This window comes from Euprymna scolopes, chromosome 44 (genome assembly GCF_053919585.1).
Source record: "Euprymna scolopes isolate OS-2025 chromosome 44, ASM5391958v1, whole genome shotgun sequence".
NCBI lineage: Eukaryota > Metazoa > Mollusca > Cephalopoda > Sepiida > Sepiolidae > Euprymna > Euprymna scolopes.
In genome coordinates, this window is record NC_136525.1 from 21,618,949 (window position 1) to 21,687,354 (window position 68,406).

Genomic DNA, 68,406 nt, shown 5'->3' on the forward strand with positions numbered 1-68,406 from the left:
TTATTTTAAAACTTTTATCGAAAAAAATCAATTTGGGTAACTTGATTTGGCAGTCATCATTAGCTAAATATTTTTTAAAATATTTCTCTTCATTTATTAAAAATTGTAGAAATTTAGTTAAAAAGTTTTCTATGCCTAAAAATAAAAATAATTGCCAGTTAAATATTTAATCAATTGAATCTCACTTTTTGTAATGTATTTAAGTGTACTGTTTTAGTTGATCAGACTGTGCAACCATGCACCCTCTGCTAGATATAAACCACTGACCCTATTTCGGTGGGTTTGTTTTTTTTTTCATCTTCTCTTCTGGGCTTGTCATTGTCTCTCAACTGCTGAGGAGACAAGCCCGGGTTCATAAATATTAAAAAAAAATAGTTCAAAAGAAAACAAACCTGATACATCTGTAGATATCAGTTTTATTCGTTCTATGACAAGGCCATGTTTGTTCGTTTGATCAATTCATTTCCCCATCTGCTCCGAATCACAACCTGCCTTCAAACTGGACACTGTCGCAAACTCAAGACTGTAAACCTCACTGCCACTCCTAAAACTGTCTGTAAACTGTAAATATGTCTATGTCCGTTCATTTACCCCAGTCAATGCCACACCTTGATTAACAATCCTATTTTTGAACGCCTTCTGTGTACCTTAGTGAACAACTTCCTCTTTTTTTTTTTTTTTTTTTTTTTTTTTTTTACATGGGCATAACCGCTTATCAAAGCCCAGAAACCACTCAAGGATAAGGGTTAAGAGTGTACAGTAGTCAATTGGACAATATAGTAATCACTAGTAATGGAAATTCGGTAAATTTAACAAGTGGAACGGCTCAAGAACTTGCTTATGTTGGACTTGAAGACAATCATATTGTAGTCAGCTGGAAAGCAGGAAAACGGAAGACAATTCCACAGGTGTGCAGTTCTAAGAAAGAAACTTTGTTCATGAAATCTACATTTAGGTTTAGGCACAGATAAAGAGTGGGGGGAAATTATTGATAGTGTTTTCAGCTAGACGAGTGTTTCTTGTGGAAGTTTGGCGAGGGGGGGGTACTATAGATTGAAGCTCAGTCGAACACTTCCTGTTCTTTTGTTCTGCTGATCAGCTTATTCTTTTTGTTAGTTTTTTTTTTATTCTAGATCTTGGTGGGAGGGAATAATAACATAATTTGATTTGGGAACAATTCATTTTGAAATAGGTCAAATTGGAATTGTTTACCTTAACGACCTCAGATTAATCACCATCTTTGCTGTTTGGACAATCGCATTTTATAAGTTTTTTTATGTGTGTGTGTGTTTTTTTTATGTGTGTGTGTGTGTTTTTTTATGTGTGTGTGTGTGTTTTTTTATGTGTGTGTGTGTTTTTTTTGTGTGTGTGTGTTTTTTTTATGTGTGTGTGTGTTTTTTTATGTGTGTGTGTGTTTTTTTTATGTGTGTGTGTGTTTTTTGTGTGTTTTTTTATGTGTGTGTGTTTTTTATGTGTTTTTTTATGTATGTGTGTTTTTTGTGTTTTTTTGTTTTGTGTGTTTTTGTGTGTTTTTTTATGTATGTGTGTTTTTTATGTGTTTTTTATGTATGTGTGTTTTTTTTTAGGTATGTGTGTTTTTTTTTAGGTATGTGTGTTTTTTTTTAGGTATGTGTGTTTTTTTTTTATGTATGTGTTTTTTTTTTATGTATGTGTGTGTTTTTTTTTTTATACATGTGTGTTTACATACAAACCTGAATTGCCTTAGATTATATAGGTTTCTTTTTTCTTTTCAGTTGATCATTGTTCGACAACGCGACAAACTTGAGCCTTGGTTCAACCATTTTCTCGTGGAAGATAAAGGATCAAATGGCTCGGCTTCCTATGTTGACTTTCTGTGCCACATCCACAAAGAAATTCGAAACCTTCTCAGTTAACATCTATAAGCATCGCTAATGGTGCACGCCTGGATCTTGATGACGACGACGATAATGTCAGTGGACAAACTCCATTGCACATTCTTTATGCATGCGTACAACATGTTGGGAAGAGGGGGTAATATATATATATATATGTATGGTGCTAGTCCAAAATTCAACCTAATTAAAACGAGAAATACAAAAATCTGTATGATATACGTACTCATCAAGGAACAAAAATGTCATCTTCTAAAAATCACATAAATTGATCAAATAGTGTTTTTGTTTTTTAACTAAGAAAACCAAATTTTATGATGAAGTGAGATGTTGTTTTGATCTACCATGTTTAATAAATAGGGGTGAGACAACTAGATTCGAACAAATGAGATTAAAATCAGCCTTAAAATGGCTACAATTATTAAAATCTCTAAAAATCTATTAAAAATTAAAAAAAAAGACAAACTACCTGATCAAGTTACATAATTTTCGGAATATGACATTTTCATCTTGTGGCAAGTATGTACATCATAAGATTTTTCTGTATTTTTGTTTTTTAATTATGTTGAATTCTGAATAAAAACCATCTATTATATATAATTTATAAAATCTCCATTATCTTGGAAATGAAATGCTGTAATAAATGTAATTTTCTTATATCATCAAAGACTATATTAAAAAAAAAAAAAAAAAGAAAAAAAGTTGACCGACTGAAATGATTGACCTACAGAAAAATTATCCCATTTACAAAATACATACCTCCCCCCCCCTCCTTTACTTGCATACACTCTTTCTATCTCTCAGTACATGTTCCTAAGAAAAAAAAAAAATTTAAAAATATAAAAGCTAGGTGATCTGTTTCGATAAATGATATTGACTTCAATTCTGGTAAGGAAAAAATATAATTTGCACATTTTGTACATTGCTTCTGTTTATTGACGAACAAGTGGTTTGACCTTGACGTTTTGGAAAGGTCACGTGTTTCAGCATTCGAATAAAACCCTCAACAAAAATTGAACGGAACTGATCGGTGGTGCCTGGAAAAAGAAAGAAAACGATGTTGGAAGATCTATTTTTTTTTTTTTTTTTTTTTTTTTTATTCTCTTTAATTTTAATTCTGGCAACTACTTTGAAGATGTCCGCAAATAAAGACAAGTACTCTATGATTTGTTGTATTGTCAATTAAAGTTATATATTTGTACATGTGTATGCAAACAACACTAACTCTATGCGGGTTAACCGACTTCCTCCAAAGGAAGAAGTTCTATGGGAGTATGAAATTCACAAGCACTGAAGCAGACCCCAGTCGCATGTATATCCCCATTAGGGGAGATGATGACGTTAGGTTTTTGCAACTCTTGCAGGGAGGTGTTGACATTCTCCTACATACAGCACCTGGAATTCTCAAATTGGTCACTCATTTGATACTGACCAGGCTCAATGCTGCTTAACTTCGGTGATCTAACAAGAACCAGTGTGTCAACGTGATTGTGCTGTATATAATATACGTACATGTGTATACCCATCTCCGGTTATTGTTCAAAAAATCTCCGTTCGTAATAGCATAGATTTATTTATGAAAATCCGAGTTGGTTCTTGTCAGGATTTCCTCCAATATTAAAAAAACAAAAAAATTCTGAATGATGTACATACCCATGATGGGATGAAAACATTGTATTCCAAAAATCACGTAAATTTTACAAAAGTTTTCTACTTTTACGTTGTGCAGATTTGCTACGATGTTAAAAAATTTCAAAGAAATAGATCACTTGTAAGATTTAGTCTGTACATTTCTTTTTCTTCAGATTTAAAAGGGAATATTTTAAAGTTTATTTTTTGTAAAAAAAAAATCTTTATATACTGACCTAAAAAGATATCTCTCTGCTGAAAGTTGTGACTAAACCCATTTTAGTTTATTTCAGTAATAGCGCAAGAAATATTTGATATTTTGTGTTGATGGGCCTAAAACTTCTGGGTGGTCAAATGCTGACCACTGACAAAGTTAATATGTAAGATCATCAGGCTCCAATTGAAATGAATGGCTCTTGTCTTGGGGTAGTACTATGTCTTGACAAGCTTCTGGAACTGACCTTCACTCCTGATCTGAAATGGAACACTTGCGTCAAATCAGTTGCCAAGATCGCTGGAAAAATGGTTACATCATTCTACCGCTCCAGTAGGTATCTTGCTGTCGATGCAATCCTCTATCTGTATAAGAGCCAGGTACGTCCTAAAATGTAGTACTGTTGCCACATCTGGGCAGGATTTTTCACATCTTCCAGCCTTTTGCCATATGTTACTGCAATGGTGTAATAGAAGAAACTACTTGCACAAGCGGCAGTGCATCTGTTTGGCATGTCAGGTGCAGGGAATCACGGAAAGAAAAAATACAAAACTTGCGTTTATCGCTGGATCTATTTATCGATCCCCCCCCCCCCGGCATCAATTTGCATATGAGAAGAATAGCTGCTTTAAGAGGGATGAATTGGGGAAGAACAAAATTATTGAGTGTTTGACAATTGAGAGAAAACATCAAAAGCTGAGATTTGTCAGTAAATTATAGAGTTAGGAGTTCCGTCAGTTTTTCTGTCTGGATTGTAATCTAGACAGAAAAACTGATGGAACTCCTAACTCCTTGTAAGTGGGGAAACAAATAGATTTACATCTGGTATAAGAAATGCTTACCTAGCCAAGGATAAACCCTGCCACAGTCTGATACAAGGTCTTATTTGTTGAGTTCCTGACCCTTGTGTCATTCTCAGAATGAGGTATGGTTTGGTTTGGTTTGGTTCAATTCCTCTCTTTGAGCTTTATTTTTGGTTGCCAGAAATGCTAGAGAATCTCAACCACTTTTTTTTTTTTTTTTTTTTTTTTTTTTTAACCTAACAAGATGGTTACCTGAGAGAACAAGTGTTCCTCACCTTTTGGCCTTGTGCCACAACTTACTCCAGTAGGAAGAAAAAGTGAATATTACTTGGCACAAGAGAAAAACCTGTTGCAGTTTGGCACTCAAATCCCACTTGCTCAGTTCAGTCTTAAGCATAAACATACGCTAAGTTGCATGTTTGTTGGTGCATACAAATGGCAGATATTGGCCAAAGGAAAGGGTGGGAGCACAAAATTGAATATATCCATATAAGTGTTCAATAAAATAAGTACATTTAACAGGAAATTTCACTTAGACCAACCTATTAGAGAAAAGTAATGTCCAAGATGATCTTTAGATAAGCCTCTTTGAATGAACACCGTGTAGCCGTTATATCTAGTGGATATCTTGAATAGTCAATTTCTGGGTGGTCGAATGCTGACCATTGACAAAGTTAATATCTAAGATTTTCAGTCCAGATGAAGGAATTCAAGGAAATAGGAAGAAAAGTTTGTCAGAGCCGGGCCTTTTGGTAGGAGTCGAGGGCAGTCAGTTTGGATTTTCAAGGTCTTTTCAATGTGCCTCTCTGAGAAAGATGAATCCTTGGGGCTCTTAGTTAAAGGATAGTATTGATTGAACTTGTGGTTTGGTTTGGTCAGGCAAAAATATAATTTTATAAGTCTGCTATTTGACTTAAGAAAACGAGTAGCATTTTAACATCTAAGGAAAAATAAGCCTTTGTTGTTTTTTGTTTGGATGGAGAATTTCTTCATTACAAAACTGACTGAATCGAATCATGACTGAACTGGTACAGTAAGTGACACGATCACAGCCTGTGCAATGAACACACACGACAATGTTCATAGGAAGACATTCTCTCAGATTTTGGCAGGAAGGATTGATATATTGCCAGTCAATTCCATCGGAGAATGTCGATGGATCTAATCACAACTATTTTCATACTTTTCTAGAATGTCCTCTCGAGGCAGCTGACACCCACCTTTTCCATTCTTGTTAAACTGTCTTCATCTAGCCAGTGAGGATTGAGGACATGTGTTGCATGGAAAGAAATGCTCTGAGTATGAAATGATGGATGTGCAATGTGAGTCTTAAAGACTGACGGAGATCTAATGAACTTGGACGAAGATTAATGCTACATAATAAAGCTGCAAGTTTGCTGCACACTAGTGGATGGCTAATAGCCTTTCCCTCTCTGGCTGTCAGAAACCTGGTTGATGATAATTGCCTCTGGTTCGTTGTCAGCACAGATTCTAGAATGTGTACCATTGTGATCAGCCAGTCAACTGTACACTCTTTTGTGTACAAAGTGTTAGCAGATTTCCTAGACAATAACATTATCCAAAGGGTTCTATGTTTACATCACTAGCGATTAAGTTAGCTAGTGTGGATTTTGACAAGGGTCACACTGGGTGCATTTCATAATAACCCAGATCTACAAAACAAAATTATTCCCACTTTGAATCAAGGATGGCTGACATGTAAGGTCAAAGCCAAATGACAGATAAAACAAAGGATGTCACGTTTGTGGAACCAAAAGAAAACAAAGATTTCCAAATCAGTCTAAAGAAGCGCATACCAGACACACCAGCAATAATGTTGTAAATTCCAAAATGTTATTTTGATATCTCTATTCATATGTTCCTATTTCATTTGGTTAAAAGAATGTTAGTCAATTCTCTCCAAAATAAAACCTTTAAGAAAACTCTTGTATTTTTTTTCTGCATAAAAGAGAAGCTATGATAAAAGACCCGTGTATAATTATTTTATTGACAACATTACACAGACATCGCTGGCTCCGTCAATCCTCAAACCAGTTGGCTTTGACAAAGGATGACAAACGATCTGATGGTGATTCGCTTTATAAATGGTAAGTCACTTATATGGGATGCGATTTGTGTTAATATTTTTGTGTCTTCATCAGTGATAGAATCGGCAACAAACTTTGGAAATGCAGCAACGTCAGCAGAGAATCGCAAACAATCAATGATGGTCTTTTTGACAGATTTGTTTCAACCTATTGGCATGGAAATGAGTGGAACGGTAGGCCCCGCTACGATAATATCAACATCCCCGCCACCCTCACTGTTGGGAAGAAAAAATAAAGGTATTGGAACTGAGGTTCGTAGAAAGACAATGGAGAGGAAGTTGTTCAGAGGCACAAAAATAAAAACTGAAATAGGATTATTAATAAAAGGTGTGGCAGTAACTGAGACAAAACATGAGACATAGAGGTTGATATATTTAGTTTATAGGCAATTTTATGAGTGGTAGTGTGTTTTACGACAAGGACAGTTTACAAACTTTTATTTATTTAGAGGGCAGAAATCAGAGGCCCACAGTATTAATGCTGGAGTCCCTCAGGGGTCCATACTGGGCCCAACTCTCTTCCTGATCTACATCAATGATCTTCCAAAACACATACTAAAATCTTTGGTTGACATCTATGCTGATGACACGACAATCTATGGCAACACATCAAAGGCCGTAAATGATGTTCTCTCTCCTCTGATCTTGAGCGTGTGGTACAGTGGGGGAAGAGGTGGCTGGTTACCTTTAATGCATCTAAGACCAAGCTCCTATCTCTACATCATAAACGCTCTGATCCCCATCTGGGATCAATTGAAATGGATGGCTCTCGTCTAGGGGAGGCCCCATGTTTTGATAAGCTTCTGGGTTTGACCTTTACTCCTGATCTTAAATGGAACACATACATCAAGTCTGTGGCGAAGGTCGCTGGGAAAATGGTGGGATCCTTCTACCGCTCCAGAAGATATCTCACTAATTATGCAATTCTCTATCTATATAAAAGCCAAGTACATCCAAGGATGGAGTACTGCTGCCGTATCTGGGCAGGAGCTGCTAAAAACAGCCTATCCTGCTTTGACAGAGTACAAAATAGACTTCGTGGCTTAGTGGGGGATGCCCTTTTCTCTTCCCTGCAACCTCTTTCCCACAAGAGACGTAGCGAGCCTATCTTTGTTCTATCGTTATTTCCATGGCAAGTGCTCGTCTGAGCTCCATTCTCTGGTCCCCCCCTCGTCAATCTTTTTCAAAAAAACACCCGACTAGCTGAAACCACCGTCAAAAATTTTCCCCACTCCTTATCTGTGCCTAAATCAAAACGTAGATTCCATGAACAAAGCTTCTTTCTTAGAACTGCACGCCTGTGGAACTCTGTTCCGCTTGCCTGTTTCCCTCCCGACTTCAACCTGGATGTCTTCAAGTCCAACACAAACAAATTTATGATGAACCGCTTCCTTAAGTAATGACACTTTATCAATTCTCCAATACTATTACTACACTATCCCATTGATTACTGTACACACAATAACCCTTATCCCCAAGTGGCCCTTGGGCCTTGATAAGTGGTGAGACCTCCATATAAAAATTTTTTTTTTAAATTGCAGACTTATCCTCATCTTCATAGTTGTTTCATGACGTTTTGGCCAACTATTCCTCTGGCCTTAGTTAAGAATAGTTAGCCGAAACGTCATGAAACAACAACTATAAAGATGAGAAGTCTGAAAACAAACATACAAATTACTCATTTCAAAGGATTCTAATAATAAAATAGTTTACAAACTGTCTAGAGTTTGTGACAATTGGTGGCTCGATGGTGCTCAGAGAGAAATTGGAGTCTAAGCCAGGTAAGTATAGATTGGGTCGGGAAGAAAATTGTTGGTGACTGACGTGGCCAGGCAGCTAGCAACAAACATTTGAGGTTCTTTTTTTCTACACTACATGATGGTAATGATACACAAACCCAGTATTCATCTTGTATTGTTTTATCGTAGCATGATAACAAAGATGATCATTTGAGTCACACCAGCACATGCAACTTCTGCAGCTTTGGTTTGTTAATGACGTGCTAAACCAGGGATCATCGTTAGTTGACATAGTTTTATGAGTGACTCTCTATCGCTAATATTCATGAGAACACCAGCAGGACATCTGATGAACCTTCATGATAATTTTTTTTTTTTTTTTTTTTCGTTATATTGTCATTTCATCCCAAACACTACGCATGGTCACTTAGTCGTAAGGGCTACTATTTGGGACCAGATTTGCAGGGATTTATGGAGTTAGGTAGCGAGGTGTCTATTCACATTACATTTTAATTTCTGCATGTCAGTACAGTAAGGGAAGCAGGGGCCCGGGAGGGAATTCCAAAGTACAGCAGTCCGAGGAGGGCAAAAGGTATTCGATTAGAAGGCTTTTCGGCATCTAGAGATCTCTAGTGTAGGGATAGGATTTTGCTGCTTGTCGGGTTTGTCGAGGGGTTACTAATGGTAGGAGTTCATCAGAACACTTGCCTTTGAAATACTTATAAAAAAAGTACAAGGATGCCACGTTTCGGCGATGGGATGGATGTTGGAGTTTAGTCGATGAATTTGTTTTGAATAAAGAATTGACAGATCGACTTTTAAAAAATGTTTTAACCAAAAACAATACTTAATTGTCATGTCGAAAATAGTAATATATTCGATAATTAAGAAAATCCGAATAGAAAATTTATAATTAAAAGTAATTTTAATGGAAAATGGGGGTAAATTGCATTTTCCCTAGATGTGAATACCTTGAAGATTGCAAATAAAAATTCATAAGTTTTAGATATGTTATTTTCGACATGACAAGTAAGTATTGTTGTTTTGGCTTAAAATTACATACTTTAAAAATCTACCTGTTGTAAAACAGTTGAAGTAGCAGATTCAGTTCACAGGGGAATATCGAGGAAAAGATGAAAGGAACTGATAAAAATAGACCCGAGAGAAAGAAGGATGAAGATCTGGCCAGAGATAAGTTACTGTGTTTATCGATTTATATATTACAGACTATTATCCTCATCTTCTAGTTGTTGTTTCATGACGTTTCGGCCTACTATTCCTCTGGCCTTCGTCAGGTGATTAACCGCGACTGGATAGGAATGCCGAATCTCCTAACTGCATCCTCAGCAATTACTGCCTTCCATAGTTGTCGTTGTCTCACCATGTGAAACAACTAGAAGATGAGGACAATAGTCCGTAATCTCAATAAGAATTTCGATTAATTAAAATAAAGTTACTTTATAAGTCAATTTCTTAAAGTTGTCCAACACATGCCAGTATGTTAAACTGACAAGGATGATGACAACTTTGCTGCAGTGGGGAAACTGGTAAAAAAAAAAAAAAAAAAAAAAATCACTGCACAGATATTCAGAATGATATCAAAGTAAACTATGGTTATGTTCAGTCTCAGGATAGTATCCTCCCAGGCATTATCTTTCATAGCAACTTTTCAACCATCCTGAATACCCCCTTTCTCAAGGAGCTGACCCCCCTCCCCCCCAATTTTAAACCAATTTTTTAACACATCCTTGTTATTTTCATCGCAAGTGTTCATCTGTGCTTCAATCTATGCCCCCCCCTCCCTGGACTGACTTTCACGAAAACACTAGTCTAGTTGAAACCATATATATTATTCCTTAATCAGAATTCATTTTTGAGATGAGCATTATATATATTAATTTATTTTTATTTTGGACTATTATTCTCATCTTTATTAGTTGTTGTTTTCCTCTTTATTGGTTGTTGTTTTTCACGACGTTTCGGCCAACTATTCCTCTGGCCCTCGTCAGGTGGTAACCGCGACGGATAGGAACTTCGAATCTCCTAACTGCATTCTCAACAATCACTGCCATCCGTAGTTGTTGTCGTCTCACCAAGTTTTTGGCCAAGTAAACCTCTGGCCGGCTTTGGGTAGGATTGAAACCGCTATCTTCAGCCAATGTCCATCTGGAACCGTAGAATGACATTTTGCCATTGATTACTCATTAACCCTTATCCTTGAGTAGTCTCCAGGCCTTGATAAGTGGTGACTCCTTTGTTTAAAAACAAAAAAAAATCTACTCTTGGTGGGAAGTAAGGTAAATATTACACAGCACACTTGTCTCAGCATTTCTTCTTACTTTGAGAAGAGGACGTATGGGCAATCATCTGAGGTGCCCATACCAAGGAATGCTGAGTTTGATCATCATTATTTGTATCCTATTTTATTTAATTTTTTTTTTTTTATTAATAATTCACCATTTAGCAAGGACTAAAAACCGTTTGAGGATAAGGATTAATGGATAAATTAACTGTCGCTGATTAATAGAAAGGTTTCACCAATCCACATCTTTGCATTAAGAAATAAAAATGAAATCCGGAAAATAACGACACTCAACAAAAAACATGAAATTGTAGTATTAACATGAAATAAACATCACTGGACGAATACTTCTCTACCATTAATAGCAATGACCAAAGACTCTTTATCTGAAAACACATCTTTTAAACTCCTTGGCCTAACGTTCACAGGAAACATGAGTTGGAACAATTACATTGAGAGCATTGCTAGGACCGCTGCAAAAAAACATAAGTTCTCTCTACCGTGCTAGAAAGCTACTAACACCCGAAAGTATCCTGTACCTCTATAAGGCCACCATTCGCCCATGTACGGAGTATTGTTGTCATATTTGGACCGGTGCATCTGCTATTAGTCTCTCACTCCAGAGTACAAAATAGACTTCGTGGCTTAGTGGGGGATGCCCTTTTCTCTACCCTGCAACCTCTCCCACAGAAGAGATGTTGCGAGCCTGTCCTTGTTTTATCGTTATTTCCATGGCAGATGCTCGTCTGAACTCCAATCTCTGGTCCCCCCTCGCCAATCTTTCATGAAAAACACCTGTCTAGCTGAATCCACTGTGAAAAATTTCCCCCACTCTATATCTGTGCCTAAATCAAAACGCGGATTCCATGAACAAAGCTTCTTTCTTAGAACTGCACGCCTGTGGAACTCTGTTCCATCTGCCTGCTTCCCTCCGGACTACAACTTGGATGTCTTCAAGTCCAACGTTAACAAATTCCTAATGAACCGCCCCCTTAAGTAAACACTTCAGCAAATCTCCTCACTAACTTAATGTACTTGCAATAACCCTTATCCCTGAGTGGCTTCCGGGCCTTGATAAGTGGTGATCACTGTGTAAAAAAAAAAAAAAGACAAGGTTCAAAAGAGTCGCCAACCTAATAGGTCCTGAACTGTCATCCAAGCTTCAGCCTCTGTCCCATCGACGAAATGTAGCATCCCTCTGCCTGTTCTACAAGTACTTTAACGGTGAATGTTCCAACGAACTGCAAGCACTTGTACCCCCTCTACATAAATACCTCCAACAAACCCGACAAGCAGCAAAATCCCACCCCTTCACAGTTGAGATCCCTAGATGTAAGAGAGCCTTCTACTCCAGTAGTTTCTTCCCCAGAACCGCTAGACTTTGGAATTCCCTTCAGGGTTCTTGCTTCCCCAACTGTACTGACATGCAGAAGTTCAAGTGTAATGTGAGCCGACGTCATATCAGACATTTGGACACTCCCCTTTTTATGGGGAGCTGGTTTTTCCCAACAACATTTTGGGAAAACTGGCTTGCAGCCAAATTTAAGTCATGATATTTGACCTCATTAAATTCACGCACCTGTCACTTAACTTTTTAATCGTTAAATTGAAACGCTTTTCAGTTCCTGTCCCGTCGTGGCCGAGCAGTAAGATGTCAGGGTTTTTTTTTGTTTTTGTTTTTTTCACACTTTCTTTTTCACCTTCATGTCAAGACGTCGGGTTCGAGCCTACCTGCCTCCCAAAACTTTTTTTCTTTTGCACCGACAAACACCTGGGCAACATTGGGCACCCACGCTAGTCTATTATATAAAAGCGAAAATGTGTGTGTTTGCGTGTGTGTGCATTTTTTTCATATGTCCGCCAAACTTAGAACTTTTTATATACTTCCTAGATTATAATATGTCCGATTTACAAAAGGAGGTTGTTTGTATCTTTTATTTAAGCGATTTTTACACACTAAAAATTCTCACTATTCTGCCTTTACGCCTGTTTGTTCGTGGTTTTCATATAAAAAAGTGAAACTAACGACAGCAACACCTGGGACGTCCAGAAAGCAGTTAGCTTTAATCACTGTGTGGAAAAACACCCTCATATCAGACAATTGATATTCATTTGGACACTCCCCTATTTACGGGGAGCTGGTTTCCCCCAAAATCTTAGGGAAACAAAACCAAAAATGTTTGACCTCATTAAATTCACGCACCTGTCACTTAACTTTTTAATCGTTAAATCAGAACGCTTTTCACTTCCATTCCCGTTGTTGCTGAGCGGTAAGATGTCAGGTTTCCCCCCCCCTTTCTTTTCAACCTTTACGTCAAGGCTTCGGGTTTGAGCCTACCTGCCTACTACAACTTTTTTTTTTCTCAACACACACCTATAAACACCCGGCAATGCCGGGCACCCCCGCTAGTAAATCTATATAAGCGAATACATGTATGTATTCATATCATAACAGTAGTTTGAAATAAAATTGTTTATAGGAGATTTAAATCCTCGTTCGAGGTGGTAAATTTCCATGCTAGGTATTAAAGTTTATACCTGTTACACATGAAATCATGACAAGGATTTTAACGTCTCCTACAGATGGAATTTCCTCGACACGTGTTGAACTGGAGAAATTTAAGAGAAAACTGATTTGTGTTTGGCAGGCAAATCTTTATATACAGGCTTTCTCAAACGTTTCAGCCTGTTTACTGTATTCATACGCGAGAGAGTGTAACATAGTTCCTTTTGTTTGATGTGTTCGGTGGTTGCATCACAACATTGTGTTCCTATGCATGGGTGTTTCAAAGCGGTGATCACTGTGAAATGTTCCTGCTGGTCATTTATTCCAGCTGGACATAGCAGTTGCTACAAGGTAAACAGCACACATGTGTGAAAGATTGTGCTTGTATGAGTCCCCATATATTTCCCTTCTCTTTTGTTTATATAAATGTTACACACACACACACACACACAAATACATACACACACCTGTGTTCGACAAGTCGTGTTTATACAATGTCTAAACGAACTGAGCTGAAATTGCAAACTTGAATAAAAAAGATCCATGGAAAGTTATTTATTTACAAACGACTTTTGTTTTTAATATTTCGCCTCTGTTCGTTTCCTGTTTCAGTTTAACTCTATTCGTCTTTTTGATTGAGAATGTCAATGTCGTTATGTTCGATATGAAGTATTTGTAAGGCAACTGTGATGAATAGTATCTAAGCAATGTTTGAATATATTAATCGTGCGTTTCTCGAGTTTAGATGGGTAAAATAAAATAAATTTTAACTCAAAATGACTCCTCATGTAATAATATTGAACATAAGAAACATTTCTAATGCCTACACAAATTATTTTCTCATATCATCTCAAGATCAACTCACAACTCTCTTTAGTGACTTTACCGCTACAATTTTTTAAAAACTATTACTAGTTTATTTTGCCCTTCTTCTTTTAAATGGTACAAAAGTTATATTGATAATATTAATTTATAATAAAGTTACATCGTTTTACATATGGGGGGGGTAATTCTGTGGTGACTTTTGGAGGTGCCTACTACACAGATTAATTTTCTCATATCTCAAGATCAACTCACGACTCCCTTTAGTGACTTTATGATTACAATTCACTTGTGTAGAGAGAAGTATTGGGTGCTTGTTAAGATAGTCAATAAATCGATTCTTTAAATATATCGTTTTAAGCAGAAACAATATTACGTACTTAATTGTGCGCGAGCCTTTTCTAGTGTCACACAAAACACGCGTTCACATCCCAAGCCATATTTCTTGTCATATACATTCGCACACACAAACATACACGCGCACGTCCACACACGTACATATATTCACGTTCGCGTACATACACTCACATTCATGTGCATACACACACATACGCTAACGTACACACATGTACTCACATACGCGCACACGTATGCACACATGGGCAACGTCACTTCCACTTTCAAAGGAAATCCACACATGCGCAAAAGACCACCGGAAACAACTATAAAAGCAAGAGCAATAAGCAGCTTCTTTCTTTTCGGACCAGCTTCCGAGCTGGACGGTCTATGGACCAACAGCGTACCTTTTCAGCAGGCACACATCTCACGCCACCTGCTACTATATGTGGGGCAAAAAGCTAACAAACAGTACGTACACTTTATACGCTTTCTATCTCCATAAACTGGATTGACATTCTCACTCTTTCTCTCTATATATATATACAACTTGTACCTGAGAATACCTTTGCATAGCTGACTGCTAACATGGCGCACAGCTTAACTGATGTCAACCCTCTATCTTTTTCTTTGTCTACACGCTGGACTATCATTCCCATTTCCACTACATTACTCACGCCTCTTTCCCTGTGCGAACAAACGATGGTGACCCGAGCGTGAGATGAACACACATTTCCTTTTCTTTCTACACCACCAGTCCCGCAACAAACGATGGTTACACCCGAACGCATACATGAACATGTGTTATACCTAAAATAGTCATTCTTCAACAGTAAATAAACGACACGTTCATTTTATCCAGCAATTGAGTTTTTGTTTCCTTCATTCCATTCGTTTCATTATTTTCTTTTGTAATGGGAATAGGATTTATATATCCTAGTCCTCTACAATTGTCATATCGAAAATAGTTATATATCTAAAATTTCATCGCGTAGAACAACTGCTATTATGTTTTTAGTAAAAAGAAAAAAAGAAAGTCTATCACTATAGACAACAAATTTTGTAGCCATGACACAAGTAATCTAAAATATTCCTTTTGGAGTTATGTCCCCTCCGTTTAGACTTCTAACGTCTACTTTATAACGTCTAAGAAAAATGCACTTTTACCCAATTTTCCGTAAAAATTACTTTTAACTATAAACAACTTTATGCTCGATGAATTTTCATAATTTTGGGATATATTACTATTTTCTATATGACAAGTACATTATTGTTTTTGTTTAAAACATTTAAAAAAAAATCGATCTGTTGACTGCAATAAAACAAGCAGCCACATTTCTTAAAAATTTTGAATAAAATAAAAAGGTACTAATGCACTTATTGATCCGTGCTGAAATAATAACGTTATTATTTAGAAAACCATTCTTAACATGGGGAGGGGTGTTTTGTACCTATTCTGTACTTTAACCTTACAATTTAATAAAAACAGATATAAAACTTTAATTAAACTTGAAAATACTATTTTAAAAAATAGCGCGGATCAATAAATGCATTAGCACCAATAAAAATTACTTTTAACTATAAATAAATTTCTACTTGATGATTTTTCGTAATTTTTGGATATATTACTATTTTCGGCATGACAATTAAGTATGTAATATTGTTTTTGCTTAAAACGACATATTGAAAAAATAAAAAAATCGACTTGTCGCTTGTATATTAAAAAGTACCTAGTATTGTCACATCTGGTCTGGTGTGCCAACCACTAACCTCTTCCTCTTAGACATGATGCAAAAAAGAATTTCTAACATATAAGCCCAACACTGTCTACCATGCTCCAACCTGTGTCGCATCATTGCAGTGTTGCATCTCTATGAATGTTTTACAAGTACTTCCACGAGATGTACTCCGATGAGTTACTGCACTTGTACCCTCTCAATAAACATACTTCCAGCACACCCGACGAGCAGCAAAATCACACCTCTTCACTATAGAAGTACAAATTAGTACTGCAACATTGTTTTTATTTTTTCCTTCGCTTATCTTTGAAATTCAAACTCTGTTAATATGTAGAATGTTAATGGAACGTGCTCTGGTGCACTCATAGCACTTGTGCCCCCCTCAACATACATACTCCCGACTAACCTGACAAGCAGCAAAATTCCATCCTTTACTGGTAAGGCTGTAGGTGTTGGAAAGTATTCCACCCTAATTGCTTCTTCTCTCAAACTGCTAGACTTTGAAATTCCATTCTTTTTTAAATGTAATGTGAACAGATATCTCACTGCTCAAATCCCCACAATCCTCTGTTAAACATGATCCCAAATAGTAGCCTCTTACGTTCTAAGTGGCAATATACCTTGTTTGGGATGAAAAAGAGTAAGAAAAAATGTAATGTGAACAAACCTCTTACTGCCCCCCCCGCTAATCATTACGTTTCCGTGGCAATATGCCTCCCTTTGCGCGCGCGCGCGTGTGTGTGAGAGAGAGAGAGAGAGAGAGAGAGAGAGAGAGAGAGAGAGAGATGGTAGGCATTGGGGAAAAAAGAAAAGAAAAGTCAACATAAAAATCAATTCCAAAGAATGTAAGGGAGATAACTCTCGTCTGACTATTCACCGGAAGTCAAAGAATTAAACCAAATTGCTATCTTTTGAGTTCTTGTGTTTGGTAAGTTAAAAACTTTTTCTAATTTAACAGCGAAAACAAATTCAATTCAATTTCTCCACACATTTCGTTATGCTTATTTCCTTTGCTTTCCTTCGTATGAAAACAGTAAAGAAACAAAAAAAAAAAAAAAAATCAACCACAACACAAAAAAAATACGAGTGACTAAACAATTATTCATATTATTTGGATTTTTCGGACTACTGTTCTCATCTTGAATGTTATCTTCACAACGTTTCGGTTGATGTAACCTCCGACCTTTTTTGTCAAACTCGGGAATCCGTGGCATAGTGAATAAAGCACCAAAGTACTTAGTAAAATTCAGTTGTAAGTTATACTCTTTTGGGGGTTGAAAGTCCAATCCTCAGTGCGAGCGACACTCAGAATACGATTGCGAATTATTTAAGACTTCCATCAAGTCATGATGGCTGACCGAACGAAGCATGCTACCCTCACCCCTAGATCAAATAAAGCGTTTCTTTCGAAATCCCGTGCAGATTCTCGAGTTCGACAAGATATACCTCATAAACATCGGAAGTTACATCGACCGAAACGTTGCTCAAGATGAGACTAGGGCGGACGTATACGAGTGAGGCCCCCCTCCCCCTAGTGAAATACGCATTGCTCCGTCGCTCCGATGTTGTACGCAGCACGTTCTAGGAAGCGTTCATTAATCCGGAAAGGAAAGAATTTTGGCGTGTGTGGCGGTGGGGTGCGGTGGCGTTGTTTTTTATTTTTATTTTTTATTTCTTTGGCTTGAATTTTGCGCTTTTCGGATTATTTTGTTGTTATGTTTTTTGGCTGCGTACAACATTGGAGCCGGTGCGTTTTTCACTGGGGGGGGGGGGGCTCACCCGTGTACTAGGTGTGTCATCTTGAATTTTCGAATACATCGGTAAACACTGTATGTTTTTCGAGCTGAATAAATATGTTACATTGAATAAAAACACAAAAAATATATCCAGTTTGGCAGAAAAGTAACTTATCTTGCCTTTGATAACATTTATTTGTTATATATTTGTTTTTTGACAACTTTTTCGAATCTATGTGTATAGTAATACAAACCCAAATTTTTCTTTTACACAACAAAAATAGCTTAATAAGGAGAGTTTTGCTGATTGGCCGAAAAGTGGGGTATCAATTTAATAGAATGTTGTAATTCAAAAGCACCCAAGTCAGTAAATAAACTTAAATATATATATATATATATATATATATATATATATAGATATAGATAAATGGATCCATTTATCTAGTGTTTCCTTTTCAGATTAAATGTTTTTAACTCATTTCAAAGTGTTTTTAACATATTTCATTAACTGTTTGCTCATATTATAAGCTCTATTTCTTATTTGGTTTTATCGAGCTTTTATATCTGGCTGAGATAATTTTATAAATATTAATTCTTTAATATTTATAATTTACTTTAATTTTACCATCTTGGATCATTTTGGTAAATTCAATTGTAATTTTCATTTTATATATATATATATATATATATATATATATATTGATATTATGAAAGTTAAGTCTGTTATCGACGATAATCCACAGAAAAAAATAAGAAAACGTGAAAAGGAATTAAGGTGCTAGTGTACTTACTGATCCGCGCTATTTTTTAAATCGTATTTTCAAGTTTAATTCAAGTTTTATATGTTTGTTTTTTTTATTATTCAATTGTAAAGTTAAAGTATAGAATAAGTACAAAACACCCTCCCCATGTTAAGAATAGCTTTTTAAATAGTAACGTTATTATTTTAGCATGGATCAATAACTGCACTGCACTAGTACCGGAATTAATTTCCGACGAAGGAACATATTTTAATTTCGGTAGAACGCCAAATTTAATATCATCGATTACAAACTTACGTTTTAGGTTATAAAAAAAAAATGAAAAAAGAAAAAAATAACTTTTTACGTGGTGGAGGGTTCAGTTTTCAATTATAACGTTGTACTAAATTGAACACGAACTTTGTGACCACGATGAAAAAAAAATTGGCAACTCTCTGATGTGACCGGAAGGTAGTGATTAGAATGGAGGGGTTAAAAAAAAAAGGAAGATTTCTTTACTCCTCCCCTCTTCCTCTTCCCACTCTCATGTATGTATCTATCTATTCATTGTGGTCACAAAGTTCGTGTTCAATTTAATACGTTATAAGTGAAAACTGAACCACCACTTGAAAAGTTATAAATTTTTTTTTTTTTCAATTTCTTTTTTATAATCTGAAACTTGAGTCTGTAATCGATAATATTAACAGGAAAAAGTTTAAAAAAAAAAAAAAAAAAAGTGAAAATTGTGGAATTTAGAGCGGGGGGGCGGGGAGGGCACTCTCAACAACATCGGCCATAAGTTTAAACACAAAATCTTATCCAGGTAAGTAGAAGAATAACTTATATTGCTTTTGGTAACGTTTATTTGTTTTATACTAGCTTGTTTTTTTGTTTTACATCCTTTTTCTTGGCTATTATAAAAAATAATGCCTATAATGGCGCTCCTTTGAGAAATACTTTTGATCTTTTAGATCAGGAACACAAATGTATCCAAAATACTAGAAATGCCAATTAAAAACATTATTTTTGTTTTATTCAAATCCTTTCAGATGAGTGATTTGTATTTGCAGACTGTTATCCTGGTGTGGTGGTGGGGATCTTGGTGAGTTCTGTATTTTTATGTCTTTTAAATTCAACATTGAATTATCTATCTCATGTGAGAATGTTCGACCATTCCAGCTACACCCCTTAATAAATATGCTATAATGGAACTTTTATCAAATTGGAAGTCTGGTAATTTTTAACTCGTTTAAAAATCTTGTTAAGAAGTAATATCTTTAGGGTTATGTATTCACTTTAGACTAGCTAGAAGTAATGTATACTTTAGAGAAGAAAAAAAAAAAGCCGCATGTTTTTGAGTTCAGATAATATGCAGATATAATTTGGGAAATGTTCAATTTTATGGGAGACTTTTTTTTTTTTTTTTTTTCGTTTTAAATATAAGAAAAAAGTATTGGTTAATAATAGATATTTAACAAACATTTAGGAGAAAGATAGATAAAAAGAAAACAAGGCAAATATTCAGGATTAAAGTAAAACCTGGAATAAGGAAAAAAAAAAAAAGTAAAACATGTTAGTATTTTTAGGTTAGTATATTTCAAAGTTACGAGTAGAAAAATTTCTTAGCTTTGGGGTCCGGAGTTCGACTTAGCTTGGAGTTCATAGCGTAACTAAATAGTTGTTGTTTCGCCACGTTTCGGCCAACTATCCCACTGGCTGTTGTTTCACAATGTTTCAGCCAACTATTCCTCTGGCCTTCATCAGGTGGTAACCGCAACAGGATAGGAACTCCGAGTCTCCTAATTGCTTTCTCAGCAATTACTGCCTTCCATAGTTGTTGTCATCTCACCACGTTTTGGCCAAGTACGCCTCTGGCCGGCTTTGGGTAGGATTGAAACCACTGACGAAGGCCAGAGGAATAGTTGGCCGAAATGTTGTGAAACAACACTAAAAAAGATGAGGATAATAGTCCGCAATGAATAAATTAATAAATAATACTCATCTCAATAATGAATTCCAATTAAATAATATATATGTCTCTGGCCTTCTTCAGGTGGTTAACAGTGACATGATAGGAATGCTGAGTCTCTTAATTACTGCCTTTCATAGTTGTCGTATCACTACGTTTTGAGCAACTAATCCTCTGACCTGCTTTGGGTAGAATTGAAACCGCTATCTCCAGACAATGCTATCCTTTGGAAATAAATAAACGCTGTTTGTGTATTCATTCTTTTCTGTAGACTGTTATCCTCATCTTCATAGTTGCTGTGGCTTCACTAACGTTTTGGTCAACTCATCCTATGGCCTTCTTCAGCTAGTTAACCGTGACAGGATAGGAATGCTGAGTCTCTTAACTGTATGCCCAGTAATTACTGCCTTCCATAGTTGTCGTCTCACTACGTTTTGGCCGATTAAACCTATGACTTGCTTTATGTAGGATTGAAACCGCTATCTTCAGACAATGTTCACCTGGAACTGTAGAGATTCAATGCTTCTATTTGTGGTGCAATGGATAGAGACATTGAATCTCTACAGTTCCAGGTGAACATTGTCTGAAGATAGTGGTTTCAATCCTAACCAAAGCTGGCTAGAGTATTAGTTGACCAAAACCTGGTGAGACAACCACAACTATGAAGATAAGGATAACAGTCCGCAAATAAATAGTTAAAAACATGTTTGACTTTACCACAACTAGATGCTATGTTTGATTTTCTTGTGTTTGACTAAGTCAAAGTAACAATAAATTCTAAGATAATAAATCTTATCAGTTTTTACACTTCAAAATTATATGGGTTACTATAAAACTATATTTGTAAACAGTTATTTTTATTAATTTCTGTTTCACCTGTTAACTATACTGCATGATTGCCAGAAACGCAAATAGTTTGTTTCGAATGACGAAGCTCTATCGATAGCTATCTTTGATTTACTCGTGTTTGGCTAAGTCAAAGTAATGATAACAAAGTCTAAAATATTAATTATAATAAATTTGCACACTTCAAAATTATATAGATCGGTAGAAAACTAAATTTTAATGCGTTTGATAAAAGTTTTTTTTTTTATTTATTATTGTTCAGCTATTACCTGTATATAATTACAGTTAGATCTTATGCTGGATTAGGGATGAAAGGTGGAGGATCAGGTGACTCAAAAAAGGTGCTAAAAAAAAAAAAAGAAAAATTACTAAGCAGACCAAGCCTAGAATTTAGTAGCATTTGGGAGCCTCTAATTATATATATATATATATAAAAAAAAACTAACATTGTACATCCTTAAAAGTTCGGCAATGGAAGGGAGATAATCCTCTGTTGATCTTTATTAGAGTTACCTCCCCTTTACCGACCAATTTTTATCACAAATGCAAAACAATAACCATAAAATAGAGACTAACTCACAGAAATATCAAAATATCTACGGAGCCAATAACTTTTCTCTTCTCTTTTCTTTTCCAAAGAACAACATACCTGAAGACAGTCGAAGGCCAATACGACCGAAACGTTGCACAAATAACGCTCAAGATGAGAACAATAGTCTGATCAATGCAATTAATATAAACAGTCGGCCCTCATCTCAAAAATTCAGAATTTTAATAACTTGATCTTTTTTAAATTTCAGATCACTCCTTTGTTTGTACTCTGGAAACATAATTGAAATAAATACAAGGGGTCAAGAGGAGAGGACATCCCAAATCTCACTAATGGACCCCGTGTGGCAAGTGTTCATGCCGCACAGGCTGTCATATAGTGATAGTGGTTACTTAGTTGGCTGTGTGTGGCCAAGTGAACATTTGATCTACTTAACTGGTGTTGTACTTCTGGATGACTATGACTTGAAAGGTAAACTATTTAAAATCTTTTTTTATGGAAATTGTTTCAGACAAGGCATGAAGCCACTTAATGTAAGAATTGAAAAAATACTACTTAAGTGTTGCTATGGATAGATTCTGACTCAGAAAGCAGCAATTCTTCCCCCTTTATCAGCAACATCGCTCGTGTAATGTGAAAACTAAAGGACAAAATAAGAGAAGTGAGAATTGTGTTATTAGAAATAATAACACAATTCTCACTTCTCTTATTTTGTCCTTTAGTTTTCACAGTTTTTGTGAAAGAAAACTTTTCTGAATTAATAGATGAAACCATTGTTATACAAATATACGTACACATATTTTTCTAAAATCTCTGGCCTTGATGGAGGGGAGACTAAAACTTGTTGCTATTATTTTAAATGATCTGAAATAACAGCAAAGGGAAACTTGATTCCAAATATTTCTCGTATGTTATATCTCCCCTCTTTTGGAAATAGGGTACGATCCAGTATCAAATAATCCTTATACACTGTGAAATTTGCTTATGTATGAAAACTAAAGAAGGGAGCTATAACATATGACAAATATTTGAAATCAAGTCTCCTGTTGCTGTTATTTCAGATCATTTGAAACCATAGCAGCAAGTTTTAGTCTGCTCTCCATCAAGGCCAAAGGTTTTGGGGAAATATCAGATATTTTGTAATTCATATGCAAAACTAGGAAAACAAATGACTATGATTGAAATATTTTATTACTGTAAAAAAAGTAGGTTCTGGATGATGGACGATCCCCTTAATGTGCGATCCTATGGGCAAAAGTCATATAAACCACTATAGGATGAAACTACATGAAAATTTGCAAGTTTTTGAAGATTAGAATACTATTCTATGGTTAAAACTTTATGACAATTGGTAAAAAAGAACTTAAATTTTCCAACCAATATATGCCCAGATTTGCCTACATTTGTATATATAGTGTCCTGGCAGGCTAGTTTTAGTTTTGTTGCTTTAGGATGAATTTTGTTTAGGTTTTTTTTTTTTTTTTTTTGCTTGGCTGTCTTGCCAGCCCACTAATATATTAGTGATGAGTGATGAAACGATTTCAATATTTTTTTGTGATTTTGATGCAGTTACTGATTCTGATTCTTTATAAGTTTCCAAATATTTAATTATAAAGTTGTTATTTTTCCCAATTACCATAAAAACACATGTTTATCATTACTAGAATCATTATATCAGTGGGAGATTTTGTTTTAAACAATCTAGATGAGTGTGTGACACCATTACGGAAAAAAAACGACTAAACACTGACATCCATATGTTAATCGCCACTTTGTTAGTTGACATCAACTCATCTCGATCTGCTCCGGGTCACAGCCTGCCTTCAACTATCTCAACACTGTCCTCAATTGTTCCTAACTCAAATCTGTCAAATCAATAATCTGTACTTTTTTTTTTTGACTTAGGAGTTACCACTTATCAAGCAAGGTTCGTATAAACTTGAAAAGGCCTTATTTCTATTATTACCTTGAAAAATCCTTGAAAATATGGAAAATTTCTTGAAACGGCCTTGAAAATTGCATTCTTTATGTCCAGTAAAAATTTGTGATGAAATATTGAAAATTAAATCGAACTGAATACTATGAAATGATTTTTTTAAGTATTAATAAAAAATAGTTTTAAAATATTGAAAATTAAATAAAAATACATTGTTCTGAAATTGGGGATACAAGAGTTATGTCCCTTTATCACAAAATTACCTTGGGTAGTTTTATGATAAAGGGACATAATCGGTCTAGTTTTCAATTATCACAAATTTTTTTCTCACTTTTTTGGAGGGGGGGATTCAAATCTCCCTCTATTTTTTGCTTTCATTTATAATTTAATGAAGGGGGGGCACAAAGGGGACAAAGAGGAGGAGTAGTGGTGGCTGCTATAAATAAAAATGACCCCTCTCAAGAAAACTTTTCTTTGTGCAGATGAAATTCTGCAATGTCAAATCACCCTCATATATATATATATATATATATATATATATATATATATATATCTTCCATTTGCATCTCGCTTTACTTTACTCTCCACCATTTACTTTCTGTCCTGTCCTTCTCTATCACTTCTTGCTCTTTTTCTCTCTCTATTACACGCATACAAACACAACACATGCACACACACATATATATATATATATACTTATATATCTACATAAAATACTATAAACAGATATAATTTTTTATGCACTGATTTTTAGCATTTGCTTTAACAGTGCACAGTACGTGAGTAGAGCTAAGTTATGAAAATATATTTATGGCAATAAAAAAAAAAAAATTGTGATAATTGTAAATGAGGTCGGCCGGCCCCCAAAAAATGGACAAAACAGTAGCCATTTTAGTTGGAAATTTAAAAGCCATAAAGCCATTATTTGAGATGCAATACATTTAAAAGCTGTAAAGAGTTAATATTACAGATGAAATAAAAAGCATTTAAAACTACTTAAAAACACCAAAAAACTGATGCCGGTAGATCTCAAAGTAACTTTTATTGGCTATGGTAACATTTATTTGTTGTGTTATTTGATTTTTTTTATCACTTTTTTCGAATCGCTGTGGATTGTAAAACAAACTCAAAATTTTGTTTTGAAAATTTGAATTTTGTCTGGAGAAGGCTTTGAAAAACTTTGAAAAGTCTTTGAAAATGGACATTGAAAATCTTTACAAACCCTATCAAGGCCCGAAGACTACTCAAGGATAAGGGTTAATGAATGTAAGGTGGTAGTTTAGTAATTGTTAATGGTGTAAATTGGGTAAAATTTAGATTATTTATGGGGACAGCTCAACAAGAACTTGTTTACATTGTATTTGAAGGCCACCATGTTGTATTCAACCCGGAAGCAGGCCAACAGAACAGTGTTCCAAAGGCAGGCAGTTCTGAGAAGGAAGCTTTGTTCATGGAATCTGCGTTTAGATTTAGGCACAGATAGAGAGTGGGAGTAATTGCATACAGCGGTTGTAGTTAGGTGTGTTTTTTGTGAAGTTTGGCAAGAGAGAACCGTAGATTGGAGCTTAGTCAAGCACTTGCCATGAAAATAACGATAGAGCAGAGATAGGCTCGTAGCATCTCTTCTGTGGGAAAAGAGGTTGCAGGGAAGAGAAAAGGGCATCACTTACTAGGTTTCAAAACCGGTTTTGAACTCTATGAAGGCTGGATAGGGTGTGCCAAGCAGCTCCTGCCTAGATGTGGCAACAGTATTCTATTTTAGGGCATACCTAGCTCTTATACAGATAGCGGATTGCATTGATAGTGAGATAGCTACTGGAGCAATGGTATAGTGATCCAACCATTTTTCCAGCTATATTGGCAACAGATTTGATGCATGTGTTCCATTTCAGATCAGGAGTGAAGGTCGGTCCTAGAAGCTTAAGACATGGGGCTTCCCAAGACGAGAGCCATTCATTTCAATCGGGGTGTGATGGGGGTCAGTGATTATGATGAAAAGAGAAAAGCTTGGTTTTCGATGCCTTAAAATTAACCAGCCCCATTGCATCACGTTCTCAGGATCAGAAGAGGGAATCAGAAAATTGTTGGCCTTTGAAATGTTGTTATTGTGATGTCGTCTGCATAAATGTCTACAAATGATCTAAGAAAATTATTTGGAAGATCATTGATGAAGATCAGGAAGAAAGTTGGACCCAGGATGGAACCTTGAGGGATGCCAGTGTTAATACTATGAGTTTCTGATTTTTGTCCACCAACGACCAGTCTTATAAGCCTATCAGAGAGAAATGATTTAATGATTGAGACAACATTTCCAGCTGTCCTGAACTGTTGTAAACTTTAGAAAAACCCACTTCCACTTCTAAAACTGTCCCTTAAACAAACTGTAAATATATTGACCTCTGTGTCTGATCCTTTGTCTCCATCATCAGCCACACCTTGATTAACAATCCTATTTCAGCTGCCTTTGTGTACCTTGGTGAACAACTTCCTATAATCTTTGTTCTGCTGATAAACTTATTTCCTCTTTTATTGTTATAATTTTTCTTTTTAACTTCCTAACACTTTGGGGGATGGGCAATAGTATCAACATGTGATTGGTTGATACAAAGCAGTAATACAAATTTCCAGTTTTACTCTTGCAATTACAAGAGCACCTACTCCACCCTGTGCTCCTATTGTATCAATATTGCTAATTTCAAGTTTATTATTGATTTTATAGGTGAGATATGCCACACGTGCTGTGAAGCCAACCAAAAGACAGACATGTGTACTACAACTCCTCGCATAATTGGGTCTTGGACCGTCAATGAAGATGACAAAATTGACAGAACCGTCTTTTGTCCTAAGAATAGCTTCGGCCAAGAATGGTTAGAACTGGAACTGCTTCATCCTCATTCACTGACCGCTCGTGTCTACACAGACTTTTCTCAAGAAACTTACAATTCTTCTACATGCGTCCTCTTTGACCCCGATGACCTTCAGAAATCTTTCTACATCCAAGAGCTGATCCATTCTAAAAATGGCTCTCCCCAGTTGACCAGTGAGTTACCTTGTCCAGTTAAAAAAATTGTCCAAATGGTTCATAGCAATTCTAAGTTTCTGGCTCACTGGGAAAATGACCACTCCATGGTCGGCTACTTTGTTCCGACTTCCTGCCTTGACACATGTGCTCTCGATTGGATAACCACACTTTTTATATTTCCGTTCCGACTACTTGGATTTCTGCTTCCGACTTGGTTCTTTCAGTAAGTAATCTATACGCTATTAAAAAATTATGGTGTCTTCGGCATTTGTTTGTTCATATATGCACTTAAAAACGTGTAATGTCATGATGTCAAACGCTGTTGGCAGATGGTCTTTGCACTACCCGCCACAAGAAAGTATGTAAATACCTCCATTGGAAGATCTGTGGAGAAATGCAGCATTAAACATACGGGAACATAAACCACCACCAATAACATCAAACGGACAGACATACAGGCGGGAAGATACATAAAAGACAAGGCCATCAAACCAGATATTGTAATATGGAACAAGCTCGAAAGAACTGCGCTCATTATCGATGTCACAGTCCCAAATGACTTTGACCTTAATAGAGAGCTGAAAGGGAAAAGATAACAAAATATCAGGACCTTAAAAATGATCTAAAAGCGACATGGTCTCTGAAAGAAAGAAATATTATACCGGTTGTGATAGGAGCAATTGGCTTAATAAAAAAGAATCTTAATAAATACTTAGAAGCGATCCCTGGAAGACCAAGCTGTAACGAAATACAGATAGCAGCCATAAAGGGAACAGTATCTATTCTTAAAAGAGCCCTCGGATATAAATTTAAATCCTAACAGAATCAAGTGTTAGCTCCAGGGAGGGAGCCTCTTGATATCTTAAAACTTACTGAAGTTAAATAAAAAAGAAAAAGGTAATTGGTTAATAGAAAACGGAATTGGTAGAATGTAAACTAGAAAGACTAAGTTTCGTTCTAACATTAATTGTAGTAACTTTATTGTAGAAACTGTTTTAAATCTAGGGGTGCCTTTCGGGTTAAAATGGCTAAAATTGACACTTTTGTGCTTATTAAAAAACATTGATGCCTTGGATATTTATAAAACGTTATGAAAAAGTGTAACTAACTGATTTCTATATAAGTTTGGTTGTCTATACTTCATGATAACTCTTGGGTGTGCCTCAGGGGCTCTTTTAGGGCTAATAAAAGCACTCCATTTTTGGGACTATTTTACCATATTTGTCTAAAATTTTCTGTGTATGTCTATTTAGCAGTTTTGCATGGTGCTGAACTCAAATTTAAATATGTTAAGGCCTTGGGGACTTTTGGGACCTCATGAGGGCGGGGGGCAATGATGGGCTTGGTAATTTCTTTTTTTGCATGGTGCAGAACTCAAATTTACATATGTTAAAGCCTAAAACTGCACTGTTTGTTCATTTTCACCAGGATTTGACGTCTTCTGGGGGCTTAATGGGGGTGGGGACAAATGCTGAACTTAGTCATTTTTTTTTTATGCCTCATTCACTCACGGGAAACCATGCATGCTTCACTTGTTTTAATTCATTATACTCGATAATTTTTTAAGAAATCAAAGGGAGCTAACTCTTCCCGAATCTAACACTTGAGTTCATTATGATTGGGATTTATATCCGAAGGCTTTTTTTTTTTTTTTTAGAATAAATGTTGTTCCCTTTATGACTGCAATCTGTATTTCATTACAGCTTCGTCTTCCAGGGATTGTTTTCTTGAGATTCTTTTTCACAAAGCCAGTTGCTCCTATCACAACCGGTATAATGTCTATTTCTCTCCGAGACCATGTAATCTTTAAGTCATTCTTGAGGTCTTGATACTTGGTTATCTTTTCCTGTTTAGCTCTGTTAAGGCCATAGTCATTTGGGAGGGCGATCTCGATAATGAGCACAGTTTTGTTCCATATTACAATGTCTGGTTTGGTAGTTGTCTGTGTGTATGTTTGTATGTCCAGCCCTAAGTAAAAACTATGAAACAAATAACCACAAAGTTGGTATATTCTTCATCGGTATTGCCTTAGAAAAATATCTAAAAAATTAAAAACAAAAATCATTCTTTGAAGGTCAACTGTGGTTTTGTTGAAGAGGTCTGCTTTTCAGCCATTTTCAATGTCATCTATATATATATATAAAAGCAGAATAGCCGTGTGCGTTTTTGTACGTCCAAGAAAGGCTTTTGGGGGGGGATTCTCGAGAGGGTTACTATTTTTTTTACAACTTTTTATATACTTCCTAGATTATAATATCTACGATTTGTGAACGGACGTCGTCTCTACATTTATTTTGATCGACTTTTATAAAATTCCCTCTATTCCATCCTTTTGCGTGTTTGTTCGTCTTTTTCGTATAAATAAAGCGAAACTAATCGAAGCGAAGATGTCAGTGGTCTTTCATGCTAGGACATCTTGAAAGCAATTAGCTTTGATCAATGTTGGGGAAATCCTTCATATCAGACAATTGCTATTCATTTGAGAGTTCCCCCTTTTTCGGGAGAGCTTGGTTTCCCCAACATTGTGGGGAAACAAATAAATGAAACGGCGGAAAGCTGAACTGGCCTTCAGCCAACGTTCATTTCTGCACCTCATTCACTTAGGAAGTCGACTTTTTGACTGACGTTGATAAATTTGAACGCTTTTCACTTTCATAGTGTAGCGGTAAAATGTCACATTTTCTCTCACTTTCTTTCCGCCTTTGTTTTGCGGGTTCAAGCCTGCATGCCTACTATTGTTGCATAGGAGTACATATTGGGGACATATATAACAGGACTCATAATACAGATACTGATGATGATAATGAGGGAAACATATCAGACTGGGATGATTCTTGGGGACTTCATATTAATACGGACTGGGAGATACATACTTTACACAGAGGAGGGAGGACACATAATATTTTGAAGGGTTGTACAAAGTCCGTTACAAGATGATGATAAAAACACATTTACCTTTTCGGTTGCAAGGAATGACGACACGAGACAAACAGTTACAAACATAGTTGGTTTCTTTATTCTTCAATTGACCGATCGGTGATGTCAGGAATTCAAACTTTCACTTACATGGTCTATTTTCCTTCCTTCGCTCTCCTCTCCAACTGACTATCACCGTGTGTGATCTGCTCTGAATATTTGATCCTCATCCACTCTCTAACTTTGAACCCTCAGATTCTTATATTTAGAAATCTCCTTTGTTTATGACATCAAGTGTGTTTAGTTTACCAACGTGACTATATCACGTTTTCTACACATGTCCGTCCAACACACTTTTGGCAAACAAAAGAATCCTCAATTATAATTCTAACCTATATTTAAACAATATATTTTAACCCGCATTGTGCATTCATTTAACTAACATATTTAATATCCAGATTTCTAAAAGAATGGACGATCGACTCTTTTTCCGACATAAACAATATTTAACTATTTCTAATAGAATTAACAATATTTAACTATTTCTAATAGAATCAACAATATTTAACTATTTCTAATAGAATCAACAATATTTAACTATTTCTAATAGAATTAACAATATTTAACTATTTCTAATAGAATTAACAATATTTAACTATTTCTAATAGAATTAACAATATTTAACTATTTCTAATAGAATTAACAATATTTAACTATTTCTAATAGAATTAACAATATTTAACTATTTCTAATAGAATTAACAATATTTAACTATTTCTAATAGAATTAACAATATTTAACTATTTCTAATAGAATTAACAATATTTAACTATTTCTAATAGAATTAACAATATTTAACTATTCCTAATAGAATTAACAATACTTAACTATTCCTAATAGAATTAACAATATTTAACTATTCCTAATAGAATTAACAATATTTAACTATTTCTAATAGAATTAACAATATTTAACTATTTCTAATAGAATTAACAATATTTAACTATTTCTAATAGAATCAACAACGTTTAACTATTTCTAATAGAATCAACAACGTTTAACTATTTCTAATAGAATCAACAACGTTTAACTATTTCTAATAGAATCAACAACGTTTAACTATTTCTAATAGAATCAACAATATTTAACTATTTCTAATAGAATTAACAATATTTAACTATTTCTAATAGAATTAACAATATTTAACTATTTCTAATAGAATTAACAATATTTAACTATTTCTAATAGAATCAACAATATTTAACTATTTCTAATAGAATCAACAATATTTAACTATTTCTAATAGAATCAACAATATTTAACTATTTCTAATAGAATCAACAATATTTAACTATTTCTAATAGAATCAACAATATTTAACTATTTCTAATAGAATTAACAATGGACTTAATTTCTAATATTCCATTTTCCATTATCTTTCCACTTGCATACAGGGTTCAATCCTAACCTTTTCCTAATATCATTTTTCATTTATCTAGTCCGTCTTCTGACAGCCCTTTCATGTAACACTACCACCTTTTTTTTTTTCCAAACACCCGGGCAACGCCAGAGACCCCGCTAGTCTATTATATGAAGAAGTAGGTGAATATTACTATTTTCAAACATTGAAACGAGAGAGGAATGAGCTGGACAGAGATGGAAGAAAGATGGAGGATTTGGGGAGATTTTTATAAAAGTTTAAGGTGCTCCCGGAGGAAATGGGACTGTGTACATGCAAATTTTTTTTTTGTTTAATGACCGGTCTCTGCATGGTTTATTTAATCGCAAAACCCTATTCTATTTTTTATTTTCTTTAATAAATAATTTTCTACCTTATCGATTTTCGCAATTTTTGGATATAATCATCTTAAAAATATCAGGAATACGTAGATACCATTGTTTTCATGTGACATTCAGTATTACGATTTTTGAAACTTCGTCCCAATAGTGTAGAAGCGCCAATTTTTTTCATACAATATACCACTCTGAAAGTTGATCCTAACTAAATTAGTTTATTTATTTATTTATTTGCGGACTGTTATCCTCATCTTCATAATTGTTTAACAACGTTTCGGCGAACTATTCCTCTGCCCTTCGTCAGGTGTTTAACACGTAATTCTTATTTTCAATTAATGTACAACACTTCAAATGCAGGTAGTATTTCACTAATTTATTTAGTGCATCTAACGCAATACCCTGCTGATTACTGTTTTTTGAAAATTATACCATTATCAGGACCCACACACTAACACTCTCAGTCACTGTAGAAACATACGGACCAGGAAAAAGTGTAAAAAAAAAGATTTTTCATTAACAAAGATGTATAACAGCGAAATATATCTGATTTAAACAAATAAATTTGTTTAAATATAAAAAAGAAAATGTACATTGCTTCCAAACTTATTCATATGCATAATTCTTATTTTTTATTAATGCACAAAAATGCAGGTAATATTTCACTAATTCATTTTCTTTATTTTTACTTGTAATTCTGACTACACACAAAAAAATATATATATAAAAAGAAAATGTACATTGCTTCCAAACTTATTCATATGCATAATTCTTATTTTTAATTAATGCACAAAAATGCAGGTAATATTTCACTAATTCATTTTCGTTTTCTTTATTTTTACTTGTAATTCTGACTACACACAATATAATATAAAAGCGAAAATGTTTGTGTGTGTGCTTTTTTTGTATGTTTGCCAAAGGCTTTTTTTTGGGGGGGGGGTCGCTCGGAGGGGTCACTAAATCTTACAACTTTTTATATACTGTCTGATTTACAAAACAAGGTCGTCTGTATTTTTTATTATGTTACAAAATTTGTGCTGTGATTTCATTTTCTCTATGCCATGATGTTTGACCTACAAAACCACACGTTCACGTAAGCCACCTGCCTTTTTAAACATTTAATTTCACCCTTCCTCTGTTCTCTGCCCACATAGCATCGTAGTAAGTTGTCAGGCTATTCACCTCAAGGGTTCGGATTCGAGCCTACCTCCCTACCAAATTTTTTTTTTTTTTTTTTTCACATAGGCATCCCCACTTATCAAGGCCAAGAGGCCACTCAAGGATAAGGGTTAAAGAGTGGACAGTAGAAATTGGAGAACATAGTAATCATTAGTAATGAAAATTTGGTAAATTTGATAACTTATATAGAACGGCTCATCAAGAACTTATTTACGTTAGACTTGAACACAACCATATTGTAGTCAGCCGGAAAGCAGGAAAACGGAAGACAATTCCACAGGCGTGCAGTTCTAAGAAAGAAGCTTTGTTCATGGAATTTACGTTTAGGTTTAGGCACAGATAAAGAGTGGGGGGAACTATTGATAGTGTGTACAGCTAGACGAGTGTTTCTTGTGAAAGTTTGGCGAGGGGGGGACCATAGACTGAAGCTCAGTCGAACACTTTCCATGAAAATAACGATACATCAAAGACAAACTCGAAACATCTCTTCTGTGAGATAGAGGTTGCAAGGAAGAGAAAAGGACATCTTCTACGAGGCTACGAAGTCGATTTTGAACTCTATCAAGGCAGGACAAGTCCTTTCTAGCAGCTCCTGCCCAGATGTGGCAACAGTATTCCATCCTTGAACGTACCTGGCTCTTATATAGATAGAGAATAGCATCAGCAGTGAGATATTTACAGGATCGATAGAAAGATCCCACCATTTTTCCAGCGGCCTTGGCAACAGATTTGATGTACGTGTTCCATTTAAGATCAGGAGTAATGGTCAAGCCCAGAAGCTTGTCAAAACTTGAGGCCTCCTGAAGACGAGAGCCATTCATTTCAATTGATGCCAGATGTGGATCAGAATGTTGATGATGTAAAGAGAGAAGCTTGGTTTTAGATGCATTAAAAGTAACCAGCCACTCCTTTCCCCATTGTACTACGTGCTCAAGATCAGAGGAGAGAGAATTGGAGAGAACTTGGTCGTTTACTGTCTTAGATGTGCTACCATAAATGGTAGTGTCGTCAGCATAAATGTTTACAAATGATGTAAGGATGTGATTTGGAAGATCATTAATGTAGATCAGGAAAAGAGTTGGGCCCAGGATGGACCCCTGAGGGACACCAGCATTAATACTGTGAGCTTCTGATTTTTGCCCATCAACTACTACTCTTATGAACCTATCAGAGAGAAATGATTTACTAATTGAGAAGACATTTCCAGCTATACCATAGCTGGAGATCTTGTGAAGTAAACCTTTATGCCATACCCTATCAAAGGCCTTAGATATGTCAAGAGCAATCGCCCTAGAAAGGTTGCCTCCGTCGAGAGATTTACTAATCCTATGAGATATAACTGTAAGCACATCTGCTGTAGATCTAGCAGAACGGAAACCATATTGAGTGTCACTAAGAAGGTTATTTTTGTTGAGATGGTTGATTACTTCTGTATTTAACACAGATTCCAGCAACTTACTCATAACGCACAGGAGACTTATTGGCCTGTACTGAGAGGGGGATGAGCAATCACCTGAATTCTTAAATACACCTTCTTTTACACCTAGGCAACGCCGGGCACCCCCCGCTAGTCTATATATATAAAAGGTAAAAGTGACGTGCACGTTTTTGAAAATCCACGAAAGGCTTTTTTGGGGAGGAGGGGTTCTCAACCACGTTACTATTTTTTTAGAACTTTTCTAAATTATAATATCTATGATTTCTTATACTCCCTAAATTATAATATCTATGATTTCTTATACTCCCTAAATTATAATATCTATGATTTGTGAACGGACATCGTCTCTACATTTATTTTGATCGACTTTTAAAAAATTCACACTATTCCATCCTTTCGCGTGTTTGTTCGTCTTTTTCATATAAAAGCGAAAGTAAACGGAGCGAAGTAAGCTGCCGGGACCTCCAGAAACGCAATTAACTTTGATCAATATTGGGGAAACCCTTCATAACAAACAATTGCTATTCATTTGGAGAGCCCCCCCTTTTTTGAGGGAGCTGGTTTTCCCCAACATCGTGGGAAAGCAAAATACGGCAGAAACTGGCCTGCAGCCAACCTTCGTTTCTGTTCCTGCGTGATTCTTAACTTATTCACTTAGCACGTCAATTGTTTGATTGACATCGATAAATTTGAACGCTTTTCACTTCCTGTCCCATCATACAGTAGCGTTTATGTCGCGTTTTTTTTTTTCACTTTCTTTTCCATCACAGGTTTGAGCCTGCCTGCCTACTAACACCTTTTTTTTTTTTTTTCAAACATCCAGGCGATGTCGGGCACCTCCGCTAGTCTTTTATATAAAAGACTAGCAGAGGTGTGAGCATTTGTACATGTCTATGAAAGGCTTTTTGGGTGGGGGTTCTTGCGTCGGTTACATTCCGCAAGAAGTTTTTGTATACTTCCCAGAGCAGGAGGAGGGGGGAGGGGCTAGACCAGCATGTGTTTTTTTTTTTTTTTTTTCTTTAAATAAAGTCCTAACTTTTACTGTAGAAAAAAAATAAATCCTCATCTGTGTTGAATTCAGAAAATTTTTATCTTGCCTAAGCTATTTTTTATCACTCGTTTTCGTTGGTTCAGAGCATTGGAGTTAAACATTTATGCTACATTGAGACAACCAAAGATAAAGGCAATAAATTCATATAATTAAAAAAAATAATAATAAAATAAAAACAAGAGAAAAAATAAAAGAGTTAGCATTTGTTAGGATTAAAATGGATTTAGAATTAACACTTATCATCTTGCTTTTGACACTTTAGTTCCAGCACGAGTAACCATATTTTAGGTGGAAGGGTGGAGGGTGATCACCTTGCTCGGATATTGTTTGTGCTTGTGTCTCTTTATGGGAGATAAATTCATCTTTTGTATTCCACGCACATGCGTGTATGATGTGTTAATTTTAGTTATTTTTATATATTTATTTATTTACTTTTTTTTTTTTTTTTGCTTTAAATAAAGTTCTAACTTTTACTGTAGAAAAAAAAAAATCCTCGTTTGTGTTAAATTCAGAAAATTTTATCTTGCCTAAGCTATTTTATCATAATATCTCGAATTCGCAAACAGACATCATCTCTTTTTTTGATCGAGTTAAACAAAATTCTTATCGTGCCGTCATGTCGGCTGTTTGTTTGTCTTTTTCATATAAATAAAGCGAAACTACTCGAACACCAACGCCTGGTATCTATTCTGTAATTGGTCCTTGGTCAATGTAGGGGAAACCCTTCATACTGAGACAATATTTATTTAGATACTGCCAGGGTGCTTCCTTTTTGGGGGTGCTGGTTTTTCCCTCACATTAAAAATGACCATGGGTCTAATTTGCTTTCATGGGAAACAAATAAATAAAACAACAGAAAGCAGGAAGCTAACCTGGCCCCCAGCCAGTTTAAAAGATGCATGTATAGAAAAAAGAGAAACAACAAAATGTTTGTTTCATTCTATATTAATAGACAAACTTTATTTGTCATTTTCGTTAGTAGCTTTATTAGAAGAGAGAAACGTATTAGTATGAGAGTTCAGTGTTCATACGCACATGCATTCTCTTAGTAGTCGTGGAGAGTTCCTTGTGTGGAGACGAAGATTAGATATCCGATAATTAGATATAGGTCAGGGGTCAGGCCTGTTGAAGGAGAAAGAAAGAGACAGATGTTCTTGTGTAAAGATAGAATTAATATATTGCCGGCTTGTTGAGGCGAGAACAACACGTGTTTATAGCTAGTCGTCGCCGGGATGAAGGAAAACGCTTAAAGGAGAAAGAAAGGACAAAGACTTCAGTGCGTTGACGTGTTGTCGTGCATGAGGGTGAGTTGTATTGATGCGTGTTCTTTAACGTAATAATTTTCGTTTCTGGGTACCGCACGTGGAAACAAATGGGAGTTTGAAAAGAGCCATAGCTAGCTCGTAGTACTCACGTCCTGCCTGGGACAGCATCCCCAGGCGATGTCTGCTCTTAGGCAGGGTCAGGATCAAAGAGGATTAAAGGTTTGTGATTTCGCCTTTTATATACCCTGTCACGTGATAGAGAGCTGGCTTGTGATTGGATAAACCAGGGAGAAAATGGATTTCAAATCTCGAGGCCGTGAGAAGAAGTTTCTGCCTGTGATGTAGCGGGTGTCAGCTGCTACACATAGCGACTCCTATGATTCTTAAGTTAATTACCAACTCCTTGAATTCGCTATCCTCTTTGGCCTAATGGTTAGTGAGGAAAACTAATTATCCTACGTTTTTTTAATTCGATCGTATCTCTATCTTTTTTTATATTTTTTTTTATTTCGTTCTTGTGCCAATATCCTCCACCTGGACAAAAGTTATTTACCAACTCATTAGATTCATTTTCCTCTTTTTTCGTATTCTTTTCCGCCTTCACGGTACGGGTTCTAGCCTGCCTGCCTACTACCACTTTTTTTTTTCTTTTGCTCAACACACCCCACCAAATACCTGGGCAATGCCGGGCACTCATGCTAGTCTCAAATAAGAATGTTCACTCAAAAGGGAAAATTAGATTCTAATTTTTTGTTAGTGATTACAGGTAGACAACCTGAAAAAATTGGTGGTAAAAATATATAAAACAAATTTAGAATTTTAAGTGGGAGATCATTTTTGCATATAAAAGTATTTTTCTGCTATTTTCTTGACAGTGTAAATAATAAACTTGTGGAGAAGGTTTTATCTGCGCCGTCGTTTATGCGTGTCCTGAAAGGGAAACATTTCCAGATCCGACCCCATCTCTACGGAAAGACAAAATCTCCTTTAAGGAAACTCAGGTATGTTGATTTAAAAAAAAAAAAAATTTTTTTCCAAAAGATTGTTTAAATTGTTCTGATGAAATCAGGCATTTTTCTAGAAAATTTTTTCTTGAAATATGCTAACCTTATTAAAAATATGGGTGCAAATCCAGACTTCAACCTATATTAAAAAAAAACAAAATGAAAATACAGAAAAATATTTGATGCATGGCTCAAAAAGATCATATTCCCCAAATACAGTAAATTGATCAAGTATTTTTTTTTTATATAGAAAATCAGTATTTTTTTTTATTTTACAAAGGAGTCACCACTTATCAAGGCCCAGAGGCCACTTAAGGATAAGGATTAATAAGTGTACAGTGGTCAATGGGACAATGACGTAATAATTGTTAGTAGTGGAAATTTGGTAAATTGGATTACTTAAGGGGAACGGCTCATCAAGAACTTGTTTATATTGGACTTGAAGACAACCATATTGTAGTCAGCCGGAAAGCAGGCAAATTGAAGAGAGTTCCACAGATGTGCAGTTCTAAGAAAAAAGCTTTTTTCATGGAATCTATGTTTAGGTTTAAGCACAGATAAAGAGTGGGGAAAATTATTGATAGTGTTTTCAGCTAGACGAGTGTTCCTCATGAAAGTTTGGCGATGGGGGGGACCATAGATTGGAGATCAGATGAGCACTTGCCATGAAAATAGAGATAAAGCAGAAACAAGCTCTCAGTGTCTCTTCTGTGGGAAAGAGGTTGCAGGAAAGAGAAAAGGGCATCTCCCACTAGTCTATTTTGAAATCTGTCAAGGCATTTTACAATTTATACCAATTCATAGTAAATCATAGCCATTACAACACTGGTTTTGATCTCTAGTTGTAGAAAGATTGTTAAAGTGGGGGATTAGTCAGTGATGAATTTTACATTTTCAGAAATAAGACATTATTTTAATAAAATATTATTTTGCATACATTTATGTTGTCTGTTTTTACTAGAGGGTCACCACATCATCAAGGTCCGAAGGCCACTCAAGGATAAGGGTTAATGGGTGTACGGTAATCATCAGGACATTTGTATGAACTTGAAATTTATTTTGAAAACTATTTTCATTAATAATTGATTTTCTATCTTATCGTTTTTCATTTGGTTTTATTTTAAATTCAATATTTCGAGTTTTGAATTTTGCTATTATAATGAAGAAGCACCAAAGGTGAATTACAGCAAAAATTACTTTTTATTGTAAACTGCAATTTTATTATATCACATCTATTGAAGATTACTCTAAAAACAGGGGAGGTAATGTAGTCTGCCATTTTGGCATTCAGTACTTCAACTTTTATCAGTGGCAATGCAAGACATACTTGTAATTTTTAGTTCTGAGCAATCTTCGATTCTTGTTCAGTATTTCCCCTATATTTAAACAAAAATTAAAGATCTTTATAATGTACATATCTGTGACGAATCAAAAATATCATATTCCAAAAATTACATAAATTGATCATGGCAAGTGCTCGTCTGCGCTTCAATCTATGGTTCCCCCTCGCCAAACTTTCATGAAAAACACTAGTCTAGCCAAAACCACTATCAATAATTTCCCACACATTTAGCTGTACCTAACCCTAAACGTAGATTCCATGAACAAAGTTTCTTTCTTAGAACTGCACACCTGTGAAACTCTTTCGTTTGCCTGCTTTTCAGCTGACTACAATTTGATTGACTTCAAGTCCAATATAAACAAGTTCTTAATGAACCGTCACACTAAGTAATCCAATTTACAAAATCTCCACCACTTATGATTACTATGCTATAATCCCATAACTAATGTTTACTCATTAACCCTTATCCTCAAGTGGCCTCTGGGCCTTCATAAGTGGTGACTTCTTTGTAAAAAAAAAAAAAAGAAAAAAAGGTAGTTTTATTTTTTATAAAGAAAATCATTAAATGATTAATGGTAATTTGTAGGTGTTACAACATAAATCTTACAAGTTTGAATTGAGTTATTTCCCTTTGTTTTTTCTTTATTTTTTTTTCTAATTTTCAAAATGGCAGACAAGACAGCCGCTCTTCTATTATTCATAAAATTTGATTTTCTTATTTAAAAAATGAAACTAGTTAATCAATTTATATGACTTTTGGAATATGATATTTTTGTTTCATCATGGGTATGTACATCATACACATTTTTCTTTGTTTGTTGTTTAATATAAGGGGGAATTCCGGACAAGAATCAAAGATCGCCTAGAACTTTTTATTTTAAAAAAAATTTAGCGCTTCTACAGAATTGGGACGAGATTTTCAGAAATCATAAAACTGAATTTCACATGAAAACAATGGTATCTACGAATTCCTCATATTTTTAAAATGATTATATCCAAAAATTATGAAAATCGATAAGGTAGAAAATTATTTATTAAAGAAAATAAAGAATAGAATTTGATGAAAACGATCTTAAGACACAGGAGAGTTCAAAAGGGAAGTAATTTTCTGTTCGAATTAAACAAAGATGGCAGCAAATGATCACCTGTTAACACGATTAAAGTTGTTTTTTTTTTTTTAATAATTCAGCAATGTTTAGGTAATTTCGGCTGCATAATTTGGAAGCTACCATTGTAACTTATTAGAATTGACAAAAAAGTCAGCTGAAACCATTGTTTTTTATCTGAAAACTCCATTTATTGACTACAAAATCTGGTCCCAATAATGTAGAAGCACCAAAAATTTTTACTTGAAGTACAGTTTCACCTGTGACTAAAAAAATAGGTGCATCTTCATTATAATAAAGAAATAAAAAAAATAAAAATCTTGAATTTCAAGTAAAACTAATAATTTCTACTTAATTCTTATGTCACAGTATTGAACATATCCAAAAAATTATGAAAAGCAATAAGGTAGAAAATTAAATACCAATGAAAATAGTTTTCAAAGACAACAAAAATTGAGTTTTGCTAACAAAAGAAATCAAAGAGTTCCAATTGTAACAAAAGGGAGGTAATTATTTTCTGAAAACTGAAAATCTTAGGCCAATTTAGCAAAACTCAATCTTTGGTACTTGTCTTCGATAACTGTTTTCATTAATAATACATTTTCTATCTTATCGTTTTTTCATAATTTTTGGATATGTTAATCACTGCGACATGACAATTAAGTAGATAACATTTGTTTTACTTGGAATTCAATATTTGGAATTTTGCTATTATAACGAAGAAGCACCCAAAAATAATATATAAACATCTAATTCTGTGCTCATATTACGTCTTTGATATTTAGTAAAGCTTTCTTCTTTTTTATTTACAGTTATTTAAATCTTGGTTGTCGTCAGATGGCGGATTCGATCCTTGGTGTGGCGTGTTTGTACCTAATTTCCAATTTGGCTTCATCAGAAGATATCTCTGCTCTCATCCTCAGCAAAACGCAGGTAACATGTCATCGTAAAGCATTTCCTTTTCTTTTCATATTGTGACACTATCAATGCCCCCTCCCTTGCCCCAAAGTGTTGGAAAGTATGAGAGAAATAGAAATATGACAAAAAAGAGGAAATAAGTTTATCAGCAGAACAAAGGCGTAGGAAGTTATTCACGAATATAAACAAAAAAAAAAAAAAAAGCTGAAATAGCATTGTTAATCAAGGTGTGACTGTAAACGGGAACAAAAGATCGGTCAGTATATTTTAACGTTAGTTTTAGGTGTGGTGGTAAGTAATGCGGCAGTTGGGGGTTTGTGATGGTTGAAGAGTTACAGTTGAGGACTAGTTGCAAGTTAGACTTAGGGTTACAGGAAAAAGGCTGCCCCCTTTCCATGTAAATAAGAATATTAGACAAGTGAAAATGAGATTAGGATAAGCTGAGATTCGAACCTTGTAAGCAAAGTTAAGAATTAGAATGTTAGAATTTAGCTATTGTTAGATTCTATTAGTAGTAATACACACAGACAGAAAAAACGCTTTGGATAATCACAGATTTCAAGGTAGTTCTACTAAAATAGCCGTATTTTTCAAACCAAAGCACTTTAAGTCTTCAAACTACTACTGTTTTGTTCGGAAATGAATATACTCTCAAATGAATTAATAAATATGAATGTACATTATATATTTTAAGAGTTTTAAGCAAATAAAGTGATAAAAATGTGAACGTCATAAAATGGCGTTTTCGGTAAGGTTTTGTAATGACCCCCTCTGATTTCTAAAGGTCCGTACCGTGATTGTATGAAGAATTTCATTATGAAATTTGGGAACCAATCAGAAGAGGTGTTAATCCTAATACTGTCAAGTATCCAAAATATTTTTGACCATTTCTTTTTTTGTTGTGTTAAAAATAAGACTTTAATATGACGAATATCGAACATTTTGAAAAAAAATTTCTTCGGACACCCAGTAGTAAGTAAATCAATCTTTCTACTATCTTTATCAGTTAAAAGTATTATTGTATGTTGAGTAGGACCGCGGTAATTGATAATAATTTAAAAGGACCTACCCGAAAAAAAACGTTTCTATTTTTCGAATTTGGACAAATGTAGTATTAGTAGCAGCAGCAGCTGAGGTGTTAGCAATAGCACAGTGTAAACAACACGCGTTCTTTAATTTTTATTTAAGAACGAATTAAGAAAAACATGAAAATATAAATATAAATGTTCTTATATGTTTAATTAGAGCTATTTTGTTATCAGAATAACATTAGTTTAGAACTATTCGGTTTTCAGAATGTATAATAACAATTATATATTTGTTTTTTTTTTGTTTTTTTTTGTTTTTTTGGACAACTTTTTCGAATCTATGTGTATAAACCCTCAAATCAATATTCTTGAAATTTTAAGAGCAGTTAGAAAACACATCAAACTACAATTACCCTGGTGTCTAACTCTGTCCCGTGGGGAGGCATAGTAAATAGGTACAATTAGGAAGCTTTTTATTTCGTTATTTATTTATTTTTTTTCTACTTATTAAGCAAAAGGTATTTTTACGACCTGCTCCAGCGTAGTATAAACGGCCAATGGAATAAACACCTTCAACCTCGAAAATAGAAATCAACAAATTTATGGAATTTGATGCTTGTGCATTTATTGAACCGTGTTATTTTTAAATAATATTTTCAAGTTAAATTAAAGTTTTATAATATTTTTATTTTATTAATTTGTTAACTGAAAGTACAGAATAGTTACAAAACACCCTCCTTTCCCCATGTTAAGAATGGCTTTCGAAATAATAGCGTTATTATTTCAGCACGGTTCAATAAGTGCACAAGTACCTGGAATTTTCTTCGAAATTTCGTAACGCAGCTTCTTATTAAAATAGAACTAAATATAAGATTTGCTGACTTATTTTACCTGTCGAATACACACACACTATATATATATATATATATATATATAAACTTTCTGTAAGATATTTATTTGAAATGGAAACGGCATTTTGCAGTTAAGACAACAAAACAAAAATGAAGTAACGGTTCATGTTCCAATCCACAGAGGTACAAAAAAGTTGTCATTAACAAATGTTATCAAAGGCAAGATAAGTTATTTTTGTACCTAACTGGATACTTTTTATTTTTTTTGTTTTTTTTTTTAATGTAAAATTTTTATTCGGTTCAGAAAAACAAGTAGTATTGAGCGAGCGCTACCGAAGAACAAGAAAAATGGCCACAATGTCTCTTTACATTTTTGAAGTCTCAACAAAGATTTAAAAATAAGAAATAAAGCAAAATAGTGAATGAAATCCACCCAATAAATGTTACCGTGACATTTATTGAGTGGATTTCATTCACCATTTTGCTTTATTTCTTATTTTGAAGTGATTATCAAGACTTGACAAATGTAAATAGAAATTGCAGCCATATTTTCTTTTCGGGTAGCGCTGAATATTACCTACTTTTCGAACCGAATAAATATTTTACATTAAATAAAAACAGTAAAAAACTTATTCAGTTAGGTAGAAAAGTAACTTATCGTGCTTTTCATAACATTTTATATATATATATGTGTGTGTGTATATATATATATGTGTGTGTGTGTGTGTATATATATATGTGTGTGTGTATATATGTGTGTGTGTGTGTGTATATATGTGTGTGTGTATATATATGTGTGTGTGTGTATGTGTGTGTGTATGTATGTGTATATATGTGTGTGTGTGTATATATATGTGTGTATATATATATGTGTGTGTGTATATATATGTGTGTGTGTATATGCATATATATGTGTGTGTGTGTGTATATGCATATATATGTGTGTGTGTGTGTGTGTATATGCATATATATATGTGTGTGTGTGTGTATATGCATATATATATATATGTGTGTGTGTGTGAGATAAACCGCGTCTCACTCACACACACACACACACACATTAGGAACATTTATAATAAGATTATATGAATAAATTCATTTGAATTTTTTTCTTCTGAAACTTTTGATGGTATACACATTTTTTTTCTCTTCATTCTGCTGGTGGTATTAACCACGAGGGGAAGAGAGCAAAGTATACATCTGATCTTATTGCCGATTGTACTGAATTCAATGTGTCTAATTAGTTGATGCAAATTTTAAATAGAAGTTTGATTACAATTTTCAAAACATTATTTCATAGTTATTTGAAAAATCCAGGACATCATTATATTTCAATTCTTTAATTTATACAGTAGGCTAATAACCGGTCATAAAATTTGTTTGAATATATTTGAATTCATGTAGATTTAGTCTTTATTATCATAGAATCAATTCTGTATTTATTAGTTTGTATCTAATGTATAGTTGTGACTGCCTCCTCGATGTGACCTTGTTGTAAAATACACTCAAATGATATTTTAATTTATTCAGATTTCATAATTATTATTATAGAGTCAATTTCCTATTGATTATTATATTGTACCTAATATATAGTAGTGATTTTAAAAACAATATGACTTGGGTACCATCAGCTAGAATCAAAAGAAAAACAAATAGCGCTCCAGCCGTAATCGCTACCATTTGAACTATCATCAGTTAGATAAGAAATAATTAAAAATGAACTGACTTTAACATATAAATGTATATTTGCGCATGCATACAGGAGCACTTTAAGTTGATTTACGCCTGACAAGTTTCAATTATTTTTCAATTTTGACCCCTTAGCCCTTATTTTTACCAGCTAAATACCAAATTAAATTTGTTCCACAGATTCAAATATCTGATATATCAAGTTCCAAGTCTGTAGATCAAAAAACTGACAGGAGTTTGGTAGAGAGCATTCCTCAGATGGACAGGCGGCAGTCATATATATATATATATATATACTAGCAGTTCAGCCCGACTTTGCTCGGGCTCTATGTACTATTCATAACTTTATGTGCGTATATATATTAAAAAGTTTGACTCATGTCCAGGTAACCTGGAAATGTCTTCTCAATTAGTAAATCATTTCTTTCTGATAGGTTCATAAGAGTAGTAGTTGACGGGCAAAAATCAGAAGCTCACAGTATTAATTCTGGAGTCCCTCAGGGGTCCATCCTGGGCCCAACTCTCTTCTTGATCTACATCAATGATCTTCCAAGTCACATCCTTACATTATTCGTAGACATTTATTCTGATAATACTACCATCTATGGTAGCACATCTAAGACCGTAAACGACCAAGTTCTTGCTGATTCTCTCTTCTCTGATATACATGATACAATGGGGAAAGGAGTGGCTGGTTACTTTTAGTGCATCTAAAACAAAGCTTTTATCTTTACATCATCAACGCTCCGATCCCCATCCAGCATCAATTGAAATGAATGGCTCTCGTCTTGGGGAGGCCTCATGTTTTGACAAGCTACTGGGCTTGACCTTTACTCCTGATCTGAAATGGAACACATACATCAAATCTGTTGCCAAGGCTGCTGGAAAAATGGTGGGATCCTTCTATCAATCCAGTAGATATCTCACTGCTGATGCAATTCTCTCTCTCTATATATATAAGAGCCAGGTACGTCCAAGGATGGAGTACTGTTGCCACATCTGGGCAGGAGCTGCTAGAAAGGACTTGTCCTGCCTTGATAGAATTCAAAAAAGATTTGTAGCCTCGTAGGAGATGTCCTTTTCTCTTCCCTGCAACCTCTATCTCACAGAGGAGAGGTTGCGAGTTTGTCTCTGCTTTATCGTTATTTTCATGGCAAGTGCTCGTCTGAGCTTCAATCTATGCCCCCTCCCTTATCAAATTTTCACAAGAAACACTTGTCTAGCAGAAACCACTATCAATAATTCCCCTCACTCTTTATCTGTGCCTAAACCTAAACGTAGATTCCATGAACAAAGCTTCTTTCTTAGAAATGCACGCCTGTGGAATTGTTTTCCGTTTTCCTGCTTTCCAGCTGACAACAATCTGATTGTTTTCAAGTCTAACGTAAACAAGTTCTTAATGAGCCGTTCCACTTAAGTTAACAAATTTACCGAATTTCCATTACTAGCGATTACTATATTGTCCAGTTGACTACTGTACACACTTAACCCTTATCCTTGAGTGGTCTCTGGGCCCTGATACCTATGTAAAAAAAAAAAAATGGTGAAGGAGTTTGGTAAAGTTTGCAAAGGTCAATTCTTTAAACTTTGACCTCTTGGCAGCCAAATTTTTTCCCAAAAACTGATTAAAAAACTTGCTGCATGTCTGAATACCTTTTATGTAAAATTTCAAATGTTTAGACTCAAAATTGGCTAAATAGTTTGTTAAAGACCACAAAGGTAAAATCTTTTGAACTTTTGACTCCTTGGTAGCCAAGTTTTCAGCCAAAAACATAGGTCTGAATACACGTTATGTAAAATTGGCTGAGTAATTTGGTAGAGACTGCAGAGGTCAAATTTTTTTAAACTTTGACCCCTTAACATTTATTGCTTTGAACTTCAATCAAATTTAAAAGTTTGATCCACGTCCAAATAACCTACATCTAAAATTTCAAGTGTTTAGACCCAAAATTGGCAGAGGAGTTTGGTAGAGTTTTCAAAGGTTATATTGTTGAACTTTAACCCCTTGACTGCCAAATTTTGGGCCGAAAACCGATTAAAGATTTTTCCAAATCTCAATACCCCTTATGTCAAATCTCAAGTCTGTAGACTGAAAATTGACAGTAGTTTGGTAGGGAAATGTACACACACACACACACACACACACACATACAATTTCACTTTTATATATATACTAGCATGGTTGCCCGGGTATTTGGAGGTGTATGTTGAGCAAAAAAAAAAAAAAAGGCGGTCAATTTTTTTAAACTTTGACCCCTATTAATGACCTCTTAAAATTTGTTGTTTTGGGTTCAAATCAAGTTAATAAGTTAGATTCATGTCCAAGGAACCTATATCTAAAATTTCAAGTGTGTAGACCGAAAATTGTCGGAGGAGTTTGGTAGAGTTCTCAAAGGTCAAACTTTGACCCCTTAACAGCCAAATTTCTGGCCGGAAACCGATCACATTGATTTTTCCAAATCTTAGTACCCTGTATATCAAATTTCGAGTTTGTAGACTAAAAATTGACAGAATTATTGCGTAGGGAAATGTACACACACAGACACTTTCACTTTATATATATGGGAGAGAGAAATTTGATCATGAATTATCCTCAATTTCTGTTTGACAGGATACGGTGACCAGCTTGTCAGGAATATTGAACTGGATAATGGGTGCTCCAGCCGGCCTGAAACTCAACTACCAACTCAATCTGTTTCTTGGATCATTCTTCAAATACAACATTTATGTTTGGACAAGTGAGTAGAAAGTCATAAATCATCATTACATTAAACAAATATGAATGATTTAGTAAAGGTAATCGACTGTTTTACTTCTACTTATATAAAACGCACTGTATGTTTTGGACTCTGAAATGGCTGGGCCAATTTTGTTTTTTAAATGTACCTTATGTGTCTGGGAGTGTTCTTAGATCGGTTTTGTATCAGAATGCCCCTGATAAGTATCAATAATCGTAAAAAATCCAATTAAAGAAGGAGCAGCCCAATTTTGACCAAAGTTAACACTGATACATGCTAACACCACAAGTAGAAGGATCCAGTATATAAAATCAACAGTAAGTTCTTTGATATGACAGGGGCACTTTTGAAATGTACGTTTCTGTTCAGAGCTCAATTGAACCATGATACTTGACTTTTTCATTTTAAACTTTAATGCAAGCCATTATATAAAATGATTTTATAAAATCAACAATAGGTTCTCTACAGTACAATGTAAACTACAATGTATTGTGGAATAAGTCACTGCAGGGAAAGCATGTGAAGCCTCCTCCCAGTACACTGTGGTGAGTCCCTGACTAGAGTGGGCAATCAATCGATTTGATTGAAAAATAGCCAATTTTACTGATTTTGATGATGATGAAGTGTGAAGCATTCATTGAATCTCTGACAACGTCGGGTCTTTCTGCTAGTATATATATATATATATATATATATATATATATATATATGTATATACTATTATTTAAAATTATATGTATATACTATTATTTAAAATTATATGTATATACTATTATTTAAAATTATATGTATATACTATTATTTAAAATTATATGTATATACTATTATTTAAAATTATATGTATATACTATTATTTAAAATTATATGTATACACTATTATTTAAAATTATATGTATACACTATTATTTAAAATTATATATATACACTATTATTTAAAATTATATATATACACTATTATTTAAAAGTTACTTTGTGTGTGAGTTCCTTCCTCATAGGTTCCGAAACGGTTGAGCCTGTCTTTTGCAAATTTCACACAAAGCTAATTTATATGTCTGGCAGTGTTCTTAGATATGTTTTGTACAGAAATTCATCCATTGAATATCGAAAATCGCAAAAATCCGATCTTAAAAATAGCTTTTCTTTCTTATAGATTAAAAGAATATTTTTTTACAGGGGAATGTTTTATGTTACACCAGCCAATGGCAATAATAAAATCTTAGCAAATCATAATTCATACACAATTTGCATAAATCAAAATATCATGTTTAAGCATATTGTACAACCGGGCAATGTCCGACTGCCAGCTAGTATATACAGGGTGTCCACAAAGTCTGGCTACATTATGTAGCCAGGTAGCCAGACTTTGTGGAAGCATCCTGTAGATTATGTAGCCAGACTTTGTGGGCACCCTGTGTGTATATATATCTCATTAAACACTACCATGTTTGAATATATGGTTAAATGTTAGTTTTACTCATTTAGAACTGCTTTAAAGTTTCACCTCTCGCTCATTTTGAGACCAAATTTTACACAATTTGTACAGTTCATGGGTCACCTTCTCGGTTATATTTTGAAGTAAAAATTTTCAACAAAAGTTATAATAAAATTACTGGTCTTCAGAATAAGTAATGTGAGAGACAGTTTCTTCTGATTGGCTGTTAGTTACCAAAGCAACTTTTTCATTGACACCTTCATAAGTCCTCACGGAAATGTCACTCGCATGCCATCTTATTTGGGTTATATAGAGAGAGTTAACAAAAGTGATGCTCTGCCATGTTAGGTCTGATGTTCTTTCGGTTACAACATCACCCGTTAATTCTGTTTCGCTCTTTTTTACAATTATTAATTTCCACACTTTTGCACCGATTTTCCCAATGTAAAGTTTTGCTTGGGTTTTATTACCCTATATATTAAGTTTCATGTCTGTAAACCAAAAACTGGCAGAGGAGTTTGGTTGGCAAAATTTTTTAAACGAATATATATATGCACACATAAATATATATAAAGAGGTTTGTGTTTAATATAACCATTTTACACAATTATTATGCAAGTATAAATCATGTAGAATATCTGCATGAATATAATTACACATGATAGTTAACTAAAGATGATCATCCCATAAGAAAACCGAAAAAACTAATAGGGAATTAATTAAAATGAATGGTTAAAAGAATATGCAAATTAGCTAGATCTTTCACAGAGAATGCAATTCCATGATCCATACATAACAAAGTTGTATTTTCTCATTAAATAAATAGAAAAAAAAGGTTTAAATATGAATATCAATACACAAAAAAAAAACCCTCAAATTTATAGGAGTGTATATATATATATATATATATATCTAGAGAGAGAGAGAAATAAAAAGGAACAAACCGAGTTATGTGTTCATCAGCGTTTCGTCTTTATTTCAAGACTTCCTCTGGATGAAATAAAGACGAAAAGCTGATGAACACATAACTCGGTTTGTTCCTTTTTATTTCTCTATTTTGTCGGAATACTATTTCCATTATTCTCATCATATATATATAACCATCATCTCCGTTATATGAATAAACAAACACAGCTCTAAAATGCAAATTATTTAATGATAGTTATGTTGATTCTTGTACAGTTCGGGACCTATGCTGAAAACGAATTTTCAGCAGCATTTTATGGCAGTTTATGAAAACAGCCGGAAGATTGTTAAATCAGAATGCAGCAGATGACAATTTGCAAATATAGTAAATTGTAAAATTCATCAAGACAATCGATTGTAGTGGAAATGAATTTCAACATTTTAGGACAGATGATTCTGTCTCCTGATAGATGTAAAAAAAAAAACAAAAAAAACTTTTTTTTTTTCACCCCCCCCCTTCTCCATCTATAAACTTGTTTTGTTTTTTGTTTTTATTTTTCACTCTAACCCTAACCTAAAATTCAAATAACCAAACAACATCCTGGTTCAAAACCTTTCTTATGCAAAATATCAATTTCATAACATTAACATCATTAATTTGCTAAAACTCTTTAAATATATTGTTTAGATTATTACACATTTAGATTATTATGCATGTGAAAAGATAATAATTTCCAAACAAAATGGTGGTATATTGAGGGCTCATTGGTAAAAAAAAAAAAAAAAAAAAAGTTAATTAAAAATTATTTCAAACTTTTTTGTCATTTATTCTGTTTCGTGCCCAACCGTGTTTTTTCTACCAAACTGCATTATTCTTGACTTAAAACACAACTTTTTACACATTATGCACATTCAACATTGTTCTCAAATTCTATACGCAGTTCTGTTTCGTTACCTTTTATTTTTATTTTCCACGGATGCCGTTGAATTAATTTGTATTTTTGGTGTCGTTTCAGCTTATTTGTCCGTTGTCTTGAAGCCAATTCTCAGTTCTTTCCTCCGTTGCTGCCTAATGTCTGGGATTCTGGGTTTCTCTCTGCAATTAAGTCTCCTCCAAGACATCATCTCATTGGTCACTATGCACATCTACTGCTTCTACGTGTTTGCGTCACGGTAAATTTTTATGCAATTGTTGTACCGTTGTTTCGTTATACTTTAGATGGCGAGAGGGAAGAGTCACTTGAGAATAAGACCATGAGGTTGTATATTTTTGCTAATCTTTTCTGAATGTTAGTTGCCTACATACCACCTAGTAATACGTTTAAATATTCTCATTTTTACAGAAAAATAACTTGGTACCTAAAAGTTATCTCTCTTGCCAGATAAAAGCATTTAGAAGCATGAATTATCTGCCCATGATTTGTTCTAGATAATAACAAACAGAACAAAAGAATTCAAAAACTCAGTGATATCAAAAACGCCTCCAACGACTTCATCGCCACCAGAATGCAAGATTTTTACAGTACTGAACTAAATACACTTATTTTGCATTTGCAAAAGTGTGTTGATTCTGATGGTGCTAATTTCAATAAATAGATTTTTGTTTGAGTCGAGATATGTTCATCTGAATTTAAAAGTTAAAAACTACAAGAATTTTCTTGTCAACCTGAGCTCAACTAGTAGAATTACTATTAAAAGGCGCATTGGAATAACCAAGGTCATATTCAACAAATATGCCCCAAAAGCACAGTCATAGTGAAAATGTTAAGATAGCTGACAACTACATTTACTTAGGAAAAATGGAGAAATTTTTACCAACATCAGCTTAACTAACCTCATTGTTATTCCTTTAAAATATATGAAGATATTTTTATTTTTATTTTTTTTTTTTTTACACAGTGATCACCACTTATCAAAGCCCGGAAGCCACTCAGGGATAAGGGTTATTGCAAGTACATTACGTTAGTGTGGAGATTTGATGGAGTGTTTACTTAAGGGGGCGGTTCATTAGGAATTTGTTAACATTAGACTTGAAGACATCCAAGTTGTAGTCCGGAGGGAAGCAGGCAGACGGAACAGAGTTCCACAGGCGTGCAGTTCTAAGAAAGAAGCTTTGTTCATGGAATCCGCGTTTTGATTTAGGCACAGATATAGAGTGGGGGAAATTTTTCACAGTGGATTCAGCTAGATGGGTGTTTTTCGTGAAAGATTGGCGAGGGGGGACCAGGGATTGGAGTTCTTTTTGTAAAGTGTATTATAAATAATTTATTGTTGATCTACTTAGAATCGTTTTCATCCATTTTATTTCTTCATATTTGTGCCTTACAACTCACAAACTATTTTGTAACATTTTTAGATTTTAGAATTGAGGTCCACTTTTTTACGTAAAAAAAAAAAAGAAAAAAGCTAATCAAAATTGAATCTTTCTTATGCAAAATAGCAATTTCATAGCATTAGCATTTTTAATTTGCTAAAAACTCTTCAAATATATCATTTAGATTATCACGTATTAATGCATGTGAAATGATATTCGTTTCCAAACAAAATCGTGGTAACTTGAGGGCTTAAAATGCTTTTGTTTTTAAAATATAATTATGTTGAGTAGGACTAACTTGAAATTTGTGATTATCCAAAAATGGGTTCTCTCTATTGTGCTAGAAGACTACTCATACTTGGGAGTATCCTATACTTCTACAAGACCACCATGCATGGAGTATTGTTGCCACGTCTGGGCTGGTGCATCTACCACTAGTCTTTCGCTCTTGGATAGGGTCCAAAAAAAGTTCCCAATCTAATCGGTCCCACTTTGTTAATTAAATTCCCATCCCATTACTGCAATGTTGCATCTCTGTGCCTGTTTTACAAGTATTTTAATGAAATGTGCTCTGATGAACTTGTTGCACTTGTGCCCCCTTGACATACATATCCTCGGTAAACCCACTTAGCAACAAAATTACACTCCTTCACTGTTGAGGTCTCTAAATGCCAGAAAGTTTTCTACTCTAATAGTTCAAACAGCTAGACTTTGGAATTCCCTTTCTGCTACCTGCTTCCCTGACTGTACTGAAATGCAGAAATTTTAATGTAATGTAAACCAACATCTGGTTAATCTTTCCTAGGCATAGTTCCAAATAGTAGCCCCTTATGTCCAAGTGCCAGTATGCCTTGTTAGTGGTGAATGGGAGTAAAAAAGAAAGTTTCATGGTCAATGAGTGTTGCTATAATTGTTAATAATTTATTGTAAATTTACATGGAATCGTTTTCATCCATTTTATTTCTTCATATTTGTGCCTTACCACTTACAAACTATTTAATAACAATTTTGCTAGTTAAAACATTTTTGATAATCTTAATTAGAATGAGATGTATTTTTTTCTTTTTTTTTTTTCTTTTTTTTTCTTTTCTTTTTTTTTCTTTTCTTTTCTTTTTTTCTTTTTTTTTCTTTTTTCCTTTTCTTTTTTCTTTTTCTTTTTTCTTTTTCTTTTTTTTTCTTTTTTCCTTTTCTTTTTTCTTTTTCTTTTTTTTTTGTTAAGAAAAGAAAGCCAATCAAAACTGAATCTCTTTCTTTCTTCCGTGCAGCTTGTATTATTTTCAAGTTTATGCATTGTCATCACTCTGGCGTCTTTTCCGTGGCAAGAAATGGAACATGCTTCGTCAACGAGTAGACACGGCTTCATATGACATTGACCGATTGTTTGTAGGGACCCTTTTTTTTACGATACTTCTCTTCTTGTTACCAACGACCACCATCTACTACACCCTCTTCACAACTGTAAGTACTTTTCTTTCTTGTTGTGTATAGCACGGAGGAGGAAATATTATTCTTATTTGAATTGGCATTGCGTGTATGTTAAAGAAGAGAATCAAAATATTGGAAGAGTCAAGGATATATCACCACAAGCAGTAATACTATAAACGTGATTGCAGGGGGAAAAAAATTACTATGAGGCTAACTTTGAATTTTTTTTTTATTTTTTTTTTTTTCTATTTTAGCGAAAGATCATTAAACAACTTTTCAGAGATGCATGGGTGTTTTTTTTTTTTTTTCACAGGAATCGCCAATTATTAAGGCCCGGAGGCCACTCGAGGATAAGGGTTAATGGGTATACATTAGTTAATGTGATTATAGCATAGTAAATATAAGTAGTGGAAATTTTGGAAATTGGATTACTTAGGGGGACGGTTCATCAAGAACTTGTTTACATTAGACTTGAAGATAATCAGATTGTTCCTCAAAAATGACTAGAAATGACTATATGGAATGAAAAAGAATTTGGAAGAAAAAAAAGAAAAAGAGTGCTTATATAAGTGTTATATTGTGTATTTGTATAATAAACATTCATGTGTTCACGTATCTATTGAATGTATATAACGTATATATATTTATGAGTGTGTCTGTGATCGTCTAGTATTCACGTGTTTGTATGTGTCAATGTATTCACAGATACATGTCAATGGACATATAACATTTACAACAAAAAGGGATGGATAACAGTTTTTCTGGGGATTTACATCAGCTAATAGCGAAACATACCTCGTCCGTCTTTGGTCTTGTTTGACGGAAAGCTGCAAAGAAGATTCATCACAATGAATCAATAAATCTCGGGTTTATCTTTTCAGCAACTTTATTTCAGATGGTTCCCTATAGGAATATTTGTGCAGGAATGAACTACGTTTGCATCAGTGCACTGTAACAGTTTACATCCATGGATTCTGATTCTCTTAAAGGAACTTTGATACAACGATGCCATTTGCCACGCTTTCTGTCTCCCAAAATTTAGCCATCAAACATTGAATTATTCTTTTATCAAGTACATTGTTCCTCCCAAAATCTTTCCTGCATTGTTGCTGCATCAGAAGAACTGATTTTGTGATAAAGTACATCTCAGTGATTTTTATTCACTTCTGTGTAGTATATATGCGTCCAATTGGATTGATGATGTTAAAAGAATGTGCCTGTAAATTGTAGAACACAAGTTTGGGATGAAAAACAAGAGGGCTCTTTTTTCTTTTTTTTTTTTTTTTTTTTTTTTAACCACCCTGTGAACAAACTGCTTAAAACAGGAAACAATGGAGACTGACATGTCACAATGCCTTAAAAGTTTTTGAATTAGGAGCACAAAAACTCAGAATCAAGAGAAAAAAGAAAAGAATTGCCGGACCAAGTAACACTTCATTGAATACATTTTCGTGCATGGCTTGTGGCTGCATTTGCAAGTCACTGGCGGGGCTTAAGTTCCATGAAAGACAGAAACACCAAAATTAAAATTAATTAATTTTTTTTGTTTTGTTTTGAGATTAACAGGAGAGTCCATTGTCGATTTATTTTTTTATATATATAATATATATATATATATATATATATATATATATATATATATATATACTAGCAAAAGTACCGGTCGTTGACTGAGTTCAAAAACAGCCTACAGAAAATGGACTCTGATTTATGAAAGTATGATAGGTTATGAAAAGGAAGGGTTGTAAAGAGATAGTTTCGAATTTGGGGATATCAAAACCAAAGCAAAGTATGATGAAAGTAAAAATAAATTAGATAAACCCCATAATTTATTATACCATACTTGTTCACACTGAAACACTTATCACAATATTCTGTGGATCTATATTAAAAAACCTTGTTAAACTTTGTGACGTATTTCCATTCTATGGAGGTCAGGCGCGAACGTACACTCCATCATTTTATTATACCATATTTCTTCAAACTGAAACATAATTATCAAAGTATACTTACGCAGATAGATATGAAAAGTTTTTATTAAAGTTTGTGATTATTTCCATTCTATGGAGGCCAGGCGCAAACACAGACCCCACAATTTTATTATACCATCCCTATTTAAGTTAAACATACTTATCAAAGTATTATGTACATCTATATCAAAAACACTTGTAAACGTTTTTTTTTTTTTCATTTTTAAATTTTTTTTTTTCATACTTTGTGGATCAAGCGCGAATGCAGACCCCACAATTTTAATGAACCACCATTCTGCCAGATCAAACATACCCATTTCTGTGTCTCGATACATCTATCATTATGTGATCAGTTTTCTATAATAGTCAACCATATAGGAGCCTATTCGTGACCAGACACACACACATACACACAGCTTTATATTATCTCTATATAAATAAAATGAACTCATTTTTTCCCGTCGGATTTTGACCTTAATAGGATTAAAAATCAAGATATTTCATGCAAATATAATATGCACAAACGGCAGAACAATATGTGAGGTGTGTTATAGGCTTATTATTTCTCAAATTCCTCAATAATCTTAGATTTCTATACTTTTTCTGCTGAGAAGTCACGACCAAAATCGGTTAAGATCAATGGAAGTGGTAAAATATTTTCTCTCTAATAAATTCCTCCTCCCCCTGCCACCACTTAACACCGTTTTGGGATCGTTCACAAGGAACAGTTGAGAAGAGAACACCGGTTTGGCTTCGTAGTTCTTTCATGTGAAGTGATTTAAAATCACTAAACTAAGCTGCAGTGCTCTGTGGCGTAGTGGTTAGCGTGCTGGACAATTCACATTATATTTTCACGTTCGCGCCGACCTACCGTAGTCGTTTTTTTTTTTTTTTTTTTCCTAAACAACTGGAATGGACTTTTCTTGGTGGCCGAACTGTTAACATTGCAGATGGTTTTTTTTTTTTTTTTTTTTTTCACACTTTATTTTCTTACTTTTACTCATGACTCCGGGGTTGATCCTTCCTACTTACCTACCATAACATTTTTTAAAACTCCCCCCCCTCCCCGGAAACAAACACTCGGGCAACGCCGGGTACCCCCGCTAGTATATATCTATATCTATGAACCTCCTGATATATATGTCTTCTTTTTATAAATATTTTTTGAAAAGTTTTGTTTGTTCGTTTTTCTTCTTTTTTTAGTTACAACTGATCATCCTGGTTTTACAGTCGTGTCTTTCGACTTTAACAGAATTTGTCAATTCTGTTCCCCTTTATTCTCTACTACAGTGGATGACGAGAGCCAAAACTGTGGCAGGTAAGTTGTACGCTTTTACGTTCTCATCAGATTTGGTTTAACATCGGTTTTACAGCTTTTATAAATTGAATTGACTAATCTCTGGCCAGGTCTTTATTTATCCCTTTCTCAAATCTATCCTCATCACTTTCACCCATGGTTTCTTTGGACGTCCCCTGCTACATCTACTGACCTACACATTCTTTCATCATCTTCATCATATTTTTGGTTTAATGTTTATTTATATATGCTGGCGTTTTTAGAAATTGACTTCCAAACCAACCTATCTCTTCTCAGGTCTTTATTTATCCCTCTTTCACTTTAAATCGATCCTCATTACTTCAGCCCATGTTGAGTTTTTTTTTTTTTTTTGGGCCTTTCCCTGCCACCTCAACTGTTCTACATCTACAAACCAACACCCTTTCATCCATTCATCCATCATCATATTTTTGATTTAATGTCTGCTTTATATGCTATCATGTATTGGTTCATTTATTTTTTTTTTCTCCCAAGACCATCCATATCATTTCCTCCCATTGGTCTACACCTGTGAACTGACCCTGCTACCTTAACTGTCCTTCATCTACTGATCCAAGCAACTGGTTATAGTCAGCTTATGTGCTTCCTAATTTTTTCTGGCGTCGCTGCTATTGAAACTGGTGACAAAGCAAATCAGTTCTTTCACTTTTTTCTCTCACACCTATATCTTCCCTGTGCGGGATAGGAATGTTGAATCTCTTAACTGCATTCTCAGTAATTACTGCCTTCCATAGTTGTCGTCTCACTATGTTTTGGTCAATTAATTCTTGGGCTTTGGATAGGATTGAAACTGCTCACTTGGAACTATAGCGATTCAACGTCACTGTCCACTACGCCACATAATCCATAGGGCGATCAAAGTTGGTATTTTTGGTCTTATAAATCCAAGCTTTTTTTGTTTTGTTTTTCATCCGATTTTCCATTGTCGGGTCTGTACGGAATGGTATATATTATTTAATTATTGGAATTTTTTTAGATGAGTAATTTATATATTTTATTTATTTGCAGTAATTGAAGGCAATAATTACTGAGGATGCAGTTAAGAGACTTAGCATTCTTATCCCATTGCAGTTAACCACCTGATGAAGGCCAGAGGAATAGTTGGCCGAAACGTTGTGAAACAACTATAAAAATTAGGATAATAATCGATAAATAAATATATAAATTACTCATCTCAAAAGAATTCCAATAATTAAATAACTTTATTTTTATGAGCATCCGAGGAGTGACTGGAGATAATTATAATTCAAACTTGCATTTAAGTTATGGTGAAATGCCCAAGAATTCCCATTAATTGCTTTTAAATGATTTTTTTTGATAAAACTACTTGATCAATTTATGTGATTTTTGGAATATGATATTTTTTTCATTATAGGTACGTATGTCATACAATTTTTTTCTTTTTAATATGGGGAAATTCTGTACAAGAACCTCTCCTTAATATTAAATATCACATGAATGTCTAAATAAATGTGTCTGTTTTGTTTCTGATCTCAATATTATCATGCTCTACATGTTTCTTGCCTATAAACAAAATATTCTTCTTTCTTTGTAGGCCATGTGATATTCCGTGTACATTCAAGCGAAGAATCTCCCAACTGTACATTAGGATTGGCCATGCAGGTAAATAACTGTTGATTTTTTTTTTTCCTTGATTAAGGCAGTTATGACGATCATTTGTCATCATCATATTCAATCCAACATGCTGGCAAAACATATATAAAGAACTTGAAGCATAAATTTTTTTTTACCAAGTTCAGCATTAAATAACCCGAAAAGGGTTAAATATGCTATAAAACAAAATCATACTGGCATGTTGAACAGCTTTTAGAAATTGACTTCCAAATTAACTTATCTCTGACCAATTCTTTATAAATTGCTCTTAAGTTCATTCTTATCACACATCCCCTCCCCATTTTTCTTGGACTTCCTTTGCCAACTGACCTGGCTACTGCAATTGTTCTACAATCTATTAACCCAAAAACATGTTTAGTTCAGAGAGAAACAGCAAAGAAAACTTGGAAAGAAATGATGATAGACTTGAAAGAAAGAGGGATAAATGAAGACTTGGCCAGATTTAATTTACTTTTAATTTGGAAAAAAGTTTCTGAAGACTGTCCAACACATGCCAGCATTTAAAACAGACGATTAAATCTGAACAGTAATAGAGATATGTGTGCAAGACAGAATACATGAGTGTTTGGCTTAGTAGATGTAGAACAGTTGAGGGAGTAGGTTCAGTTCACATGAGGGAAGGCGGTGAAATAACATGAAAGTGATAAGAATTGACTTGAGGGAAAGTAGGATAAATGAAGGCTTGTCCAGATATAGGTTAGTTTGGAAGTCCATTTCTAAAACTCGTCCAACACATGTCAGAATGTAAAACAGGCATTAAACTGATGATTATATGTATGCGTGTGTGTGTGTGTGTGTGTGTTGTTCAGAGGTAAGGTAACCAATGAAGTATAATGAGGTTATTACAAGAGTGCTCAATACTGAAGTAGAGCAAGGTATTACTACACAGTCATGAGCATGTTTCAGTTGGCTAGTTTTTAGAATCTAGAGATCTCTTCAGGCGGTCTGGCCTATATGGAAGTGAATTCACTCAAATGCCCTCTTTGGAAAAAGTACCAAGTTTACCAAAGCTGTCTATATGGTTCATAATTGTAACTTAATATTATTTAAAGTAATTTGTCTCTGGAATATGTAATATATAGTTTCTAAGTAAGTAATATATATATATATATATATATATATATAAAGAATTATTTAAACATTGTGAGGAGTCAACTCAGATCAACCAACATTTCTATATTCTTAACGTATCATCACGACTACTAACAATGTAGAAACGTTGGTCAATCTGCGTAGACTCCTCATAATGTTTATATGATTTTATTTATATAAAAGCTCTATACACGTATTGAACACTTCTATAGAAACATAAGTTTTTGCAAAATTTGCTTTCTTATAGGCAAGACCACCTGAAGAGGTCCCTAGTTTCTAAAAACTAGCTGACCAAAACATGCTCATGACTGTGTAGCAATATATTACTGTTTATGTAAAAACATATATATATTGACTAATTAAGTTCACGTATATTGCTAACATGAACCAAAACTAATGTTTCTATAAAAGTGCTCCATACATGTGTAGAGCTTTTATATAACTAAAATACTATAACCATTATGAGGAGTCTACGCAGATTGACCAACGTTTCTAGAATGTAGAAATGTTGGTCGATCCGTGTAGACCTCTCACAATGTTTATATATGTCTGTGTGTGTATGTATGTATGTATGTATATATATTTATATACACACACATATTTAGAAACTATTCCAGAGACAAATTATTTTAAATAATATTGGTACTTGTACAGTTTAGTCAAGACATTAAAAAATGAAAATATCGAAAAAAGTTTAAATTGTATGTATCCATTATAGAACGAAGTTCTCTGAAAAAAAATTTCACTTAATTCCATCAAGTAGATTTTTTTATAGCGAAAAAACAATTTATGTTACCGAGGAAAATATTCGATTTTTAGAAAGAAAAGCTAGTATTAAAGATGGGAAGGGGTGTCAGTGCTTTAACTGGAGTTATCTCCCTTTGTTATTTTTTAAATTCAAACATTTTTTTTTTGAAATCCAATATGGCCGCCTTCAACGCGCTCTTATAAAAACGTGTTTTTTTGCGGAGAACTTGGTTCTATAACGGATACATACAATTTAAACTTTTTTCGATATTTTCATTTTTTAATGTCTTGACTAAACTGTACAAGTACCATAATATTACGTTAAAATTATGGCCCATACATTCATATAGGCAGTTTTGGTAAACTTGGTACTTTATCCAAAGAGGACATTTGAGTGAATTCACCGAAACTTGTGATCATGGCATTTTATGTTTCAAACAGTGTTATGCCCAGATTAAACTATCAACTTAGTCATGTCACATTTTTTTTTTTCTCACTGGTTTTTTTTTTATTTTTTTTTTAGGTTTCTCACTTTTCTATTCGTCAAGTGATTAAGCAGTGTTCAGCAAAATCTTCTGCAAACAATATACAGAGGAAACCTTCCATTTGGTCTGGAGTCGTCCAGAAAGTGATTAAAGGTCATCTCATTTGGAAATCAAACCAAAAATAAAACTTTTATGGAATATTTTTATAACAAATTTTTGGCTTTGTCTTATTTTTACTAGCAGGCTGCCCAGTGTTGTAAAATTTTTGGCTTTGTCTTATTTTTACTAGCAGGCTGCCCAGTGTTGTCAAATTTTTGGCTTCGTCTTATTTTTACTAGCAGGCAGCCCAGTGTTGTCAGGTTGTAAAATATACTTAAATATGATATTTTAATTTGTGCAGATTTTTTATTTATTATAGAGACAATTCTATGTACCCAATAGTTATTTCCTTCCCAAAGGGAGTGCAACCTTGAAGTTGGTTGGGAAGCTTGCATGCCTTAATGACCCCAAGAGCTAAGTCGGTGGGAGATTCATCTCCTGGCAGGGCCACCCATGCCGGACAGGTCGACGGGTAGAGGCCAGACTAAGAACACTCCACCTACCTTCTGGGGAAGGTTGGGCGTGGGGCCAGCACCCTCACCCCGGAAAAAAGAACTTGCTACAAAAGCATCCACAACAAAAATCCAAGAAACTTTGGTTCTGGGAGAGGAATAGTTATTTCAAAAGTTTTTAAAAAAAAATATTACTTGGGTGTCATCAACTAGAATTAAAACTAAAATATTTATATCTCCAGTGTTATTTGTTACTATCTGAGCTAAGTCCACACACACAAAAACTTAATAAAATAATGTTGTTAAAAAGGTATAAATATATTTTTGTGCATGCATAAAAGTAATACGTTTAGTCAACTTACACTTGCCAAGTTTTTTCAATTTTGACTTTTTAGCAGTTATTTTTACAGGCTAAAAAAATAAATCAAATTTTTTTTTCCACAGGTCCAAATCCCTTTTTATATATATATATATATATGTTTCAAGTCTGTAGACAAAAAAAATGACAGAAGAGTTTGGTAGAGATCATTCCACAAATAGGTATGGTCTCACACACACCTAGAAAACTACAGCAATACAATCATTATATATATATATATATATATATATATATATGTGTGTGTGTGAGGACACTTCTTAACTTATAAACTCAACAAATTTTTGATATCAGAGTTGAAATTTGGTATATAGGTTATTCAGACATGTGGAAAACTTTAATCAAGTTTCATCTGAAAAAAAAATAAGAAAAAAAAAAAAATTGGCTGCTAAGGGGTCAAAATTTAAAAATTGGTACTTGGGGGGTCATCAGATTTTTATCTGTTTATCAACTGTTTCACGACCGTGCATATGCAGTTGTGAAATATAGCAGCTTCCTTATGTTAAAAAGTAGGTTTGAAAACACTTTTTAAAGATTGTCTAATGATTATCGTACTTGGCTTAGGTTTTGGTTTCGATTTCAGCTCGAGTATGTTTTTTGTTTACTTACAAAACGTGAACTGTTTAGAAAAAAAAACAAATCTCACATGCACGTCTTTTTTTTTTACTTCAGGAATTTGATGTTACAGTATTTCTGTTTATAAGAAATCTGCATAAATTAAAATATAATATTTATGTGTATTTTATGACCGGGCAATTCCATGCAGCCTGCTAGTGTAGGATTGTATTGTTGCTCTTTCGCAGATGTAAATCCACTGAAACTCTAGTGGTTCTCAAAAAGTGCTCAATGACGAGATGAGCTTAATAAGTGGATCAGATCAAAGACTAATAAAAAACATTTCAGTACTTGTACAGTTTAATCAAGACATTAAAAATGAAAATATCAAAAAAGTTTATATTGCACATATCCGTTATGGAATGAAGTTCTTTTTTACAGCCAAAAAACAATTTGTTCGATTTTTAGGAAGAAAAGCTAGTATTAAAGATGGGGAGGAAGTGTTGGTGCGTTAAATGGAGTTATCTCCCCTGGCATGTTCTAAAAAAAAAAAAAAAAAATTTTTTAAATTCAAAGATGTCTACGTTCAACGCACTGTCATAAAAACGTGTTTTTCCGCTGTAAAAAAAAAAAAAAAAAATACTTAATCAAATTAAGTGATGTTCCCCCCCCCCCCGAGATCTTCAGTTCAAAACGGATATGTACAATATAACCGTTTTTCGATATTTTCATTTTTTTAATGTCTTAATTAAACTGTACAAGTACCAAAATTTCAAGTCAGCCAAGCTGACAATAAACATCTAATAAGGTAATTTAAAAAAAAAAAAGAAAAGTAAAACAAGTAAAATAGTGAATCGGTACAAATTTATACGATGAAGTTTCCTTTCCAACTTTTAAGCTCCCTATCCTTATAACTAAACCCATTTTTCAATCCTCAATTTTGTTATTTTATTGTGATTTTCAAATAACAGAAAAACTTTGTTTAAAAGAATGAAGATTTAGAATCTGGTTTCATTGCTAAAAAAATCTGGCCTGAGAACACTGATTCTCTAAAAGAATTACAGCTGAAACATGTACATATATATGTACCTCGGCATATGTACCTAACTGTACCTGCCCGGTCATGCATTGCCGTGGCCGAGTCTGGTTGAGGCAAGTATTAGATTGATTTGTATCGCACAGACATACGCACACACTATGCAAATAGTCAGGAATAGACAATTTAAAGATTTCAAAATCACACATAAAGAGATTTTGAAGTATATAAACTGTCAATTTCTGATTATGATTAAATGTTAAAAAGTCGAGCAATATAGTTCACTGTAAGTTTTTGGCAAAATCTGGGTCTCAGCTATATTATTAACTTAGTCCATTTTATTTATTTATTTATTTTTAGTGTAAAAAGAATGTTAGAAATAGACAGTTTAAAGGCTTCCAAAGCATACATAAAATTTTTGAAGTAAATAAACTTTCAATTTCTGGTTCGTCCAAATCCTGGTGTCGGCTGTATTAAGCACTTATTCTGTTTTTTATTTTGCATAACTAAAAGAATGTTAGTAAATCCTAAAAAAAAAATAAATAATAGAGTCGAGCAATATAGGTCACTGTAAGTTTTCAGCAAAATATGTGTCTCAGCTATATTATTCGCTTAATCCATTGTATTTTTTTTTTTTTATTAAATGCAAAAAGAAAATTTTAATAAAATATTTAGGAATAGACAGTTTTAAGGCTTCCAAAGCATACATAAGATTTTTGCAGTAAATAAACTGTCAGTTTCTGATTCATCAGAATGCCAGGTCAGTATTTAATAAGTGACGCCATATTGAAAATTTCTGGAGTGTTCGTTGTTGCAATAAGATTTAGATTCTGGAATGAACAAATTGTCAGTTATCAGCCAATGAGATTTGGCAGAATGTGAGAAGGGAGAATTTATTATTTTTGATTAGAAAAATGGTATGTCTATGAGTATAGGATCCAGTTAATAAGGGTGCAACCCTAGATCTGTCAAAAGTGTAGAATTCTCCCAGTGATGAGTGGAGGGGGGGGTGTAGGAGGACTTGTTAATTAGAGGGGAAAATAGGAACTACTTCCTCTAAAGATAGTGATTGATGATGTTGCTCCTAGGATGTAATGTAGGATTTTATAACAACTAAATATGTCTATAATGGCGTTCTAAAGTTACAGACAATAGTGGCTAATAGTTTAGACATAATTTTGTATGTGGCATTTGTTGTTGCAAACCTACGATACTTTATTCCAGAGAGGAATTTCTGCAATCAAAATATTATATAGGAGATTAACCTGGGTGCCTGGCGTTGTGTCGAGCAAAAAAAAAAAAGTAATGTCGTTGCTGTTGCGCCCATCAACAAACCGAAAGTGGCGAAAGTTTAAATTAAGGCTAGACAATCGAAAAGCGGGGATGACTTTCGAAAATATCGGAAAAAAAAAAGTGATCCCCTCCCTGTAGAAAAGTGCCCAGTTGAAAGTGAAGGAATTAATATTTTTAGCCAATTTTTTTATATTTGTCATCTGAAGGGTCGAGCTTCAAAACTATACCGATCTCATGAAAATCCGTCATCTCTGTCAAAAGTTTTAGGCAGATGTACAAACATACAGACAGGTGGGATTTATCTTATAGATAAACATTTATATGTTGCTATACATTCCTGAGCATGTTTTCTATTTTTGTTGTCATAAACAGAATTATGATCCTTGACTGAATTCTCTTCTCAGAAAATGTCCAGTTAAGAATTGCTTATCGAAACTCAAAAAGCCACGGCATTGATTGTTAATTAAAATACTGTCGTTAACTCCCTTTTTCTGTGGTTGAAACTTTGATTAAGCAAAGAATCTCATGAAGAAGAAGAAGAACGGGGCAAACCTAAAGACCCGTTAGCAACGCATGGTCTTTTTGTGATTTGTACTAGTACCCCACCCTGGTACTGCGCATTAGGAACCCCAGAACACAGAGACACAACTAAATTGAACGGAGAAACTCTATTTTGATCCCCACTGCACGTTGTTGAAAGTCTGACCTTCGAACCTAGGGTTGATGACTATACTGTATGCCATGTCGCTGAAAAACTGACCTTCTGACTTAGGGTTAATGACTAAACTTGAAAATCATCAAGACTGACCAAAGGGTGCCGTCTACATACAAATGTTAAGGGATTAAGTTGAATCTTGTGAAGAATTAAAATATATAACTTTTCTACGGATAATTATTATGTTATACAAAAAGATCAGTTGCCAAAGTCTTATTATTTCTCCTTAAATGACTTTTTTTTTCTTTTTACACAGGCATCACCACATTATCAAGGCCCAGAGGCCACTCAAGGATAAGGGTTAAAGAGTGTACAGTAGAAATTGGACAATATAGTAATCATTAGTAATGAAAATTCGGTAAATTTGATAACTTATATGGAACGGCTCATCAAGAACTTATTTACGTTAGACTTGAACACAACCATATTGTAGTCAGCCGGAAAGCAGGAAAACGGAAGACAATTTCACAAGCGTGCAGTTTTAAGAAAGAAACTTTGTTCATGGAATCTACGTTTAGGTTTAGGCACAGATAAAGAGTGGGGGGAATTATTGATAATGTTTTCAGCTATACGGGTGTTTCTTGTCAAAATTTGGCGAGGGGGAACCATAGACTGAAGCTCAGTCGAACACTTTCCATGAAAATAACGATACATCAGAGACAAATTTGCAACATCTCTTCTGTGAGATAGAGGTTGCAGGGAAGAGAAAAGGACATCTCCAACGAGGCTACGAAGTCTATTTTGAACTCTATCAAGGCAGGACAAGTCCTTTCTAGCAGCTCCTGCCCAGATGTGGCAACAGTATTCCATCCTTGGACGTACCTGGCTCTTATATAGATAGAGAATTGCATCAGCAGTGAGATATCTACCGGATCGAAAGATCCCACCATTTTTACAGCGGCCTTTGTTCCATAATGGTACAGTCTTTTGTGCCTATTGCTGGACGATCTTTTACAACATGGGGGAAGAGGTAGTTTGCCAGACACAACCTTTCAACACCCAGGGCCTCTGCCAGGGTGACAACTGAGCACCAAGGGATCAACAAGGAAGTGAAGAAGTCATTTGCCGGACATTGTTGGAGATCATTTTCTATAAACTCGGAAATGGCTAGGTCAATTAAAAAAAAAAAAAAAAATTTTTTTGCACTGTTTTAGATAGGTTTTGTATCGCCCCCCCCCCCGATGTATTAAAAATCGATGCTCAACAAATTAGACAAGGGTACATTCAAAATGTTTAGAGCACAATTGAACCATGATATGTGACTTTCATTTTAAACCTTAATTCAAAAATAATTTTATAAAATCAAAAGATTCTCTACAGTGCAATGTAGACTACAATGTATTGTGGACTAAGTTACTGTGGGGAGGCATGTGAAGCTATCTTTCACTACATCATGGTGAAACCCCAACTAGGGCAGACAATCTATTTAATTGAAAACGAGGCACTTTTACCGATTTTTATGACAATGGAAGTATGGCGCATTCATTGATCATAATTGCAACGTCTGGTTTCTCTTGCTAGAATATCTAATATATATATATATATATATATATATATATATCAATGTTTTTGGAAAGTATGATATTAATTTATCACTTGAATTAAAATTTAAAGAATTGAGTTTGACTTATTTACATACTTCAAAGAGCTTCACCACATGCTGGAAAACAAAATTCCTGGTCTTGGGTCAGTCTTTATTTATCTAGTAGACCTATCCCTTAGAGAAGAAATTATTCATTTAGTTCAGAAAGTGATCAAGATCATGTCATTTGGAATGCAAACAAAAAATAAAACTTTTGTAGAATATTTTTATAAATTCTTGGTACACACACACGTATCACTAGTTTTTTAGCTGTAAATCCACTGAAACTAATGTTTATCAAAAAGTGCTCAATGACAAGCAAAGCATAATTTATTCATATATACACTATCGGCTACATATGTGCATACATATTTCTGTGTTGATTTCACATTATCTGGCCTGATCCTTACAGCCTGTAAGAATCAGGTCTGATGATGATGCATTTATGCGATTTTCAGAGTATGCTATTTTCGTTTTGTCGTAGTATATACATCATACAGATTATTCTTTATTCTGAACTTATTTTTTTTCTTATTTGAAAAATTTATATTTTTTTAAATAACATTGTTGGACTTGTTAATATTAAGCCTCCTTCTGATAAGTTTATTCCGATGACAGTATTAAACATTTCAAAGACATTGTGATTCCTCCTCAGTCTCCACCAATTATTGTCCATGTTCCACCTGGTATATACAGCAATAAGAACTATCAATGCATTATAAAGTTTAAGTTTAAAATCAAAATTAGCCAAGCTTTATTTTGTTGGGCAGTGGATATGGGAGGTAATACTTCTCACTCTGCAATGGAAATTTGAACAAATTAAAAACAAAGCAAAAAGAGAAGGAAAAAAAAAAAGACATTACCTGATCAAACTTTTATCATATAAAAAAATTAAATTATTATAACAAGAAAAAAATTTGTAAAAAAAAAAATATTGTAGAAACAAAAATCATTTCAATGAGGATGGAATAAAACTGGAAAAAAAAAAAAAAAAAGTCCAAAATTGCCATTTTTTTTTTTTCCCAAAATTTTTATAAATTACTTACTTTAAGAGAAATGTTAAAAAAAATGTAGAATAAAGAAAAATGGTGATTGTCCAGAATTCTCTCTATAGTAGAAAACAAAAACTAAGAAAAAGCTTTATGATGCAGATATCTATCACAAAACAAAAATTTATTCCAAAAATTACATAAATTGATCAAGTAGTTTTATTTTTAACTAATAAAATCGAATTTTATGAGAAAGCACTCTACATCTTGAATAAACAAAGGGAGATAATTCAAACTGATATTTTGGGGAGTTTGTTTTCATGTCATTATAGGGCTGGAAACAAGCAAAAAATATCCCAGTGTTTGAATTGATTTATCTCCCTTTGTTTATTTACTATTAATTAAAATTGTAAAAAATAAAAATAATTTTCTATATAAAAAAAAATAAAAATTATTTGATCAAATTTTGAATATGTTCTTTTCATGCCGTGACGAGTTGTAAACATTTTCTTTATTTTTGTTGATATACTGGACAGCCACCAAAAATATTTTCATCAACCTTTCCTTTCCTTTCCCGCCAAAAGAAACTCAATCTTCTTCAAATAAGTCTTCCCTTTTACAAAACATTAAAAAAGATAAAAATATCAACTACTTGGCACAAAAAAAAAATACATTCAGGTGGCCATCTAAAACATTCTTCCACACTAGCCACCTGAATGCATGCGCCGTAGAAATTCCATCTTTAAATAAAATAAGTTGGGGGGGGGGGGTTTACTTA

At 34.1% G+C, this 68,406-nt stretch overlaps 2 protein-coding genes across 6 annotated transcripts in view; both read left to right on the plus strand.

Annotated features, from left to right (window-relative positions):
* Nucleotides 1–3,040, plus strand: part of LOC145268731 (protein transport protein Sec24C-like) — a 107,413-nt gene extending 104,373 nt beyond the window's left edge. For all 3 annotated transcript variants that reach the window (XM_080124302.1, XM_080124304.1, XM_080124303.1), the window contains one exon: nucleotides 1,755–3,040. In XM_080124302.1, coding sequence (XP_079980428.1) covers nucleotides 1,755–1,895 — 141 coding nt within the window. In that variant the 3' untranslated portion in view covers nucleotides 1,896–3,040. The remainder of the gene's footprint in view (nucleotides 1–1,754) is intronic.
* Nucleotides 3,041–16,905: 13,865 nt separating this feature from the next.
* Nucleotides 16,906–60,744, plus strand: LOC145268729 (phosphatidylinositol N-acetylglucosaminyltransferase subunit Q-like). Of its 3 annotated transcripts, none has more exons than XM_080124299.1 (12): nucleotides 16,906–16,999; nucleotides 19,597–19,649; nucleotides 22,163–22,383; nucleotides 26,568–27,093; nucleotides 37,389–37,514; nucleotides 40,778–40,898; nucleotides 47,063–47,189; nucleotides 50,544–50,700; nucleotides 53,107–53,299; nucleotides 56,440–56,554; nucleotides 58,128–58,195; nucleotides 60,570–60,744. In XM_080124299.1, exons 3-12 carry the CDS (start codon nucleotides 22,245–22,247, stop codon nucleotides 60,714–60,716), a joined length of 1,719 nt encoding a protein of 572 aa, XP_079980425.1. In that variant the 5' UTR covers nucleotides 16,906–16,999; nucleotides 19,597–19,649; nucleotides 22,163–22,244; the 3' UTR covers nucleotides 60,717–60,744. The 3 variants fall into 3 exon arrangements, with proteins under 3 accessions (XP_079980425.1, XP_079980426.1, XP_079980427.1); XM_080124301.1 differs by having other exon boundaries at nucleotides 16,944–16,999; nucleotides 19,618–19,649; XM_080124300.1 differs by lacking the exon at nucleotides 19,597–19,649 and having other exon boundaries at nucleotides 16,921–16,999.
* Nucleotides 60,745–68,406: the final 7,662 nt, after the last annotated feature.

Bases quoted from the DNA above. Each gene is read 5' to 3' on its own strand.
- LOC145268729 (XM_080124299.1), top strand. From the start codon at position 22,245: ATGGACCCCGTGTGGCAAGTGTTCATGCCGCACAGGCTGTCATATAGT. The intron at 22,384-26,567 runs GTAAACTATTTA...TTGATTTTATAG, and splicing joins GGATGACTATGACTTGAAAG to GTGAGATATGCCACACGTGC. The intron at 27,094-37,388 runs GTAAGTAATCTA...TTTTCTTGACAG, and splicing joins CTTCCGACTTGGTTCTTTCA to TGTAAATAATAAACTTGTGG.